Below are 72,089 nucleotides of genomic sequence, written 5' to 3'. Positions count from 1 at the left end.
ATCAACAGGGGGGCGTGGTCAGAGATAACTATTGCTTCATATTCACATTTAGTCATTAATGGAAGAAGCTTCTTATCCAAGAAGAAGTAATCTATGCGTGAGTACGTCCCGTGCACTGGTGAGAAGAAAGAGTAACCTCTAGATGTGGGATTTTGAAAGCGCCAGGCATCAGATATACCGTTTGTGTCAAGAAATAATTGTATTTGTAGAGCTGTATTGGATGTGGTTGTAATTCTGGATGAACTGCGGTCTAGGGCAGGTGATAGCGCGCAATTCATATCCCCTCCAAGTATAAGATTGTGCGTATCCATGTTAGGGAGTAGAGCAAAAAAGGTTTTGAAAAAAGAGCTGTCTTCCCAATGTGGGGCATAAACATTAGCCAGGATAACTGGTGTATTATATAGTCTGCCTACTACAATTATATAACGCCCTGAGGAATCTGTTTCAACCTTTGACATAACAAATGGAATGTTCTTATTAATAAGGATGGCCGCTCCTCTGGACTTTGAGTGAAAATTAGAATGGTATGATTGACCGACCCATCCCCCCCTAAGTCGAAAATGATCAAAAGTTTTAAGATGTGTCTCCTGTAGGTATGCTATCCCCACGTTTAATTTATTCAAATGAGACATTACTTTCTTTCGTTTGACTGGATGATTTAAAGACTTTACATTCCAACTTATAAAGGTAACATCACAACTAGCTGATCCTCTAGAAGTGTCTGTGTTAGCCATGATCAAATTTGAGAGAAGAGAAGATTGGTGTAATGAAAGTTTTGCATTTCCCAAAGTGCTGAAAATATCCCTGAGGAATAACAGTAAGATAAAGAAAAAACATACAGTTGACTGAGTCAGGTACAGTGAATCCCCACCCCTCACCTATCCGAACAAGGTGACTCCCAACCCCCTCGCAGAAGCATCTACACATTTAAGTGCTTGTAGAAGGATGCGCTAGTTTACTTGAAAGGCAGAACTCTGCTAAAACTTATATAGAACTTAGATTAGCATAAGGCACATTGAACATTACATATATCAAAATGTTCTCAACCCAAAGGCGTAGAGTAAAAAAACAGTAAAATAATCATTGAAATAAATAAAATAAAAAAGGGAGAAAAAATAAAATAAAAATAGAATATCTATTTAAAAAAAATAGAATAATAAAATAGAGATAAAATAAATTAAAAAAGTTCACTGTCTACCATCTCAGTATCAGGATCTCAGGTTCATAAATGTATAATAAAATGTTGAAATAAAAATAAATAAGGGAAGACAGCGTTGCATGGCAGATTAAATACCATGAGAGAAAAAGTAAATAAGAAAGCAAAATATGGCTGTAAAGGAGTATCAGCAATCACCTTGTGTCTCCTTTTTTACATGACAAACAGCTGAGTGATTTTAGAAGGTCCTAACATAGAATCAGATGAAATAAAAAAACAAATAAATGTAGGAATAGGTCTACTAGAACACAATATCTGCAATATCCTGTTCAGCATACTGATATCTCTCGTCAATTGTAAACACAAGACATGACTAAATGGGACCTTTTTTAAACAGATGTTGGTTGTTCTGTGCTCTCCACACGTATTCATTCATATGGCCTAAGTAATTATTATTCGGAGCTATACAGTCTTTCAATCAAAACGATGTGTTCAGATAATAACACAGCACCAACCTTTTACTGTGATGGAGGATAAAGTCACGTCAATAAAGCCATGGTTTACCAGCCTTATGTAGATCCATGAAGGATTTTGGTTTTCACGTAGGTCATGGCATCTTCTGGGCTTTGAAACTGTCTCTCAGTTCCATTATGTGTGATCCGGAGTCGTGCTGGATAGGAAAGGCCATACCTGATACCATCTTGCCCACGGAGCAGCCTCTTCACTTCGTTGAAAGCGGATCTGGCCTGTGCGACACTCGGGGGGTAGTCCGGGAAAATGGAGATGGCGGTCCCTTTAAACTTGAGTGGTCCGGATTCCCTGGCACGGCGCAGAATGTCAAAACAGTCTTGGTGGTAGTGTAATTTTGCCACGATGACTCGGGGTTTGCCGTCAGGTTTCCTTGCCTGCAGTCCTCTGTGCGATCTGTCTATCAAGACGTCTTTATCCAATTTCAAAGCTTCTTTTAGCAGTTTAGAGACCGCCGCAGGTGTGCTGGAGAGTGGGGTCTCTGGGACGTTTAGTATCCGAATGTTGTCCCGTCTCATTCGCCCCTCCATGTCGAGGCATTTCTCCCGTGTGTTGGTAACCTCTGTCTCGAGTCTTCCCACCCTAGTTAGAAGTGAAGTCACGTCATCGGAGCATGAAGACAGCCCGCGTTCCATGTCGGATATAGTTGTTTTCATCGTGTCCACCTCGGAGCGAATTGCAGAAGTGTTGTTAGCCACCTCCGCCTTCACTGCATGTAGCTCGGATTTGACGGATTCAAATTCCTCAGACAGGACGGACTTTAACTCCGTCCTAAGCAGGATAGCGATGTCCTTCTTAAGTGCTGTGAGGATTTCAGCTTTCATGTCCGCGGACTCCATTTGGCTAGCTGGCCGAGGCGAGTTAGCGCTGATGCTAGCGGATGTTGAAACACTCGTACTCGGGGCTTCAGGCCCAGCTGCTGGGGATTCTCCGGGGAATTTGTATTTGTCGAATTTCAAACGCAAACTGTTGGCCATTGGCGTAACGCTTTCAAGTTTTAACTTAACTAAAATGAGAACAATACACTTATAATAGTATTTCGTCGCCTTTTGAGGGTATAAAGTGCCAAATAAAACTTTTAAATTCAAGTTTCAGCAGAGCATGTCGTTTTGCTGCCTACTCCATGCTCGCTCACTAGCCAACCTCCTCAGCCTGGCTTTCTAAGAAGAATCCCCCCCCCCCTAGTTGCCATGGCCACCTACAGTGCCAGAGATATATTAATCAGAGATGTATTCAAGTTTTCTGATAACACTGATAACAACACATGTTTTGCGCAGCTGCTGCTGACAACAAATGTTGTCATCCGAGAGGAAAAACTCAAGCAGCCATTCTGAAATGAAGTAAGGCATTAAAGAGATGACACAGATGTTATTGTCTGGTTTATGATTTTTACCTCAACAGATTGCAGTTTCTTAAGATTTTTCTTTTCTTTTCTGACTTTTAAGTAAAATATGATGAAGACTTGGGTATGTGTTTGTGTGTGTGACGATCCCACCCTCTCTGTATGGCCTACATGTCAGTAGAATCAAATGCCTGCCCACTCAGACAACATTATGTATTTGAGATTGTCTTGTGTTGAATTGAAACTGAGGAAAAACATCACTGTGTTCCAATGACCATACTTCAACACTATTTATCCCAATCCCAATTTGTTCCAATACATGCATGTCAAATGCAGTATGCCAAAAAATACCCAGATGCACAAATAAATCCAGTTGCATTTTGCAGTATGGAAACCAGCATGCTTTAGTATGTAAGAGAAAGTATGTGAACGTTTGGAACGCAGGGATAAGCTGTCATTGCTGCTTCCTTGACATAATAGACAAGATGGAATAGAAATGGGACGCTGGAGTGCAGAGGTATTTGAGAAATAACTGCAAACAGAGGTCAGTGCAGCTTGAGGCTGTTCAGAACTGCGTCTGGAATCCAAACAATGCTTTGCAAAGGGTATTTTCGATATACCTCACACCAACTGTGTTCAAAAATAAATGTCCTTTATATTGTTATTTCGAGCACAGCAGTGGTGAAGATGCCAAGCCATGACTCTTAAATTGGAATCCAATTTGAGATCCACACACACACACACACACACACACACACACACACACACATACAGTATTTAAAGCATTTTCTTTAAAAAAAATGAAAAGAAGAAAAAGTAAAGGGGGTTCTTTTTGATCTTGATAATATCAATTGATATATTATTTTGTGGTAAATCTGTTCTATCTGTGAATTTGGGTCACTGGAAATGAAAGAAAATAATAAAACGCACTGTGCAAAATGACTGTATCAAAATAGTCATGTATATCCTTGCATCTTCATGCCCTTAACTTTCCATCTAGTCAGATGTGCTTTGCAAAATATTAAAAAGATTGTGTGACGCAGTGCTTTTGTGATTAAGTGGCCAGTGGACATCACTTTTGTTAGAGCAGGGATCTCTGCTTGAAACAAACTTGTTAGTAAGAAGTGTTTTCCAACCGGGTATAATGGGGAGTGTTCATAGCTGATAGTTGACCCTAACAGCCACATGTGTGGTGGGGCAAAGAGAGTCGTATAATGGGGAGGATTCAAAACTAAAAATATTGAATAAATTCATAATTCAAAAGTCGGAAGTGTGGGTTGATTGGGTCTCATTAACTGTTCAATATAAAGCCATTTCTTTTTTAATTATATAGGAAATGGCCTTTCTAGGAGTTAAAAATTGTGTTGTTGTGCCATGGAAGGCCATCCCAAAAAGCCATACCTAACTTTTGTAATACAAACATACCATAACACAAAACTAATGACATCGCCATCATTCTCAACTCTATTCTTGGTTCACTACAAATTATGTCAACATATGTTAGAAACTCAAATACAAAGAACATGGTAAATATAACCTGCTAAACATCAGCATATTCACATGACAACAATTACCACACCAAGCACTAGCATTTATTTTTAACATTTTCTTCAACATTATTATTTTTTTCGCCACAAACAGCTGCTGGCATTACTGTGGACTTGAAGAGTTATACTATTATCTTACTCCTCTGTATTCCCCTCTCTTATCCCTACTCTCTTTCACAGATCCCACATCCTGCTGTGTTCAACCTACTGTCTGTCAAACACTCTTGCCTGATAAATGACCACAGCCGTACATGTCAATAAACAAAGTAAGGAAGGATGAGGCCAAAGGAGAGCGAAGGAGGAAAAGCGTATGAGAAGGAGAAATGTGGATGAGAGGCTCAACTTTTTGACAGTTTGAACAATGGCCTGGAGGGACCGCTGGAAAAAAATACTTTGCACTAACACACAACCCAGTTTTAGCTTCTCATTTTCAAAAAACTGGATGTGTGCTGCTGCTCTGACCCCCCCTAGCAAACACAGTGGGAGACCTCTGGTATGCTTTCAAGACCAAAAAGCTGTCAAAGCTAACGTTTCAGAATTGGACAGAACGGGCCACAACTCCCTCGCATTGGAGGAAACGAATCCACCGCTTCTGGTCGTGCGGTGCCACGCTCTTTGCTGTGCCTAGCCTGACCACTCAACCCCCCCGTTCACAGGGAAAGTGAGGAGATATATTTTCTTCTATTGTTTGGCCAGAGCTGTGGCCCTTAAATGCAGCCTGTCACACAGGAAGCAGCTGCTGGTGAAAACACACATGCCAAGTCACAGTATAAATGTATATAATTTTCCTCTGCCTTTGAGCCTCCTCCCTTCCATTTAATGTCGAGCATTAGCAACAAAAAAGAAACAGCTCTTGGCCGTGCACTCTGTGTTTTTTAAGGGGGTTGACAAATTGATAGTAGTTGATTTGCACCTCGGGGCAATGCTTGGCAAGACAAACAATGAGATAAAGGGGGTGCTTTTTATGAGAGGAAGTGGACAGTGGTTGAAAGGGCATAACTCATCGGGTATTCCTTGGAGAAAGCCGGCGGGCAAAACATGGCAACAAAAGGCGCATGGCCGTGGAGATTCATATCCAGATCCTACCAGTGGAGCCAATCCCAAGGGACAAAGGACACAACAAACTTTTGTAATCTCTTTGTGTGTGTGAGCCTGTTTTTTTTATGTGAGTATGTGTGTGTGTGTACACTCACTGTTCGCAATAACACAATCACATTTCTATCGAGTTACTGAAGTCAGAGGGGACCTGACGGCGTCTGCTCCTTTGCCCTGAGAGTAACTGGAAGTGAGGATGATTGAATTATCTCCGGGGTAGAGAGGAACATATTGGAACGTGTATCTTCAGATAGTGAAGGGGGCCCGAGACACTGGAAACATTAACTCCATTCTCCAGCTGAATTGATCTCATGTTGCTCTGGTAATTGCATTGGGAAAGTTGGAAGGAAAACGAGAAGGGGAAATGACTATAGGTTTCATCAGGGAATAAGGGAGGTTCTGTTTGGTATGGACACAGGATGAGTCTGGTGTTGGATTTAAAGTACCGATTTATTAAGTAAATGTGATTTTTAATCTGTCTATTCTGTGACAACCAGGCTCAGTATTGTACATCTATGTAACTTTTATTTTCTTAATTGTAGAGCCTAGACTGTCCGAAGAAGTTATGTTAGCCCAGTTGTGCATTTTCAAGGGGGGGCAATCAACAATAATGTGAGAACGCAGTTCAGTTGGAGACACTTACATATGTCCAAAAACTGACCATTCATACTAAATAGTTATATGTGTCAGTTATATTGGACGAAAAATGTGTGTGCTCTGTGCGGGAGCTCTGACAGAATCCAAGCAAGCAAGATGGATTCTGCTGAGAGAGCGAATCCCCTACACAGCACGTACACAAACATCAATCTTTGTTAAAGCAGCAATATGAAATATCACATGAGGAGGAGGAGGAGGTTGGGCTGGTGGTGGTGAAAGACCAACTTGGATCCGGTCTCTTTCAGTCTGGGTTTGTTGGTTTTTGACAGTCGGCAGATATAATCATATATTGTGTGATTTATAGAAGGTTCTATTTTTGTTATGTCTTTGGATCCAGTTTCTTCTATTTTTTTTCGAATAAATATATTGTTTGAAAACATGTTTTGTATTTGTAACTGATGTAAGGAATGTATGGCATAACTTGCATGCAGCCATAAGGGAGACATAGGCTACTGGATAACACATTTTAGACAAATATCGGAAAAAAAACTAAGTTTGTGCTAACCGAAATGGAAGATTTTGGCCAAACTGCACTTTTGTCCTCCGTCATGACCTTTTGAGCGTAAATTGCAATGCCTATTTACACTGCAAACTGCTGGCTACATAAATATATACTTATCAATAAATAGCCTACCTCACAAAAAAATCTGAACATGTATCTGAAAATGCAAGTAGGTATATGCGTGTGTGGTATGTCCGTTATTTGTACATACAGCCCTTTACAAAGTGTAATTCAAATGAAATGGGAAGTGACAACAGATATTTTTGTATAAGAACTTTACGTAAAACAAATGTTCAGTTACTCTAAACAAATGCCAGTTTAATAAATGTTGATGAAGATCATATACATCTAAAATAAGAAGCTTTTTTACCTGGACCCCGATCTTGATTGTATGGGTGTCAACTAAGAGCAAATAGACAGTGATGTTCCTTTTAATGGTGTCATTGTGTCTGTAGCTGTTAATCGACTTTTATATGGTCAGACTGCAGTACTTTTCATCATAATGTGTAGAATCTAAACATCCCATATTGTTGGATGTAATTACCGTATGTCTGCATTTTATCTAAGACTGGATGAAAGTACATCTCCTGCGGGCTCTCACATAAAAATATCTGCATTGCATTTACTGCCTCTTTATCTTCCTCTGTGTCCCTTTTGCATCATTCACACACTGGCTGCATTACGTACAGACAGTGTAGAGTTCTAATCCCCAGTACAAGCCTAATCACTTCCATATCTGTTTTTGAGATCCTAAGATAGAGCTCATAATTACATAATACTTCATGGCGTAATTGCACGACAAAACCATGGGTTGAAACTGTAATTGCAGCCTTTTTGTGGAGCAGAATTCTCTTTCACCATAAATATTCAAGGGTTTGGACTGGTAACTATCTTCTTCCTGTTCAACATTGGCAGTCGTTTGATAATACCATTTGAATGCATAACATTCCTATATGAATTTTATATGAAGTCCACAGGTTTTTATCTTGGCTTCTTTTAGCATGCCATAGTTTTTCAAATGTGTCTGAGCAGACAGATGAAAGAGCGGAAACCGTAGATGCTTGATCATTTACTTGATTGTGGAAGTGTAACACAATGCCATCGCAAAAGATGACGAAACACATTGGAATAACTGAAATTGAAATCAGTGTTTTAAAAAATGTATTTCACTCTGAAAAAGAAATACATCAATTCTAGTGTAGAGATCAGCCATAACCAGATTGAGCACCTCAAAAGAAAATACACATCCTTCTAAACTACCGTGAAAACCCTCGATTTGCATGTTCTCGCCGACGTCACACATCAAATAAACCACACTGGACATTCAAATCCACAGTATGCTATTATCTCTTCTTCTCAGGCATAACCGAAAATAACACATCTGATGACCCAGAGGCGCTGCTCAAAATGACCATGATCTCATGTCAACATTTCCTTTGAACAAAAAAATAAATCTTCTTTTGGGCTCACAGACTCTGTAACCGCACCAATAAAGGCCCCCGTCCACTTACTGCTGAACTGGAACGCAACACACATAAAGAACTCATTAAATGTGGCATTTCCCTTGAAAATAAACAAACCCATAAAGATCCTATCTCATTATGAAATATTTAAAAAAGCCTCCATGTTGGAAAAACTCTACACAGATGATGAACTTTACTGTGGTTATTCTAAGGTCTCCAGTATGTTTCAAAATATAACATACTTTCCTCTCTCATTTCTCTTTTGTATGTCCAGTTACACAAATCTATTTGTGTGGTACTCGCAATCACAGAGACAAACACTACATTCCAGCCCAACATACCTCAAGGAGTAACTAGTGGAATGTACGTGGCTTTACTCACAGTTGAAATGAATAGGACATGGATTACCTAATCAAATGGTCAATCTTGTTTACAGTCAGACCGTGATCTCCCTTCTTTCTGTCAGTTAGTGGAAGACAGTCCCTGTTTGGTTCTTGTAGTTGTTTACATTAACACGGATTGACGAATAAGCTTGTGAGATATGGCTGGTCTAATGAAGCGGCCCTTACTACATCAGAACAGGTACGCTATGTCTTACTCAACAGTAGCTCTACATTTGTTAACCATCCAGGTGTTGGTGGATTTACCCTAAACACTAATGTTAGTTTATAGACTATTTTCATTGTGACATTTATGTGGAGTTCAGATTGGTTTGCTATGTAACCATAGCAGCTGAGCTTGGTGTTAGCTACGTAGCTAGCTTGCTAATATTAACTACTGTTCAGAATGTTTACCCCTACTATATTATTATTCACCGTTGAGATCACAGTTTCCCACAAAGAAGACCACTCACTTAACAGTTACATTTAGGTTCATGCAGGGTTAGTGGCCACAGGAGACATGGAAAGTCCAAACTGCAGATATTTAACTCACCAGGAAACATTGTCCTATCGATGCTCTCAAGGCCACTGCAGAATCCCTCCTGAGCTAGTCTACTTGCTCTCTGTCCTTGAGGGATGCACTGTACCACCACCCACACCTCTTCACAGGTGTTAGAGACTGCTGGTAACATTTCATAAAGATGTAAAAGCACTCTTCTGACAGCTACCTCTTGGCAATGGAAATGCTTCTGGTTTTGCTCAGCTGGATCTTCAATAGAGCCAGCCTTTTGAAGCTTTCCAAGCTGACATAGAAAGACCAAGCCTTGGTCACCGTGAGGGTTGTGAGGTCACCCATGTATTCCTCAGACCTGGTCCAACCACCCCACCATTATGTGCTAACAAATCGACTCCAGGGAAGTATTGAAGGCTAGCAAACAGATGGTAATCTCTGTCAGGATTTGAGTTGTCACACTATAGTGTAGCCCATGTCGGTACATCAAGCTATACACTTCCATGCTTTGACAGGGTTTCTAAGGACCCTTGGGATCCCGAAGAAGTCAAAACCAGTCTAGAAGAGGGGGTGAAGGACATAGCCAAACATTTTGGAAATGTCCTGTAATACTGCATGGAAGTTATTCTCTCATTTAAGCCTGATACAAGCATGGTCCAGACATCAGGAGAGGCTTGGGATCACTGCTGATTGAGGTGTCAATCAAATAGTTGACAGCCTGTCAGCCATCAGACCAAAAGGGATTTTGCCCATGACTTTTAGGAGGATGATCTGGTCTAATTGGCCTGTTTAATGATTAGTTAATTTCCTTTACAAAAATAATGTTTCCTGCCCTCCACCATGTTGTTGTTCTTGGTATATTCTATTTACAAGACAAAGAAAATGTGCCTCAAGTTAATCAACACCTTTGAATTATTCCAGTAAAACCTCTGACAGTATGGTTCCACTGAACTCTATCACATCACACGTTCACTGGAAAAAATAGAAGTGGAATTTCGCACTTATTTCAAGACATCTCATTACTTCCAAGACCTGATCCAGAGGTATGGGGTCAAAGAGGAACACTTTCTCCAGTAGCTATAATTAAAATCAGTTAATAAAAAAATTAAGTCAATATAATTAATAACCCTCCCAATCCAACCCCCAGCGGTATATGAAATATCATGAACTTTTCTGCCAGCCTTAAAGCAACCAGAATTCCTTCTCATTCATATAAATTAATTTTTGACGCAGATGACAATATACGCCTGCCAACTGCTAAATTGGAAAGAGACTTATCTTTCCCCTCTGACACCAACCCCTGGACACAGGTCCGCAGAAATACATCAGGCGCGGGGTAATCTTGGGTTGCAGGATTCCTCTGTCTCTCTCATTGTGCATAATTGTATAATAATTAATCCTCAGCGGAACTTCTACCGCACAAAACCCACATACACATAATGGTTCCTTTAGCTATCGCCAAGAAGACCATCCTTTCAAAGTGGAAATCGAAACAAACAATAAATGCACTGCTCAAAAGTTCTCATTGAACACAATGGGAAAAATTACTGACTCTATGAAAGCAAACATAACAAAAAAACTGCGGAATCCTATTAATCTTAGTTAAAATTTGGTCTGTTGGTGAATGTCACCACCCCAGCATCACCTACATGCTCAAATCTGCAAATACATACTGTACATGCCAATGTGCATACATTCGATTATGGGCATACTGTATTCATTTTTGGTTTGTTTCTCTGCCTTGTCATCTCAAATATGTGCCTTCTTGTAGATCATTTCTGGGTTGATCCACATTAGCATCAATCAGTGTGTTTAACCACCTACAAAACCAGTGAGGCGTTATCGTTGGGGTCAATAGATCAACTGTGTTTAAGATACGGAAAAGTCCATTGAAAGAAAATAAAGACATTAAAATTAATAAATAGCTTTACACTGAAACACACTGAACTGTTTGCCCTGAGCATGAATTGACAATGTATGTGTTGGTCAACACTGGTCTGACAGTCAGGACACTTATGACCCACTGACATCAACAAGATACCTGAATCCCTTCAGTAATCACTTTTTAAACTCCTACCTTCTGGCAGTAAAGAAACATAGTGTTTAACACATCCAGATAAGATAAGTTATCAGGGACATCAAAGAGTTTGAGCAATGCCCATGAAATGTAACCTTCCAAATCCTTCCTATTATATCCCACTGCTCTGACGTATTCGGTATACATTAATGAACAAACACAGTTACCCGGGGTTACTATATAACATAACTATGCACATGCAAGCTGATATGAAGCAAACAAAAATGTGTTCACACATCTTATCACACAATTACATATAAGCCATTTTAATATGCACTATAGTATGTGTTAACAGATGCAAATGTGCTTGGAGAAATTGAAATGGGAACATCCACGACAGTAACGCACACTCATCTGCCGGTGGAGATCATGCGATGTGATTAAAAGCTCATGAATGGAACTTGTGTGATTGTTTTCTCAGCAAATGACACATTGTATTAACAAAAAGATCAATATAGTCTAACTCTATTATAGTTATTGTCATAACGTTGATGTAACCTAGTCTAATTGAGATACCAATATTCTTTGAAGAGAGACTTGGCCAAGAGGGAAAGCAGTAGACAGTTACCGACAAAAAAATAACACTTACGTCGAGGCAAATACAACCTTCTGAAGATGTTTTGGCTGACATAAACCTAAGGAATGCATGCACAATATTCACTCTCTTTTTAGTTTTGTTTTGGTCCTCACCATCTACTGAGTGAAACATGTACCTCTGTAGCTGTTGCACTATGACAACCAGTTAGTTGCTAAATTCATGTGTGTTGTTTGCTGCTCTGAAACTCAAGTCACAAACACTGCCATATCCACCAACGTGAGCAGTTCAGGGTCATGCAAGTCAAAATCAAAGACCGACTAGTGTATACATAAGCAACACTGCAGTGCAACTAGTGCCAAGATTAATTTGAAATGCTTTTTTTTTTTCCTTTTTCCAAATGTTTTCGACATTTAAAAAATTAAAGAGGAAGGGAGGAATGAGTAATGTCTGTCATACCATTAACAATGCACCGTAACTTCCCAGCCTCCGTTTAACTGCCCATCACGCTGCCCTGTAAGAGCTTGGCACGGTCACATGGCATTAGCGTCTCAAGCCATAACTCCCTGTGCTGTACTTATTATCACTGTGGTGAACACACACACACACACACACACACACATGCAAATAGACACGCTTAGCTGCATTTCCAAGGGGAAGCAAATACTTTTAGCCATTTAGGTCATTTTTTGGTTGGGTGAGCATAGCCGAACCGTGGGTGCAATATTGTGAGAAACGAGTGGGTTAGGAAACACGCCACTGGTTTGTGAAAAGAGGCTTTAATGTTGATCATAAAAAAAAATCAAATCTGCAGACCCAATTCCAATAACCCCTGCAGTCCTAATGGATTAAAGTGATAGCTCACTATTAACTGCAGCACAGGCTTTTTTTTCTTTACAGCCTCCCTAAAAACAAAACCAACCCTTCTAGTTTACGAAAACCAGAGCAGCCAAGGTTATTCAGCTTTGAAGAATAACAGGGCAGGGTGTCGATTAAGCTAAGCCCAGTGCTGAAATTGTCACACAAAGAAATCTAATACAAAATGCATGTTGTTTTCATATCACACTTTAGAAGGAATTGGTATCCTGGCTGAGCTGTAATAACATTTTCTAGAATTCCATTATTTATTTATCCCAAGATCTTTCATGTAGCTGTCACCTAGAAGTGAATCTGTCTTTATAACCAGACTAAAGGAAAAGATCACCCCCTTTTGCAAATGGACACATACTGTACAGTTTAAGGTGAGACACTGCAGGTGAATAGGGTAGACATTTTAATGTATATATTTCATAATTTTGTTGAGTTTGTCAAGTTATTTACTTACATCACTATATTTTTTGTGTATTACAATTGTTTTTAGAAATGTTTGAATATATATGCAAATGTGATAATATGTGTACATTTGCATCGCTTTTTACAACATATACTTTATTTGTCCACATTTTTTACAGAAATTATTTTGGACGGAGCCTTTTTTTCCTTTTATTAATCAGAAAAACCATGTCCAGGTCTTGAAAATGCATTTTCGTCATGTCTTTAAGAACAAAATGTATCATAAATCATACAACTAACAACATATGAACAAATCCCTCTGGACAAACCTTTGGAATAGTTCCCAGCATGATTATGGAAAGTTCACTGGATGTAAGTGCGCTAGAAGTCGATAATTCAGGTTAAAAATACAGGAACAATAAACTAATGTTGAGATAATGACCATTAAAGATGTATAGGATAAATATAAAGACAAAAACAGATATGATTTAGTCAAATGAACACCTAAATGTACATTGTGGAACTTTTATTAATACTAGTATGAAAAAAGACATGCTACATGCTGTGGAAGCAAAATGGACAAATATCTTACATTTGAACCATGCTTAAAACAACATTGGTAAAAGACTTGAGGCAGGGACAACTGTGCTGTACAGATGAGCATAGTGGGAATGCATTTGTCTTCAGGGATATGCACTATTTCAGTACATGCTTCTCTGTGTTCAGGCAGCTGATATAACTGAATGATATTTTGCCGGCGGCCCCAGGCTTCATGTCACCACACAATCTCTGTTGTCCAGCCTCTTTGGAAGCTTTCAACTGGACAGTGTCATTCTGAGCTGTCATGATGTCATCATCGTGTCTAAGCTGTGTAGGTCTAGCTGTATTTCCTGAGTACAGTATATATGGTCTGCCCAGTCGTTACCAATAGTACATAGTTTCTAAGTTAATTTTTTGTAAAGTAAGTTTGTACATCTATCGTTTTGTTATGCTTTTATACACATAAAAACCAATGGTATGTTTCAAATGTTTGCAGACAGGAATCCTATACGGGCACCCCAGGTCATTTCTACACAGAACGATCAGATTACTATAGTACAGTATTACTAAGCCTGTGAAAACACTTGTACAATGTCTACTGTGGCTGTGTGGGCGATTTGTCAAGTCCGAGAAAATAACCATGAAGAAGTCGTAGTGATGTCATTTAGCTTGGAGACTACAAATAAATAACAGAGTGTGTTTGCGTTGTACAGGCTGGAGATGTCAAATTTAACATTGACCATGAATGGGAGAGCTAACGGGACAATTTGATTTGTATTGTGGTGGGGAAAAAGGGTAGAGTTTGGGAGTGCCGGGTCTAGTGAAATGGAAATGCAAGAGATACATTTATTGAGTGCCTCAACAAGCTTTTTACTCTTCGTTTGAAGTGTGCGGGTCAGTTGGGGCTCTTTGCTCATGTTGCCATGTTACTGTCAATCAATCCTTATCCAACCACAGCCACACAGTCCAGCTGAGTTTATGAAGTCTTAAAGGAATACTTCACCCAGAAGGAACCGGCGTTTTATCATTCTAAAATCGCTATTATAATATAATGATTGAGGTTTTTCTTCCCTATGTCTTCCATTGGCACAGCTGTCATGTTAATCATAACCCTACATTTTCCTATTGTGTGATGTCACACATATGAAAATGTAGGGTTAGAATAGAATTGTATTCAAACATGCACCTTATTACATAAATGTTAAGGTAATTTCACCATAAGCTATTTACCTCTGATGGCTTGATATATGGCCTATAAATTGGAAACTAATCCTTAAAGGTTTTATTTTTTTAAATACTGTTTCCACTACGTTTCCTCTGCTCTAAACCGGCCTCTCTGTTTCCTTCCTGACTTTCTCTAGGTCAATACAGGTAGCTCTCTTTTACTGCCGTCCTAAATAAATCCTCTGTATTTTCTCTTTAGCTTCTAGGTCTTTATTATGAACTCATATTCCATCATCAAAGAGGCCCTTTTTCATATTTGTACTTGATGTATTTGGTTTGAATGAAGCTCCATTGGAATTTAGTGTGTTCGTTACTGTATTTCTTTCTGCAGATACAAGCATTTCCCCACATACACAACAATAGATGTACACACAGGGAACTGCACAATCAAAGACACATGCGCGCACACACACACACACACACACACACACACACACACACACACACACACACACACACACACACACACACACACACACACACTACCTTGGTTGAGTCTCAGCTCATGAGGTGGTTAGTGAGGTGTCTCATGTGTCGGACATATGGATCATTACCCATCCGCTGGATCAGCCTAAATCTCTGTGCACATTCCTCTGTCGACATGATTGTTTTAATGGACGGCAATAATATACAGACTTGCAGTGTGAGAGCTGCCATGTGTGCGTGCTGTGGTGGATGCATGTATTTGTCTTTGGGTGAGGAGGAAAAGTCTGCTTGTTTCTGTCTCTCTGCTTATGTTTTCACCCTGCTCTGTATGTGTGAATGCATCTCCAACTCATCACCAACGCATTAGTGGCCGGTCATGTTTATGAATCCACACTTGTAATAGCATGTGTTAGCATATGGATGATATGACTTTTCGCTCCAGAAACATGTTTTTTATGTTATGATGTGTATATGTGTGTATTTTTGGTTGCCGCGAGGCATGTGGCCTGTATATGCGTAACACATGCGTAACATTATCTTTTACAGATTAAGGAGGAGAGGAACAGACTGCTGGAAAATACTCACTTAGGGATAGTGAAACATGTCCAGATCAAAAAGTCATTCATGGACGAAGCCCAGAAATGTTCTTGTACTCTCCTAATCACTGGAATACATTCACTTGTTTTGAATAGCATGCTTCACCAAGGTGTTACAGGGTGTTCTGAAGTCTTTTTTGAAAATACTTGTTAACAAGTTATTGAACTACAAAATTATTCTGGCATCCAAGTGCTGGTATGTCAATTGTATTCATATACCCTAATCTGGCAAATGGCTATTATGTTTCCCTTGGGCACATTTACACTGGTTACCAGAATTTGTGTGCCTGACACATCAGATGTTTTCCTAGTACTTCCTTGTATTACTGGATAGACTCACTGTCACTGTACATTATTGAGAACAAGGTAAACACATTTCAAATGGTGATAGAAGCAAATAAAATCAGCCCATTGGCTCAAATTGAACCACACATTTAAAAAAGAATTGTTGTGCTAAACACAAGAATAAAGTCCCAATATGTAAAATAATATGATTATCACCAAGCAACAAACTCTTAATTTATTAAATTAAGCTGTACTCAAACACCTGTCCACCAATTTACCTAAAAATGTGCCTAAATTATAGCTAGATTTGTAAAGTTATATTTCAGTGTGTATTGCCAGTGCCTGCAGTCCACACACAACAGATTCATCACACAATCAGCTCACAGGCAGTCAAAGCACCGTGCACAACCACATGCACTGACACACAAACACACACACACACACACACACACACACACACATTTAAACACACGTTCAAGTGCACACACACCACAGATGCAAGCAGAGCCAAGGCTGTGACTTTAATTATCACCTTGTCTCAGCCGAAATGAGGGTGCAAGGCTTAGCTCATCTCCACATGCACTGTGTGTGTGTGTGAGTGAACGAGAGAGAGAGAGAGATATATAGAGAGAGATAATCCCTCATAATCACTTCAGCATTCTGATTGTCTCAGTTCTGCCGTTTTTTTTTTTTTTTTTTTTTTTTTCTTGAGTGCGACATCAGAATTTCTTTGCCATTACAACTTCCACGGTGGTCAGCCGCTGCCATCGTTTAAGCATCTTACCGCCAAAAAACAAACCTCGGACCAAAACAGTATCACTCATTCTGTTCATTTGACTTTCTTCCCCCCCCTTTTAAAGCTAGCACTTACCGTGACAAATCCCCTCAGTTCTTTCATCACGGACAAATTTACGGCATGCTCAGTCAAATATAGACCCCGGCATTATGTAGTGTATAGAGCGAACACATTCTTCCGTTTGGGTGGAGGGATGTGAAAAGAGAAGGTTATTGCACAGATGTATTACATTTCCTCCATCATCAAATGTTTTGGGAGTGAAAGATAGCTGCGCGGGGCACAGTACATCTGTCATATCCCCCTAAAGTGACATTTGGGGCACCCTGTGATGTATGATTTGATTACCATCGCACATCTATGACATTTCACTAAGCTGGAAATCAATGGGGGCTCAATGGAGAGGTTGTATCAGACATAAATCATCTCGGCCTCCCCCTTATCTTTCCCCCTCTACGTGGCATTAAGAGAGAGGTGGGGGGAAAAAGATGGCACTGATACTGGGGAATATATAGGAGAGAAAAATACTAAAGGGGATACGACTAGATTTTGATAAGGATAACGTAATACAGAAAGGCAAAGCTGTTCAACCGATATAGGGATGGAGATGAGGAAAAAGATAAGTATACACAAGGATTTGCACAACAGAGAAGAGAAAAGGGATACTTATGATATGATACAATGGGAAATGATACAAAAAAAAAAACAAGATTAAGTTTTGAGGATGAGGAGAGAGAGGAGGTTGGTATAAACTGATTAAATAAAGACAGAGGGATAGATCTAGCCGCAATACAATGACAGATCGGTAACAGATGTGTCGGGCTCGCTGCTTTCTCTGGGGTTGAGAGGGCACCTTTAAGACCTTCCCTGGTGCGTGCAGCATGGCTCACACAGGTACACGCTCAGAAAAAAACCACACATATGCTGCAGAGGCAAGCAGTAGGACTCAGTTGTGTGGAACCTTGATTTAAACCTAGAACTCCACAGCCATGCAGTGTGTGTGGGGGTTGGGGGGGGGCATAGAGCTAGCTAACAACAGCTGGCTACGTGGCTCTGCTGGGAAGCATTGGTGACTGCTTCAGCTCCTGTAGTTTGTGAAGGAGAACCAGGCCCAGCCAATGTGCAAGGGACACTGGGAGGTAAAACATCTGTGGTGAGCCATAATCCTGCATTTAGGCGAGACACTAGCAAGTGACTAGGGTAATTTTTTTTCAATTTGTAGATATCATCATGCAACGTTGCCAGTTGATAGCTTATATTATGTCAATCATTTTTTGTATTACAATTTTTTTCAGAGATGATTGCATTAATATCCAAAATGTGGCAGTATCTAACTAATTATGTGTACATTTGCATCTCTTTCAAAACCAAGAATCTAGATGTTGGAGAAAGAGCCCAGAGTCTTTTATGGGAAAAAGATTTATATGTTATGAGTAATACAAATGCAATGTACAGGTCTTTAAAAAGCATTATCTGCATGTTCTAATAACAATATGTATATCAGACAATTAACAACAAATTGTGCTAATGAATAGAAAACTGGGCCTAGTTTGAGTGCGCCCTAACATTCAGTAAATGATCGGCATCAGTCAAGAATGTATTTATTGCAGTGCTTCTATCTATCATGTTCTATTATTATAAGGAGCTGTTAGCTATCACATTGTAGCACTAGTCTTTTATACTATACTACATGAACTAGTTAACAGAAACCCATGTGAATATCAGAGCAATTGGATCGAGGAAAATCAGAAGAAAAGCACAGCAAAAAACCTTGGAATGAACAAATACTGAATAGATGAAATCAGCAAATAATATAAACACAGACCTCAATTTACCTGTTCAGATAAGTGGAACATATGCTGAATTGAAGGCATTAGGGCCATACCAGCATTTCTAACAGTGACATTTTTTGGATATTATTATCCATATCAATTCATTTTACTGGAATTGCTTGCAAATGTGCTTGCAGAGGCAAAGTAAATGCTACATTTGTCTTTTTTTTTTGGCTAGGAATCAAAAATACAAAACCTTTATGCATGTTAAAAGCAGATTGCTGACATTTAAGGAACATAAAGCCATGCAGTCCAACTGCGACACATAAAGTAACTTTGTTTAACCACATAGTTAGATATAACCTTCCTCTTATGACTATAATACTTTCCAAAAGTAAAATTCAGAAAGTCATTTAAGAGTGTTCTTCTTGAGATATTTTCTTTAAAAAAAACAACCATTAACAAATGCCTGAAGAGTCCCTGAAGTCAGTTATTTTAAAATGTTTGCGTTTTTTTTTTAAAGTATTCCTAGTCTGTTATGACGCAGGCCATAGCCTTGCTCTGTCTGAAAAACAACATCTACCTCAGATGACAAGCAATCACAGCTGAAAAGAAAAGTTGTTCTTCTTCACTTTCAAACTGCTGCGACGACAACAATAATAAAACTTGAGAATCATTCACCCCACTTCTGGTTCCTTGTCCTTGATCGATTCATTTTGAGAAGAACAAGATCAAACTTTTTCTGTTCATCCCAGAGTGACTTTTGCTAGTTTCCAAAGACAGCACAATATTTGACTTACTTTATCTCTTTCTTCAGTACTACTAAAGTCATACACACACACACACACACACACACACACACACACACACACACACACACACACACACACACACACACACACACACACACACACACACACACACACACACACACACACACACACACACACACACACACACACACACACACACACACACACACACACACACACACACACACACACACACACACACAGTGAAATAAGCCCCCCCAAAACAAGTGTGTGCCAAGGGCTTGGTGTGTATGTGAACACAAAGGTCAGGTGTAATTTGCACAGCTGTGATATCTCCTCAATTAGCTGCTGAGGATAATAATGAGTTCCCCCACACCACCATCACCAGCAGGCATGCACATAACATACATATAAACACAGTAAATAGCGGGGTTTACAATGGACACACACGCACACACTAAATCCAAGTTCAAAGTTAAATTATCTGTCACATCCATAGCAATTACTGAAGCAGTCTTTCCGGCAATGGAATTGTTAGATCTCAGGCTCTTTCCAGTGAAGCTTTACAAACCATATAAATAAAAATCACATACGCGGAAAATAAATGAGATATGACAGAACACAGTTAAGAATAGAAAGATACATTAAAGATAATAGAGCACTGTAGATTGGAATACTGTGGAAGACAAATATTTATGATATGGTGATGTGTGCCGAAGGAAGGTGATTTAAGTGACTATGAATTGAGTTGAAATGAGTTGTTGATGACAGAAAGGCTGGTTTAAGTATTTCAGGAACTGTTGATCTGCTGGGATTTTCACACACGACCGTCTGTAGGTTTTACAGAGAATGGTCTGAAAAGATAGAAGTGCAACAGTTACTGAACTAGTTACAAGTTTGCAGACAAGCAACTCTCAATGCACAAAAGGCAGAATATTGCAACCTAGAAGGCAGTGATGGATAACATGAAAATCAAAAGCCACACTTCGCTGAAGTCAGTGTGAACTAGGTGTGTAAAAACATTTTACAACAACATATTATGATATGTATTCATGTGATATCTGTATTCTATTGTCAGCTCCAAAAATAGATATTTTGATGAAGATAAATCAAGTTTTAAACAGGTAGTGAACTACAGCTTACGCCCCTGTAGATGTCACAGGGGCCAAATCATATCGGCACCCATGCATTGTGATGCGTATCTTATCGCCAAGTCCTTGCCAATACCCAGCCTTCGTGTAAACCATGCATTTGTTTTCTAACAGCCATTAAAGGACGAGGTGGTGATCTTGTCTGATCAGCGCTCCCACAGGATAACTTCAACTGTGAACGGAACAACCTACTACTAGCAGCAGTAGCATTGCAGCTAAAGAGGCACCATGAGGAGTATTGGAGTGGAAAATACTGCACAACCAAAGACTTGCATGCCACATTCCAAACCGCCAAGCATGCAAGACTCTTGTTTTCTCCTCTGTAATGTGAATACACCTTTTGCCTGGCCTCTTCCTTTTGCTCTCCTAGTTGCTAGCATTCCTCCACATTCCTGGTATGCTCCCTACCTCTCATGCACCTGCCTTACACCTCTCAATTAGGACGGGGAAGAAGACAAAAAGGCGCACCACAAGATCCCTGCTGACCAATTAGACTGTTGCAAATGAGCATGCTCCCTGGTTTTGGCCTGTACCTGGCAAATAGCACCACAAGCAAATGTTGCATACTGTACGTAGCTAAACAGAGATGCACCATCCATCATCATTTCACATAAGTGCTCATAACAGTGCCATTCAGTGCATTGTAAAGGAGTGGTAATGATTTTAAGAAGTGGTGTGAATGTTGAAGAGCAGCTATGCAATACTTCCATATTCAATTATTCATGCACTTTCAAGAAAAATCACAAGTAGTCCTCAGGGTCTACAGCATGCTTAATTACTCTACGTTTTTGTTTAATAAACAGATTTTAAGTGAATCCAACAGTTGATATATTTATTTTTTTAATCTCTCGTGTGCCAGACTCACAGTTTTTCACCACCAGAGTCAAAAGTGAGGAAAAAACATGTGTTGTTTGTTTCACCCAGCTACTATACAACAAATGCTCCTAGTCAGTCATCTTCATCTTTTCTGCTATAGCCTACTGCCACCAAACATCTAACTACATAATGCCTTGTACAGGACTGCATACAGTATGCAAGACTGTGCCAGCAGGTCACCACTCTCTTGTATTGTATTATGGTAATCATGTCACTTGTGATCCATTACTCTGTATTCCAAATCAGATGAGATTATGGTAATAAGAGGCGTTCAGATAAGAATAGTGATGCATATGCTATGTATCCTACTTTACTGTGATCTACATAACCTCTGATAAGACTGCATACAAACCTATAGACACTTACCATTTCCATTCTCTTTATAATTATACTTATCATAGTATTCATATTTGCTTTATTTGTCATCTTGTTTAAGCAGTTATCCTTTGTTTTTCACAATATACAGTATATGGACAGCAGGTGATGGGTTAAGTGGCTAAGTGAGTCTCTCACAATGGCCTTTATCTGACTGAATAAACCATAGGTACAGGCCATTACTGGACGCCATATCAGATACAGGCTTATGTTCTCCCAATGCACATAGATGGGTATCACAGAAACCTAAGAGGCAAGCAGTACCCCCTGGTATTTGTATGGTATGCATTTACTCAGACAAACACACATGCACGCGCGCACACACACACACACACACAGGCACTCAGCTTGTATGTAATAAAGGCAATCATTCAAGAAGTATTATATTGCACATTGTTTAGTTGGATGTAATGTTTCCATACTTGTATCAGGGCATGCTTTTCATATGTTATTGTTAATGATGCCTGTTGATCCCCAATGCGAGTCACTGTGTGATGTGAGTTGTGCATGTGAAGGATGGTCGGCCATCTTTGACAGCCAGCTACCGCTACACCACCTGGACAAACCACATGTTTTTCATTGTAGCGGGACGACAAACAAATATTGATTCAACATGGTATGGTAACGAAGGAACACCGCTTAGGTCCAGATTGAAATATATATGAGAAAGATGGTCGTAAAATGGTCAACCTGCTGTAATTGTCCCTGGAAGATGACTCCTACTCACTGTTTTGATCCTCAGACCTTTATAGTTGAGAGCGCGAGAGCTTTTGACACATGCTTTTAGAAGGCGGTTCATGCAGCGGCCGCTTCGCAGATAATCAGGGGTAACCTAATTAAAGGGTAGTACATCTCCCATCTCTTCTCCTCCGCCTGTCCCTAATGAGTTGTGAATGAATGTCCGTATGTTGTTGGTCTTTTGCTTTAAAAAGCGACTTTGAGTTCAGCAAAAGCAAGTATATCATCGATTATTACTATATAAGTGATATAAACTGACAAGCACACATGCATCACATGTATTAATTCTCAAAAGGCCCTAACACTTTTTTATTTAATTTCTAACTTTAATAGAATTTGTGAGTAACAGGCCGGGGAATAAAAGCCAAATAAATGGTAGGGTAAAAGTGGAAAAATACTGAGAGAGAGGGACTTACCGATATTTCTTTTTTTCCAGGGATTTGGTTAAGTATTAAACAGAATAGAGAAAGCCTGTCTCATGCTTGAATGCAGGGTGACCTTGCAGGAGCAAAATATATATTTTACAAAGAGCAGAAACAAGCAATTAAATCAAGAAACCACTCAGCAGTTTTAAGAGTAGCAAGCGTAATGCACTGTTGCAACATCCATTTTGGATATTGGTATTACTCAACTCAATACACCATGTTGAATGCCACTACTACTCAGCTAGACTATGTTATAATACATTACTGCTTGCTAATTATCAAAGCTTGTACGACTGAATGTTTTATATGATTTTTGGCTCGTGGCTTTATGCAGCAGAGACAGTATCATTATATTTAATAGAAAATACACACTCAAGGTTGTTGGCAGTGTTACTTGCTGACTGTAGTCTTATACCATAGATCTTATGATTAGTCACGTCTTCCATTAGCTTTCTCCACCAAGCTCTTTCCTCTTCAGCTCTCTCTTTCTTTCTCCCTTGGCAGGATGTTATGGGCAAGCCTGACTTTGATAAGGGCGACATGTCCCCAAGCCTAAAAAAAAAAGAAAGAAAAAAGTCCTGTCATGTCATTTGCCATCTGTCCTGCTCTGGGGGCCACTGCCACCTACCCCATCCTACATCCACCCCTCTTGCCTTCCCAGGGCCCAACGATCAGGCCCCTCTCGCTGGGCTTGATAAATCACACTGCTGCCCCCTTCCAACCTCCTGGTCCCTGGAGGTCCTCCACACCCCCCGTCACCTCATTCCCATTCCTCCCAGACATCTCCCCTCTTTTCTGGACGCTTGCTGTCCCCATCGCCCTCCTCTCATCTAGCCCATATTCCCCTGACTCTACTCCCCCCTCCTGCCCACCCTCTCCCGGGGCCTGGCATCCATCCAGAGTCCCTCCATTTCCTCCACATCTGATATAATCAGGACAAAAAAGAAAAAGAGCTGAGAACATTCTTTTCCCATGATTCTTAAGTGGCACCAGGGGCACTCTAGGCCGGCTGGCTGGCTGGCTGGCTGGCTGGCTGGCTGGCCGGCCAACTGGCTGGTTGGATGACTGGATGAAATACTGAGACCTGGAGCACATAACTTTGCCGGATTAGCCAGTGGCTTCCCCTCTATGCCTGCACCAAAAACACTCATCTGTGATCACAGCACTTGAATATTTCAAAACCTCCTGTGGAATTCCTCTCAGAAATTCCTCTTTGCAAGGAGGATCAATGCCTGCTTTTAATTTATTTATTTATTTTCTGGTCTTGTTTAAGTAGATGCATGTCGTAGACATTTGACCATCTCTCATGCCGCGCATTGCAGTCATCTTTAAACTATACATGGAAATTATTATAATACTTTCATAGCATTGTCCTTGTCATCAGCACTTCATATATTAGCCTTTTAATTTTGTTATATTATTATAATGTTATTTTTGACATCTGTAGGTTGTACTTATTTTCTTTTTTTTTCAGCCATGGTTCTCATGCTAACAAGGTTATTAATCTAATCGCAATCTGCTGTTGCAGAGAAATGGAAACAGATGTACCCACCACCAACCATCAGATTAAGAAAAGTCCTCAAGCTTCAGGCAGTCAACTCAAATCCGCCACTACACATGTTTGTTACAAGCCTGAAGCCCCACAGCTAAACAGAAACAGCCCCCCCCCCCCAGCACCTGTATGCTCAGACTGACATTAAATATATTATTGTCAGTCAATCAATGGAATAACAGAGTCGAATATACTACACATGCTTGGCCGTTAAGGCTGCCAAGACTAACATTTTGATTGTAATATCCCACATATGTTGTGCTGTTATGTACCCTGTTGTGTGTTGTGCTGTCCTGGTGGTACGTTCCCTTGAGCAACACTGTGCAGTAAAGTGTGCAGTTTGCTGCTGTGCTTATGGGCCTCCCTTCCTCGTACCGGTCTGTATGACAGTTTTGTTGTTACTCAGGGAGATTGGTGCAATAGATGGGTTTACCAGCTACTGTAGCTGTATATCCATGACAACAACACTGTAAAAGTGAGGGAAACTCACATTTTTAGGCAACTTCATTCACTGGAGTTTTGTGTATTGAGGCCTACAACAAATCTTAAGTTTTAAGGAAAACTGTCAACATTTGAGACAACTAGTTATATTTTGTTGAGATCATTTATTATTCATTTGCAATGAAACTGTATCTTTTATATGTATGAAAACTACAAATACTGAGGTCTACATGATAGGAATTGTAATTTCAATTCAGTTCTGCGAAATAAATATCCGACATGCAGACAACAAACAAATCCAAGTTGGTCAAAATGTTGGTTCAAACATAAAGCATCCTGTTAAAACTGTCTGAAAAAAATTTTGAACAAAGAATTATTAGTTGACACAACTTTTGGGAATTTTTAGTATGCCGAACTCTAGTAGTCAGTTGCCTCAAAATCAAAAATCTAGTGCAGACAGTTGCCTTGAATTATCATATTTTCTTTCATTTTTTTACAGTAAAGATACTGTAAGCGTCTGACAAAAACAGGTCTCAAATTGGGATCTAAAAAGGACCTCCTCCATTGGACCTTCCTCGCCGTTCCTATTTACCCCACTAAGTAGCTTTGCACCCCCTCTGTCCATCAGGCTTTCTCACCTCCCTGCTGCTGACAGAACCTCTTCACATTACGCAGCATTTTGGATTTTTTCCTTTCAGTCTGCAGAACACAGACCCACAGAGTCACATAAATATGAACCCTCTCTGTGCAGGATGGATAGGGGGACAGTCAAAGGAAGGGCAACACAGGGAAGGAGGAGAGGGGTGGGAAAGAGAAACGATAGAGGAGGAAGAGAGGAGAGGTACGGTTTACAGTGGCACTGACCCAAGACATCAGCCTCCATGACAGCAGGGACAGAAGAGGTGCCAGGCTGTGCTCGCCATAGTGACTCACAATAAATCCAGGTCCCATTCAGAGCTGCCCTGCATGAGGTATGGATAGGATGTGTGCTCATATTGGGGGTACAGAGGGAGCACGAGTGAACAGTTAGTGCATGTGCAGTGTGTGTGTGTGTGTGTGTGTGTGGTGTCTCATTGTAGGATGGAAATGAGCCACTGACTTCCTGGGCTCCTGGCCAGGATGAGACCATTCAACTATGATGTGCACAGACACAACAGAGGGGATTAGCACACCCAGTGCCTGTGATAGAAATATAATGGACAATATTTCTGCTTTTTTTCCTTCTCTTTTCTACTATTGCAAAGGTATGAGGAGGATTATGCCATTGTCTGAAATGCTTTTGGCAGAAGCAATATTTGTAGAATATTACTTTGCATTGTCTTAGAAACAAATGTACCAAGAACAGAAGAAAAATTACACTTAACAATAATTCCCTTTATCGGAAATTGGCAAAGCCCAGATGCAACTTTTTAAATCCCCCTTTCTCGTGACAGCCAGCGGGGAACTGAAGGAGAGTTGTGATTGTGGAGTGAATTATGGCTAGGCCCAGATCTGGCAGACAGACGACTCGAAAAAACAACAACAATAGTCACACTTTCAACTACTGCAGTCACTTTGTCTTTTGTTGCTTGATTCCACATCATGTGCTCGTTGGTGGTCTGGTACATTTACATATCTCCTTTTTAATTATATCCATCAACGCTAGGTCCCAAAGTGGGGCTGTGATTACTCATTTAGTATGTTTTGAACTCGCAGACAAAAAGCTTGCTGTGAATACATTAGTGAGCCTGTATGTCCCTATTAGGTGGGAAAACAGCAAAACATACTGTACACGTTCGTTAAAAATGCCAAGGTGTTGAAAGCTCCCCTGCAGGCCCACAGCCTCTTGTTCTCTTACTCCTTTACTGGCTATTCTTAGTTTTGTGAATTATATTTCAGGTCTAGTCTATGGAGATATTTATTTATGTATTTATTTATTTATTTATTTATTTATTTATTTATTTATTTATTTATTTATTTATTTATTTATTTATTTATTTATTTATTTATTTATTTATTTATTTATTTATTTATTTATTTATTTATTATTCTTTCGGACAATTCCACCAATACACAATTTTCTCTTTCATATCGTCATACATCTTACTTTGTGTTGTCCGAAGGGTGACGGAAGAAGCCAAAGGCTTATCAGGTCCCGCCCCCATTTTCATCAGATTCGGATTTAGATACAGTTATTGTTTCAGAAAATTATAAAAATAAAAAATAAAACAATAAAAAATGAAGGACATTTATTTAAGTTGTGTAGCTATGCATGGGCAGGTCTTTTCTTGACATGCATCCCGGACAAGCCCCCAATTTGTCATGACACGACTCAGGAGGCATGGCAAACAAACGGGAGGTAGTCAATGTGTATGTGTACATTTATACACATGTATTACGTAAAACATACAACATTCCAATAACAAATTAAAACCAAAAGTATTAAGTGTGTTGTCAGCATTGTCGGCTGATGGACGAGTGAGTAAATGCTGAGTGGATGGTGTTGTAAGGTGTAAACCAAAGCTAACAACATGACTGAAGCTAAGCAAACAATGTCGGTCCGAACGGAGAGACCGGGAAGAGAGAACACAAGCGTGGCAGCCGGGTTCTTGAATGCCCTAGGGACACTGGCCATATGATCTGAGGTGCCATAATTGAATGCCTACAAGGATACGTAAAACAGGGAAAAGATCCTCATATGCTAACACACACACACACACACACACACACACACACACACACACACACACACACACACACACACACACACACACACAGGCCTTGCTGCAGAAGTGGCCATTAGATATTGCCTGTTGCTAACACTTCATAAAAATTAGCATTTTAGACTAGGTCGCTGCTTACTTTAATTTCTGTTATTCCAATATAAATTATGTAATGAGATTGTTATTTATCCGAAACATGTGATGAAGAGTGTTTTTCTTATCTAATGTTTCGGTTCTCTCTCTTAACCATATACCTCTTTAGGTCATGGATAATTCAGTGTCAGTGTAAAAGATTCAAGCAGCTGGATACCCATGAAAGAGTTGCAGACAGGGGAACGTCAGACTGGCAGGTCAAAGCTCTTGCTAAGTTGGTTGGCCGTGTTTGTTGCAGTGTAGAGTTTTAAGTGGACCTCACAGGAGTTGAAGTGCCGCAAGAGTGATAGCAGGTGTAAATATTTTATATGGGGGGTAGTAGCAAAGACACAATGGAACGTGCCAGTGTGGAACCCTGTGCAGTGCAGCACTTTGTTCTTTGGGTAAGGACTTTTAATAGGGTACAAAGCTTAATTGGTGGGCAGCCATGAGAGTCTCGTAAAAACGGTGATTAAAGTAATAATGGCTTTGGAGAGGAGAAATGTACAAAGAGACTGAATCAGAAATGAGGGGACGGAATATTATCTTTCTGTTGTGGAGTGGTAAAGCATGTTACTGCAAAATGTCGCAGTTTTAAAAGGAAAATCATTCCTCTGCTTGAAAAAAACATAGTGTAGATCTCACACCCAAGCTCAAACCTCAAAATGAACTGCTAGCAACAAACTCCCGATAAAAGATGTGTGGTTGTTGTGCTTGACATGAATGTGTGTGAGACAAAATGTTCTTCTTTATTTTTATTTTTTTCTACAACTACATATTTACTGATACACATCTGTGACTACAAATTAGTTATGCACCAAATTTATAATATATGTTTTGTGAACCTCAAATAAGCAACACATGAACTGAAACAAAGGGATGGATATGTTGTTTGATCAAATAGTGTCAACCCAAATGAACTACACTGCAAGCACACTTTTCAAAACAAACATCAGCCACCTTTTGTGTCTGCCACTTTGATGTAGGCAACGCAATACAATGAATGCATTGTTAGAACAGCTCGCTGACATTTCTGACATCCATCTCAAATGCGCTGAACATGTGGTGTTAGAAACCATCAAACGCCCAATTATAAAAACTCACACAGACAAGCCAGGGAAACGTGGGGGTAGGTGTGGCTGTCAGTTCATTTTCGGGATTACCATGTTTGCTCATTAGCACATACTAACATTTCTGACGAAAAGGAAAAACTTGGTGAGTGAGAACTGTGGAGAGGAACTTGTTTCACGGCACAACTCTCAAACTTGACTGTGCTAGAACTTAATTGGTGTTATATTCAAATGTGGCTTTGTCAAAATGATCACGGTGAACCATTATATCCTATCATATTGTCAGAGTTTGAAATGCCATCACATTTTATTACATTGACATCGATACAGCTTTTGGAATAATTGTCTTTGCCATTGCTTTTTACCCCCCAAAGGAATTTTGAGGAACATTGAGTTCTTGATCAGGTGTGAGTTGTTGAGGCTTCATTTTCTAGTATAAGTTTGCCCTTTACTATCGGGCCAGATAAAGTTGACCTGTGGGCGCAGTATATCAGTGTGCTGTTCTTTTCTTTGTTAAATGTCAATAGAAAAAAGGGAAAGAAAAACAAACCTGTGCCATTTTGAACCTAACGTCTTAATAATGAAAGGAAATCAAATTAAAATATGGCCACCATAATGTAATTTATTGAATAGCAGCCTATAAACCAATACAGTGTGTCCTTTCGACAGCAGCAGCACACAATCATTGCCTTCAAACGCTTTGCACATGAATCAAAATCAAACCCTTTCACGTCTGAGGTCATCGGCTGCGACGGTGAATTGACTTAAACAATGTAGTGAATTAATATTAATGATCTCAGGTCAGCACCCTTGTAACAATTACAATTTGCGCATTGGACCACGCATTGGACCACGCTTTGCACCGCGTTGCCCCTTTAAACCTATTTGCATGCGTAATGAGGGATTTGAATGAGAGGTCATCACTTATTAATGCTGTCATTTATATTTATGACCAGTGTGCTTTCATAGTGCGCGCATGCTGTCGAAGAGCTTGGGGTGAGCGTATAGCCATTTGGTCCGTAGTGTGACAGGCCCGAGTGTGTGTGTGTGTGTGTGTGGGGTGGGGAGGTCTCCCAACAGTAAGAAAAGAACATTATAACAATGCAAACTCTAGAGTGCAGAATTCCTGCAGCATGATAAAGCTGCTTAGCCAGGTGCATGCCTTAAATGACTAAATAACAGTAAGCTGATTCATGCCTTATGCAGCATGTTGTTTTACTTTAGAGAAAATGTGACATGTTTAGCCTTACTTAAATGTGGACTCAGCTATTCTGGAGAATGCTTGTTGTCTAAACCACTTTTTGTAAAAATCAGTGAATATTTCCTCACAATCCACTACCTGCCCGTACTGTGTGTGCACGTGATGAAAAAAAATCCAGTGTTAATACACAGCCTAGGTTCTGTAAACTGGTATTCAGACAAAGGTTATGTTAAAAAGGAGGGCCCACCGTAGGCATTTTTTTGGCACTGTCACATGAAGTAATTCAATTCAACATTGATGTAGCTCTGGAATAGATGGAATATAACGACGTCTCATACTCGCAGTCTTTACAATGTCTTAGGGATTCACTTCAGGGATGAAATATTGGGCAAAAGCATTGAGACATAAAGCCATCTGCTTTGACTGCACTTCTGTCAGGCTCCGTCCTATACTCCATTCACCAAAGCACTAGAACTCAAGACACCCCAGAGGAAACGAGAGAATAAGAAAGAGAGTGAAGAGAGCAGGATATATCACAGTGAATAAAAGTTTGTTTATCTATCAGGGTTTGGCAGTGTCAAAGAAGCCTATATAAATATTCCTGTTTCAACTGAGAAGGCTGTGTGCTCCCAGACTGCTTTCCAAACGTTTGCCTGTCATCCGCTCCCCCCGTTATTTCCCCCGTCTCTCTGACTCACACAGGTAGCACTTGTGGAAGCTATTATACCTTCACATTCTGCTTGCCAAACTGTGTCCCGAATCCCGATCAAGTTAAAGGCATGTTTGTTGAAGCTCTTTTGTGTACAGACTGATGGGGGACAACTGTAGGCTATTGTATCACAATACAACTGACTTACAGATTTGTATTCCAAACAGGAGTGACACCTCCATAAATGGGTAAGAGATAATCTTAAGCATTGCTCAGGCTTTGGTCTTATGCTAGTGAATCCCTGGTTGGAACAATGGTCTTTAGGAAGGAAGTGATTCATTGGACCAATCTGGAACTCAATCCATATGGTTCAGGAAGCAAGAGTTGCTCCCAGGAGAAATATAACAGCCATTACAGGTTATTTTTTAAAGTCTCTCTCTCACACACTCTCGTCATTTTCCCAGACTTCTGCTCTCTCATACAACATACAGTATAAACAACTTTTGCCCATTTCTTCAAAAAAATTCACTCACAGTTAAAGGAATGGTTAATGTCGCTTTGTCTTGAACCCGAGAGTGAATAAAATGGAACTATTCCTTTTAAGGCCCCCAGTCCAGTCTGCTCTTATTGGCCAGGTCCAAGTGCCTCGGTTTTAGCAAACTGGTCAAGTGGTTATTGTTAGTATGGTGTTGCTGTCTGCATGCATGACTCGCAGAGCTGGTGGCTCAGACTGACCCTGTGTCTAAAGAGGACACATTAAGGAGAGTGATAGATAGATAGATAGATAGATAGATAGATAGATAGATAGATAGATAGATAGATAGATAGATAGATAGATAGATAGATAGATAGATAGATAGATAGATAGATAGATAGATAGATAGATAGATAGATAGATAGATAGATAGATAGATAGATAGATAGATAGATAGATAGATAGATAGATAGATAGATAGATAGATAGAGAGAGAGAGATAGAGAGAGAGAGAGAGAGAGAGAGAGAGAGAGAGAGAGAGAGAGAGAGAGAGAGAGACATTACTTGGTGTGAGAGACAGTGTCTGAATGTTCCTGTGACTACAGCAGGAAGGGTACACTTGTGCTTGAGAGAATGAGAGAGAGAAAGCCTGGAGAGTTGGAGTCTGTTCAACTGCAGATCAGAGTGTGAGTGGGAGACGTGTGACATGCCTGTGGCCAATGTCGATACAGTCTCATTTCTGAAATGTTGACAGAGCCTCATCCATAGCAAATTAAACATATGATAAATAGGCTGCATTTGTTAAGCTCCTTTTCTCCAAAGAATCAGTGTTAAAGTGCTTAACAATGTTTGCCACATTCACCCATACAGAGACAGACATACAGACAGACAGACTCTCTCTCACACACATACACACATACACACACACACCGCTGGCAGCAGTACGCTGGCTATACCAACAGGAGCAAATCTGGGTTCAGTGTCTTGCCTAGAGGGACACTTTGACAGTGAACTATCAAGCCTGCAGTGGAAGACCCACTCTACCTCCTGAACCACAGCTGCCCCCATCAGCACTGTGCTCTATGCTTTCAATATTTCATGAGTTTACTTGAGTTCCAAACGCATTGAAAGAGACATAGGCTGTGTCTTGATTCAGGGGTTGCGGTCTTGGAACCGGCCTCGTAGGCTGCATTTGAAGACCGATTGCGTCATAGCGGCGCGCAAAGGCTGTCCCATTTGCAAGGCTCCTTGCAAGGCTCCTCATATGCGGTCGTGAAATGCAGCCTTCGTTTCACGGTTTTGAAGCAGTTTTGAAGGCTGCATCAGATGTATCCTTCGTGGCCCAACATATCCCATGATTCATTGCGTTTTTTTCAGAGATGGCATACAATAAAATAAAAATTAACAAAACAGCAACGTGTTGCTCCATCTTCTTAACTTTTATATTCCTTTCTTTTTTTCTTGTACTTTTTTTTCTTTTCGTCTGGTAGGCAACTTCTTTTTCTTTTTTCCTCCATTGACAGGGCTGTCTCCGTTGGCAGCAATCAGGGTTGCTAGGCAGCACAGGAGCGGCGAGTCGTCACGCAAGGTAACGGCTTGTTACGTAAACCGGAAATGCTCGTAAACGGAGACCTGCGGAGACCGTCCCGTTTAACAAGGCTCGTTGGCCTCAAAACCGGCCTTAAAATCGGCCTTCATAGGCTATAGCCTTCATAGACCGCGAGACTGCGTCCTACCAAGTGCGTGGTCTCTGAATCAAGACACAGCCATAGTCACCCGTGAGATCACTGCAACAGATGGGCAAGTCATCCCACTTGCTGCAAACGGGGTTATTTATAATGTGTTTGAGAGCACACATTCACACTAAAACAACCACCCCTGAGAGAGTGAGGAAATATGGTGTGAAGCAGCACAAAAAATTCTTGCACCCTCACAAAGATGTGTCATGAGAGGTATGCTTTTAGTGCAGCGGGAGGATTATATGATGTATTGTCTCCTAAATAAACTCAGAGATAAAAATGTTTTTTTATTAAAGCAGCTTCCACATGACCTAGGTGAGAGCCAAGCAGATTCACCGCCATCTGCTTGTATAGCTTCTGACAATGATAGGAGAGGAGTTTTTAATATAGCAAAAAAGGGAGGGCCAGGCAGTGCAGTGACATCCAAATGAGAAGCAGTGTGAACACGTCTGTCCATATTACAGTGAGATGGGGAACAGTTTGTGTTTGTGAGTGCATTTGTGTGACTTTGAATGTGTGCATAAAAGGAGGGAGAGTGGCAGAAGATATGCGCGGAAATGCAATGTGTGTGTGTGTGTGTGTGTGTTTGTGAGGAGACATTCTTGTTCATCGGAGAAAGTATGGGAAGGTTGAGAGATGAAAGGGAGAAGGGAAGCCATCTCCCAGAGTGGAAACGACAAACACCTTCCCACCGAGGCGTCCCCGTCGTACCCCAGACTTCACATCTCATAAGAGCTATAACGTCGTCACAATAAACAAGCACTTTCCATGACAATGTGGTACTCCATAGAGTTAAAGTACAAATCAAATGCTATCCTCCATTCTGCCCTCGTGCATTATTTAAGAGTGACAGATTAACTTTTTTAAAGATCAACTTTTAACCAGGCCTCTTAAGAGGCTTGGCTACTAACGTACAGTAGACGGCAAGGTCCATTCTAAGCTAATTCATGTTGAGCGCACATTTTAGGTTTCACACTCGACACACGGTGAATAGTAGACTTATGGTTAAACAAATTACATGCTAAGCATGAGCATATAGGTAATGTGATTGTAAGTATGTTAGCATTATGACATAAGCATTTCAGCTCAAAGTGTGTCTGAGTACAATGGCTATAATCGCTAACTGTCTGTTAACAATGATTGGAGCATAGAAGTTCATATATGACCTCTCTGAACAGTAGGCTATCTGTAAGAAAATAATGTCCACTCAAATTTAGTATGTAATGACTCAAGCAATGAGTGAATGAATCTGTTTGATCGAAATAAACTAAACTAAACTAAACTAAACTAATGAATTGAAGACTATTAGTTTTATTGGGAACGACTATTCAGCATCCATAAGTATAGTTCATTTTGACTGACATGACATAAGCAAATGACAATGTTATAAAACAGCAGAGAATTGTATGAAAGCAACTGATACATGTCCAAAAGCATTTGCAATTTGTTCAGAGGAAAGAGAAATTGCTACTATGATGTGCTCAAATGACTAAATGTTGCGGAGGTTGAACTAATAGTTATGAGAACTTTCATTCTGATCTGAGAAAAGCACCAAAGCAACTCCACAGTCTTTAATGTGGAATTATCTTAGACATTTGTTATGCACAAATGTGTTGACTTTCCACCCTATTCGTTGCTTACAAAACTACTGTAGAATATATTTGCTCATATTTTGTACCTGATTTGTTTACACCCATATTTGTATAGAGCTATGGTGGATGAGTTAAACAATTGCCCTAATTATACATCCAGCAAGAACATTATTGTTTATGACCGTATAACAAACATAGGAACAGTATTCCCTATCATTTTAGCTGTTTGGGTTTCCAACTCCTGATAACAAATATGCATCTCCCTAGCTGCTGAATGCTCCACTGTGTTAACCAGCTATAGCAGCTAACTGTGTGTGCCTGCTGTTAGCTGATGGGCAGGCTATGTACAGAGGAATTAGCAGAGATTTTTTTGCAATAAACAGCTGCCTGCTGCTGCTGGGAATGAGGAAATGAGGTAAATGAGTGTGAAGCTTGTGGGCCAAAAAACAATAACACCAACAAAATAAAGTCCTTTAGAGCTGAAGAAAAATGCAGAACTTTACATGTAGCAAAACGTAGCAATTTCCTCCATAAAAAATACATTAGTGCAGCTTTAATTTCTACGTGAGAAATACTGTACAACCAGAATCAAGATTTATTCAGCTAATTAAGGAACCAACTTGCACAGTGAGATCGGATAGTAATCATATGATGTAGGACTAATACACAGCATAAACAGCGGCCCGATAACCGTAGCAAAGCATCTATATTAAGCTAGGCAGCGGAAGATTAATAGGGCTATGTGTTTCGACTGCAATTGACCCAGCAAATGAGAGCCTTGTTTTCGTGGTTTCCCTCCCCCACAACCAACTGTTAGGGTGCTCCAAACAAGTGCCAAAAACTCCTATCTCTGCCAAATGAAATTGGCTTATTAATTCCAATTATACTGATCATTGAACATTCAAATGAAAAATGAAGACGTTTCAACTTGACTAATTGGCCCCAGGAGCGAGCGTATGTCTGTTTGTGTGTGTGTGTGTGTGTGTGTGTGTGTGTGTGTGTGTGTGTGTCTGTGTGTATGTGTGTTTGTGTGTGTATGAATAAGAGGGAGAAGAAGAACACAATTTACTCTAGGACAGAGAGGAAAGTTCTCACTTGTTAGTTATTAGAGAGTGTGTGTGATAATCCTAGTCACTGTAAATTACAAACACACACACACACACGCGCGCGCACACACACACACACACACACACACACACACACACACACACACACACACACACACACACACACACACACACACACACACACACACACACACACACACACACACACACACACAGAGTACAAAAAGAATATGAACCACACAATGCATTTCAGTGTATAACAATACTGTATTTCTGTATTTTTGCCAGTTGCCTGTTTAGTTTCCTTTTGTTTAGGCTGGTGTGAAAGCTGTCAATCCATTCCTGGCACAGACTAAACAGAGTCAGAGTCTGCTGGAAAGAGGAGGGTCTTGGTCCCCTTCCAATCACAATGTGGTGTGGTGCTTATGTGGTCTGAAAGCAAACAGACAGACCACAGGATCAAGTGATTGTTTTGGCATCTGAACTGCAATGATCTGCTTAATGTGAATTGATTGTTCAAGATACAATGCAGATCGATTAATTAACATATTTCAGCACATGCTTGGAGAGTTGTCTTGATCAATGAGAAAGCCAACAGCAGTTCAAAGTTGAGCTCTTGTATTTCACTCTAGGTCATATACCTTGATGCAGTAGAAATATAGAGAATATGCCATACATGCTTCTACATCTAGAAATTTGCATTGGCAGCAATATTTCCAACAAAAAAAAAAGAAATAAATTCACATGACAAAATAATTTATATGAGAAAACTAAACTTTACCAAAAAGAGATTCAGAATGTTTGGTTACACTGTACAATGCGGGTACATTAATGAACTGTTAGTAATTGTTTAGTTAATGGTTTATAAGCATTAACTAAGCATTCATAAATGCTTAGTCAATGGTATACAAACATTAACTAAACATTTACTAACCGTTATGCTTAGTTAATGCTTAACTAAACATTAGCTAACCGTTAATAGTATTAACTAAGCATTAACTAACAGTTAATAAATGTAGTTTTTTATTTTTACAGATTTTTTTTTTCCATCAATGTTATGTATTACAGTTAAACTTGTAGACAAATGATTTAGATAAAAGTTTAAAATGTATTCTTAAAACAATAACTTAAAAATATATTTATGAATCCAAATAAATATGCATAATATGGCAAAGTTTCATGTGTTATTGTCAAGTACTACTTCTAAAAGTAAATAAGCAGTGGGTTGTATTATCGAGTATGAGCCATGTGCTTACACACAGTCTCTGTGGCGCAATTGGTTAGCGCGTTCGGCTGTTAACCGAAAGGTTGGTGGTTCAAGCCCACCCAGGGACGGCTCGTTTTCTGCTCAAAGTCACACCACGAATAAATAATTAACCAAAGGTATATGTGTTATGGCAGAATATACCTTGAAGCGGTAGAAAATATATCTAGATTTGATGTGGAGGTGAGCTGAAATCTACTCTCATAAATGTACTACGTACTAAGGGATCCATAGTGCTTATCTGTACTTAGATAGTACAACCTCATGTTACCTCACCTGGAGTAAGGCATGTTCCATAGCTCACTATCAGCATCTGGTAGGAATATAAAACCTGGTATAGGTTTCATTTCTAAAATAGCATTCCTCATACTTTAACACTGTGAACTGTACAAAATGGTTGCAGTGTTAATTGGTTGAATGTACTATTGTAGAGTTACATATTCTCACCCAGCAGTCTGACTTGCCTTCTAGTATAGAGTATTTGCAAAATGTTTGATTTGAATATACTTTACTTTTTTGGCGCCAAACTTATCTACATTTTTCAGTCACACTTTATCTTGAATCTTGGTCAATGGGCGGAATGGCAGTGAAACTTACTGCTCAGCACAGACGACAGACCCCACAGCATGACATGCTACAGAGAAGCTATTCACAGAGACACAGAGGCAGGCATGCAAAGTGTTGGCCTGTTTATTTAGCTTTGGGGTTGGGACACTGCAAGAGAGCTGCTCGGAAATGACACACATCCACCCGTGCACCTAGGTAAATATACACACAGCGTACGCACACATACACCACGCTATTAACTCTCAACTGCACTATGCAGTGTTTTAAAAAAAAACTGGTGGCCACATAAAGAAGTATCTGTTTTAGTTTAGAGCGTTTCTAATATGTCGTTAGAGAGGTGTACAATGTCAGTAAACTGTGCACACTGCACAGTATGTTTATATTTAACTACCTGTGATCATTTCTTACTAAAAGGGACCAAAATGATTTAGTATTTTCCAAATAGTGGCGTGGTGATGAGTCAGATATTTGTTTTGTTTTATAGACATAGTGTAATAAATATACTGTGTTGTACTACATTTCCAAAAATACATTATAGACATCTTTCCTCACCAGTTGCTATCTAAACCAATTGTAGCTGGTGTCTTAAAACATGGAAAAGTGTCCACACAACAATTAATTAGGATAAGTTTGCTTCTGTTCATGTTGTATTGTCAAAACTTTTGTGTTGTGTTTTTAAGCTAATTAAATCATATGCAAATGTTTTGTTGCAATGATGCATCATTTTCCTACAAAGTTCATTGTTTGTTGTTGATCTCTATATGTTGAGCCTTCATTATACTTAACAGTAATTTATCTCCACTGTATTCTTGTTTACTGCAGCTCCACACACTTAGGCATCTGTTGCTTCTCATTCATCCCACTCCCATATCAGTCAATCTAATTGGCAAGTTTGAAAGACAGAGAGGATTATGAGCATTACTGCCACAACCATGAGGATCTCCTGCCACCAGCATTAATATGAGGATTCTGTTGTTCTTAGTCCCTGAGACGTATAATCTCAAAGCCTCAGACAGTATGTGGGTGTGTAGAATATGATTATAGGCTTTTATTATGCACCCAAATAGAAGAGAGGGGAGGAGGAGGACTGCCTATGAAGAATGCTAAATGACAGAGGGAACACCAAACAGTCTCAATGCCTACAACAACTAAAAGTGTTAGGAAAATAAACACACACACACACACACACACACACACACACACACACATCAATATAAATATACAGTATATGTATACAGCATATAACGAATAGAGGTGTAGAGGCGTTGAATCCACTTCTCAAATGCAGAGATGTCAACCAAGGTGACTTCTAGCTAGGGATAAATCCTTTTATTCTGGTACTAGCTGCTCTTATCAACCAATGACTCAGTGTAAAAGCACAATGTAATTTTCCCCTAATGCCAAAAACAACTAATCATACGCTCCGGAGCAGCGGTGAACTTAGCACCCTCCAGTCTTCTCTGTTGGAACTGGTGTTAAACTGAGCTAAAATGTTTAAACAATAATAATAGAAACGTAATTTCACTAAAACTTCATCAAATAAGGTGACAGAATTCGAAGGTATTGTCTCATGTGTATTTTTGTCGACAGTAAATACTCTTTTTAAGTATTTATTTTGAATATTTATTGGTTTAATACAAACCTGTTGGATTTCCAATATTGAATGATTGCAATTCTATGTGGCAGCTAAATGTACATACATTCAACTCTAGCTCGTGCATACACCACCAGGAACACAAATTGCTCAGCCATTTCAGCCCTATTTAAAGTAACACAATCCAGTGCGGATGTGTGTTTCATTATGGTGCATGATCTGAGTTGAGAAAATCTATACCAGTTGATTTTGATCGTACACTAAAATGAACTGAAATCAATGGGACAGTTTAAGTGTGAACAAAGAACAAAGCATGGAAAAGAGGAGCGCTTGAATCTCCTAGGGGAAAAAAGATGCAGAAGCGACAGCCAGGGGAGAGAGAGAGAGAGAGAGAGAGAGAGAGAGAGAGGGGACTGACTGCTGTTAATTCAGACCGGCCCATTATTCAGACAGCTCAATAGTCCCAACATATTTCCCACTGGACCCAAAGTCCATTGGTCTTGCGGTCAGTTATCCAGATAATACACCATGGATTATTTTCCCCCTTAATATTTAATGTATTTTGACCTGCACACCATGTGGCTTTGTTTCAGCAAAAGACAAGGTTTGGCAAATGTAGAAAAAAAAGCCATACAACTCTCATCTCTCATAACACAATTTTGTCTTTTCTTTTGATATTATTCTGAAATGTTTTGAAATTGAGTGTCAAATATTCCATCATGCTGGGCGGATCCAGCGGGTATGAACCGCCAATAAGAGTATTCGGTAGGTTGTGGATGCCGGAAAGGGATGTGTTGAGATTTTCCTGCCCCACCAACCACACAAGGCCAATCAGACTCTTAACTATATGCACGGGCCAATCATCTTCTGCGGTCAAAACTCCAACCGCATATTGATTGGTGCACCGCATATTTCCAGGGCTCTAGTCCAGATGTTCTTGCAGCGGCCATTTCGCTATGAAGGGAGGCCATCTGTGTAATCAGATTAATTTAAGGACTTACTCCCAATGGATGTCAAATCATCTCAATTATGACAGTTGTGTTCAATGTAGTATGTACACAAACTATCTGCTTTATGGTGAATGTCAGTACATTGTTTGGATGTCCAGACCACAGCTTTACTGTTTTTGGTTCACTCTTATAGTGTTGTTTCCAATCGCAGCATGCAGCTGTTTGAAGAGAAAAGCTGTAAATAAAAAAACACTGTACACTACCTGCTCAGCACCACACAGCAGACAGACACAGTGGGAGAACATAGTGGAGCATTTACCAGCTAAAGAAAGACTATTTGTGGTTGGTAGTGACTTTAAACAGAAAAGAGAATGAATATTGGATGTTCATACTCACACATAAACATGACAAGGGCAAATGGCAAAGCATGGGGGTTGGCAGAACACTTTGTGGTTCATCGTGTGAACAATACAAATGTGTTTGAGTATTTGAGTCGAGGAAAAAAATTCCTTTCAATCTCTTTTTCTTTTTTATCAGATCATGCATCACTAGCACACAATTCCTGGGCACAGTGATGCCATTCAAGGAGGTGGAAAGATGAGAGGGTGTGCTCTATTGACCATACTAGGGGGAGAAGTGTGATACCTTAGCTCTCCCTTTCTGAGATTTTTCCCTCTGACAATGAGGTTCCCACACACGACGCATTGGGTTTTTTAGTCTCGAGACGCGCCTCCTCGCCTTTCACCATTCATCCTCCACTCCGATAAGGAGAGAGAGAGAGAGACTGAGAGAGAGATATATAGAAAGAGAAGGAGGCTAAGAGTGAGAGGCATTAGGCTGAAATAAAAGCGAGATGAGTGAGCGGCAAAGGACAGACACTTGAAGAAGGCGGGGAATAGAAAATGAGAGATTACAGTGAAGCGTAGAGGGAGGAATGTGAGGAGTCAGTGTGAAGGCCAAGAAAAGAGGGATTGTGAGAGAAGAAAGGATGAATGAGAATGGCTGTTCGGTTGGTACGCAGGAGATCTGGGGATATCAAAAAGAAAGAGGAAGTCCAGACCTCAAACTATGCTCTGGTGACACTACTATAGATACAAAGGAACACACATTTAACCCTTATGCGGTGTTCAGGTCAAATGGACCCGCTTTATCTTTTTACTCAAAGAAAAAGTATACAATCATACATTTTTCCAACCTGAATCTTCACGGCCTTAGCTTATTTTCTGTGAAGAATGTGTTAAAGAAAAAACATAATTGAGTTTACATGCTACACCACCACACATGTACAGTATGTCCCTTATAAAGTGTTTGGGTCAATTTGACTCAAATACAGGTCAAATACACAGACAGACACACAGAAACATGCCTGCAAAGATAAAAACACACATATATACAAAACACATTCACTCACAGAACCCCAACAATGAACACCAGCACCACAATTGTTCCTAAATGTATGCCACCAATTTCTCAATTGTTGTGTATTTTGTTACACATATCTGTATCAGAAAAACAAGAGACGCCAAAAATGCCAAAAAATATCTTAAAAAAAGGGACACGTTAATCAAAAACGTCATCTATATTGTTTGCAGTTGAGATAAAGGTCATATGTGTAAATCATGTTTAAATGTACTGTATGCAGTGCTTAAAGGTGAAGTGAGCAATATATTTAAGTTAATATACGTATTAAATTGCTCTATATTCATACAGTGATCACTTATATAGTGTGCGCGTTTCATACCTCCGATCTCTCCGTCACCCGCTCTGCATGTAATCGGCAAATTAAATTGTTCAGGGATCCCGAAAGTAGTATCCAATCAGAAGAAAGAACGCTACAAACCGGCACCTGTCTCACTGCCGGTGCACCCGCAGAGCAACAGATGGGTGAATGTTTAATGGCGGAGCAGGTAAAAATCCTTCCCAATGTCTGTTTTGATGGTTTTTATCATGTTGTATCACACTTATGGATCTGGGATGGTGCTAGATAACTCGCGGCTTGAAGACCACAGTGCATTAATATGGTGACGTCGGGACGAGGAAGGGGACTGCTAACTGCAGTAACTGACAGGAAGTTAGCTAAAAGAACCATTCCGCTTACAGCACCCTTAAAGCCACTACGAGTAACATGGCACGTTGGCGTCCCCTTTGGATAAAAGCGGTAGTATTTTTACGACGCCCGCTGTCGCAAAGCTGTTTTCTAGCTCGTGCCAGGCGTGCGAGTGTGAACTGAGAAGGGCGCAATATAGTGCATGTCCGTGTGTTGAAAGTGTGAGGACTCTTTTCGGCTCCGTGAGAGTGGTTTTGACACTGCATCAACTAATGCCAGTCAGTGCTACACACACCTGATTACAATGAGTTGATGCAGCAGCGTCACCTAACTACTCTCTCTCACGGAGCTGAAAGATTACGTGTCCTCACAGAAAGCGAATGAACGAGAGACAGCAGTTAGTATGGATCACGATGAGGTAATGTGTTTGTGTTGTTGATGTAAATAATAACTATTTCAGATAATGGTTATATGATGATGGTGAAGCAAAGCAAACTTTGTGTTAGTACCAACCGCTCATTCATTTAGGAGTAAACACTGCAGTCTAGTTTCGCTCTCGTGAAATTGTATACACGTTGCTTGGCAACGCCCTCGTCCCGCCCGTAGCCTATATCACTCTCCCTTTTAGCTTTTCTTCATTGCATTCTCTTTTTTTTCTTTGATGGTTCAGCCCCGTTATCAGTCATTATGACGACAAACAACTGTCTCAAACAAAGCTCCCGCTCCCCTTCCCTCACCTGGAGGGATAGGCTTCTAAAATCGCGTTGCTGCTCCACACTGAAATATGCGACCAATACGGATATGTGACCATTAGGGGTGTAACGGTACACTAAAGTCACGGTTCGGTACGTACCTCGGTTTTGAAGTCACGGTACGGTACAGTACGGTACGGTTCATAGTTAACGGAGAATGAACATCTTTAGCTGTCAGTAACTAGCTGACAGTAACATATATTTATTTTGAATTGTTTTAGTTTTACAGTCTCTAGTGTTTTCTCTCTGATGATGGCGTTTCCTCAGCGCAGTTTCCTTCCTGTTTTTAATGAATTTCTTATTTTGGGGTATGGATGGGTGGGAGGGGGAATGTTTTTGCATGTATGCATATCTCTGGGTGGGGGATGTGGGGGGGGGGGAGTTGTATTAAGCACTTTGTGTTACATTTGATTCTATGAAAAGTGCTATATAAATAAAGTTTGATTGATTGATATAAATAAAATGCATAACAAATATAAAAATACTGCTGCAATTCTCCAATAAATAAAATACTTATTAAATACCAGTGTAGGTGCAGCATAAACTAAAATTGCAATGAAAAAATATAGTGTTAATGCTCAGCAGGCTCTGTAAGCTGGTGTAAACAAAGGGTATGTCTTCTTTAAGGGTCTTTTTGAAAAAAATCAAATATTGCTGCAGCTCTCTTAAACTCTAAAGTGCTCTTATAAATATAAAAATTATCAAATAAAAGTGCTACTGCAGCATTAATTAAATGACAGCTTGTTTGTATTCAGTATAAAAAAGAAAATAATGTCTGGGTTTTGCCCAGCTCGTCTTTCTTCACAGTAATGGTGAGAGTAGCCAAACACCTGATGGTGCCTTTTCAAAATCCGTATGCATGTTCGACGTGTTGCCTCCTACATAAGCGATCGCGGTGAAACAATAACCTGTGTGCCGACATTGTTCCACACGTCTATCACTGTTTTCATAATTCACCTGGAATCCGAAATTATCCCTCAAACGGGATTTGAATGACAGGGGGGCGCCTGCGCGCTCCGGTTTCCTGTTGTCTTTAGCCATGCAGTTCGCTCTCTGTTCGAAAGCACTGTATCATTTTGACTTGCACTACTCATAGACAGTAAAAGAGGGGGGGGGGGGGGGGACGCTGCTACTGCTAATAGTGATGCAAACGGAACACTAGAGCGGAGAGGTGTGTATCTCCTGCTCTGACCGCAGCTGGGAGGGACTGCTGCGTGAGGACTCGGCCGCCTGTCAGTGCTGTGGGACCGGGGGGAGTGGCCGTTGAGCACCCGCTGGCCGCTGCTCGTTTAGAAGTGTTAAGAGCGATACATGCTTTAGCGACAGCACAGGGTCTCCAAAAGACACCAATAACACCAGAAAAAGTAGCTAGATTGGTCGCTGGTGGCTTTCTTAAAAAAAGAGTCGCCAGAGCGGTCTGAAAAGTCGCTGAATATAGCGGCTAAGTTGCTAACACTGCCTGACCCTCATGCTCACCATGGAGATAAGAGACTCTCATTATCGCTGGCTGCTACTGCGCACGTGCGAGCTGAGCCGCAGGCTAAATGGTCCGGGGGGAACTCCGACCACAAGTTTTAAGTTCCACACCGCAAAACAAGCCTGTACATTCGCCATAACGCTATGTACGCCACGAACGGACCGCGGTCCACCTCTGTAACACCAAATACGTGCCTGTACCGTCACGGTACGGTACAAATACGTGTACCGTTACACCCCTAGTGACCATAGAGCCTGCACGAGCGAACCGAAAATCGGACTGGGTGTGCGACCAGACCAAAAGCAGTAATAAAAACTATATAAAAACGTCTTTCTTTGCACTGATGGTCTCGTTTGCTGTTAAAGGTAATTTATGATTATGAGAGGAAACATGAGGCTGTTTAAAAGATATTTAAATGTTACTCGTAGCCACTTTAATGTCCAGGGTTAAATTGATCCTAACAGCACCATCTAAAAAGTAAACATAATACCAGGGTTAAACAACGGATAGGGAAACAAGCAATAGCCCAGAGGTATACTGTTTGTTGAACACTAAGTTTTTTTAATTGGAAAAAGGTTTTAATGACATTTTGATTTACAAGCACATGCAAATGGGCTCACAATGTCAATTGGGTTACAATAGCCACAACTACCTTATAAGTTAAGGTAAAAAAAAAAGCTAATTTTCTTCAGAAAACTCAAGGTCATTCAAGAGAATGAGCTGTTGAGTATTGTTCACCACATCATGGTGGTCAGTGCCATGTCATGTTCAAAAACAGTTTGAAGGTTGTTCCTGATACCTATGCGGAACAGCTTAAAAGGAGTTTTGAACAACAATGATGCTAACATGCAATATGAAAAGATTTAAAAGGGCTTCTGTACTAGATGTATCTCGCCTTCATCAGCAAATACAGCTTGAATAACAAATTTGGAAAGTGGTCAGTAAAGTGGTTTAATTCTTAGTAGATTGGGGTAGACCCAGAACACAATGGAGGGAGTAAACATCTACATCCCCGAGGAGGTCCTAACAGATTTCAGTGGAGACCATGGTCTGGCAAAAGGTCTGCTGCAACTAACTAAACTGCATCTGCTGACGGAGACAGTGTAACATTGTATGCTTTCATCAAATCATATGCTCTGTGTGCCAAACATTTTAGCTGCATATCACAATACATCCATGGGCTTACCAACATGACTGCAAAGGGCTCCAGCAACATACCCATTATCCAGGCTACATGACAACCTGTGCATATTGTTAAGTATGTAACCACACATTTAACTGGTTTAGCATTGTGTTCCATGAACTGGCAAAATAACACTTAAGCCCTAGCATATGAAGCGTGTGCATATGCAGTAAATGAAAACTCTGAATTGCTCACTTGTGTGGATTAGACAAGCCAAAGTACTACTTCATGCAAACACTTCAGGGTCAGTAGGCCTCAGTAAATTATCCTCAAACTGAATCAGAGACAGTTGTTTTAAGCAGTAGATTAACAGACATTGGAAGAGCTAATGAGTATCAATGTTTGGAGAACATCATTTGTTTATGTACAGATATAATATGTATTTTAGACATAGCATCAATGGGTGGTGGTGATGCAAAACAACAGCAGTGTGCCGTTAGCAGACATCCGGGAAGAAGAAAGAAGTCTGCAAGCTGATGTAACAATGCCGGTTTTTAACAGTCGTATTAATGTTTTATGAGGAAAGGAAATGTCTTTAGTTCTCAAGATGACACACTATTTATTTTGGTAAGAAATACTGAAGCTAGACTGAATTGTGTTATAAGAAAATTCCATAGGGTAAAGTATGTTCAAAGTCATGTGAACGCAAACAGTAGAGGACCACACTTCACTTGACCTTTACTGGCATAATGTACACATTGAAGACACACACACACACACACACACACACACACACACACACACACACACACACACACACACACACACACACACACACACACACACACACACACACACACACACAGGCATGTGCACCCAGCCAAAGTAACATAAATGTAGGTGCACCCGCAAAATACACTCACACACACACACATGCACACAGAAGATCACACACTAGATAGCCTCTCCCCCCCACACACAAACTCACCACAGAATAGCAGTCCTTTTATTGAAGTGAATTAGTCTCCACAATGCTGTCCTTTATTCCCGGGTGGAATGTGACTATTTTCAGGAGCGAGTATAGCCCCCTTTTTACTATTTTCACTCTTTAAAAACAATATCATCAATCAAGGCAGGTGGGCGGCTGTCAGGGAGCAGGGAATGCCCCCCTGTAGCCGTCACATGGTGGCCATTATTGGGCTCATCATGGGGTTGGACATCGCAGGGTTATGACAGAGGACCAGGAATAGTGTGTCTATTGTCTCTGCAGGCAAGAGCCAACGTTGCTATCGATTAAGCCATCCACAAAACAAGGATTCCCAGACAGGCCGTGTTCGCCCTTTTATTGGCATTCTAATGAAAGCTATAATAACGGTGAATAATGTTTGGACGTAAATATGAGCGGTGTAGAAACAGAAGTCGACACAGCTGAAATGAAGAGGCACTATTGATCAACAGAGCTAATTTGGGGAGTAAAATGATGATTAAGTGTGTTTTACAGAGCAGTACCTGTGGGGTGCGGGATGAAGCAGGGAATAGCGTTTCTAATGAGCTGGCCGCAGCAGTGCAGCCAAATTGCTTCTGTCATAAAAACTACATATTTCATGTTTTTTTTCGACTAATGGCTGGGCTCAATGGACTATAGGGAAAAGGAAGTGCTTTCCCATTTGCTTGTCAGACGGTCAGTCACAAATCACCTTCAGACATCAATATGCTTTTTTACCATCTGCATGTGGCAAAGGCTGGCACAGCAGCTTCACTCGCTAATGAAGCCATTTACAACTTTGCAAAATGCTCTTGGAGGCATCACGGTTCAGTGCAAGACACACATGACGCGCTGTAATAATAATAGGATTGAAGTCATGTCAGCAGCATGTTGAAGGAGTGGATATTGTTAAAGTATGTCAAGTGTCTGCATGCTACTGTGAGCAGACTCTGGCCCATAATCCATCACTTCCACTTGCTTTGCTATTAACTCATATTAGGAAAATAGTGTAAAAGAAAGCACCAAGTTCAACAACCAAGTCAAGGACCATTTAGGCTGCATAATATTGTGCATGTTGGTGAGTTAGCAACCTTGATCATACAATAAAATGTGTAAATATTAAGGGAGAACAGTAGGTGAGAATCTAATGTGACTGCTGCACACAAAACGAAAGCTGGAATTTAAGGAACTAATACAAAGATTACAATGCATGTAATGGGCAATGCAACTACCATCTGAATCTGTTTAAGTCAGCAATGAAGTAAAGGCATTGGCATTGGATGGTGTCTCCACCTGAAGGTGTTATTTACTGTGTTAAAATATATTCTACTGCTTATTATACTCTCATCAAATCATAAAGAATGAACCTTGGAAGGTAAACAAAGCCAGCAAAGCTAAATCAAAGCAGTGTGACTGCTTCTGGTGTCCGTGGAAAAAAGGCTGTGCAAACAGATGGGGTTTCAACGGTGGAAGCCAGAATAGCTCGTTAGGACATATTGCATGATTAGGTTGTTTATATAATCAGGAGTAAGCCCAGATGAAAATAAAGTTAGTTTGAAGTGTCTATAAGGAGTAGAAAATGAAAGGAAATCAGCTAAAGAAAATACGCGGATAGTTCCATTGATCACTAAGCATGCTCTTTTTACATGTTTCCATGGTAACATGATGATAGCATATTGGGACATATATCAGGATGCATTAATTTAATACAGCATAGCGAACCATAAGTAGCCATTGAACAATAATCTCTAAAGGTCTCCTTGCTATTGTACATATAGTTTTAAGACGCTCCATAACGTTAACTCATCATTTGCCCATCTGTTGTGAGGTTGAATAACATTTTCAAAGGGCTAGGTTGCGTCAAAATCAAATCATGAGGACATTTAAAAAATGTATGCAATATCTGTGAAGCAGTAGGTGTGCTTGTTTACCATCTGATTCATTGAGCATAACCTTTGTAACAATACTAATACATTTATTTTATATAGAGCTTTTCAAGGAACTCAAATAAACTTTATAATAAAATGAGTACACAAGCAAATTTAAAACAGATGCAGCAATAAAGCCAACACATAATAAACAAAAGCAAAGTCAAGTATAATGAAAGCAAGGAAAACATTAAACAGCATACAAGCAGGTGCAATGTTAATATGTAATGTTAATATGAAATGTAAATATTTAGGCTTGGAATTCCATTCATTGCTTTTTTCATTAGTGGACACTGGAGATCCTGCCACCCCTATACAGCGTATGAGAACATGTGTGACTGGGTGAAGCTCATAATGGGTGCTGCCTTCTTCTTGGGGTGTGTGTGTGTGTGTGTGTGTGTGTGTGTGTGTGTGTGTGTGTGTGTGTGTGTGTGTGTGTGTGTGTGTGTGTGTGTGTGTGTGTCTCTATCTCTGCCACCACCAGCATCCAGCAGCGGGGTGTCAGGGGGAAACCAGATGTGTGTGATTTATGGAGTGGCAGAAGCTGAACCCTAGCAACATGTTAGACATTATTAACCACAGATGGGAGCCCGCGTTCGCACCCCAACAGCGTTTCGCACACATCAGGACTTCCAACGGTTCCCCCCTCTTTCATCTCTTTACTCGCTGCGCACACATATGTGTGCAAGCCGTGGACGTTCAACTATAGTGTCTCACCCTGCCCTGACCTTGGCTGTTGACTTCTTCCAAACGAGATCTTTCCAGCAGTTGGGACGGCAGACAGGTAAGTTAAGGTAAGGCTGGTGGATTTTTTGCAGGGTAGGACCCATGTTTCACATACGCTAAGCACACTGAACAATGATTAACTAAAATAGATATAATGGTGAGTTGAAGGGCAGATGATATTCATGGCCTCTTTGGACCACCCTTACCCCCTTAGGGACGACCCCCGAACCCCCCAATGTTTGCGCCTCATTCATTGTAATGGAGCTTTTCCCCCAAGAACCAGAAGTTATTTGGAGGGAAGAGGGCAGGAAATAGTCACTCAGAAAACTGTCAACAGACCTGATTAATGTGTTTGCTCCCCCAGGGCAACCTTCCCAGCTTCTATGCATCAATCCATCCATCCATCCATCCATTCTTCCGGTAGCTACCCATCCTGAGGCCTCCTATCCATTAATCTGTATGTCAATCCTTCTTTACGTAACTGCTAGCAGGAAAGGTATACATTCATAAAGTCTGATACCCAATACCCCATTGATTTCCCTTCCCTCCAGGCCCATCCCTGGCTCTTCTTTAAGTGGTTTGCCGTACTGTATATTTAAGATCACTAGACTTTAACAGCTAGCCGTTAAAAATAGATTGTACATTTCTGCTTAACAGGTATAAATGACAGTGGGGTATTCACTTTTAGCTTACACTTATGTATTTTTAATTGCGGACTAGAGTTGTTTTCGGTCGACGTGGGCAGCTACAATGAATCAGTTCAGGAAAATAGCTAATGCACTAAGAATACAGCGTGAAAGGTTTGGCGCTCTGGGGAGAAATAAACTCCATGTCCAATGAAAAAGCAGGGCCCGCATTTAGCTGCTAGCTGGCAGCACTAGCAGTGAGAACCCTTTGGCCTCATTTTCTCCAATTAGTCTTGCCAGGTGTACAACAACCCTCAAAGTCAATACAAGAACAACGAGTCAGCCCTTTGTGAGTGGTATGGTTAGTACAGTAGTGCTTTTAATAACCTGAAATAGTGTGTCATAATTCTGAATTTTCAAATCAAAGTTTCAGGGTTGTTTTCTTCCATGATGGCAAACTGGTGTGGAGGTGATTGATTCATTATTGATTGTGATATAAATATTCCAACATGTGTTTACTCTTTCACTAATGCATTAGAGCAAACAGACTCTAGATCTGCTGAAAGCTTGTGAGACGCACACTGCTGCTGCCCCACAGCCTACTGTAAACTCTCTGGGATTGTATTTGACAGCCTTTGTTTGTGCTCCTGTGCTGGAATACTATTCTGCCAAATTTGAAATTGCTTATTGAGTCAGATTAGGTCCAGATTGAAACACTTTCAAGCTAAAACATAAATATGTGTAGCCGGCTTTTGTTTGCCAGCTTTTGTTGACGGCTGACTGAAGGCTGAAGCAGTGCAGTTTGGTGCAGCAACCTGTAGCTACAAACTGAACATCAGAATATATAAACTGTTGATTCATAGAACATTTGAATCCATAAATTTACATGTACATCATCAATGTCATACTCTATATAATTTGCTATGCACATAATTGCTTAAAGGTGCTGTAAGCGGAATGGTTCTTTTAGCTAACTTCCTGTCAGTTACTGCAGTTAGCAGTCCCCTCGCTCGTCCCTACGTCACCACATTAATGCACTGCGGTCTTCAAGCAGCGAGTTATCTAGCATCATCTCAGATCCATAAGTGTGATAAAACATGATAAAAACCATCAAAACAGACATTGGGAAGGATTTTCACCTGCTCCGCCATTGTAGGCGCATACACATTCACCCATCTGTTGCTCTGGCGTGCACCGACAGTGAGACCATGGAGTGTATATACTATTTATGAGTGAGACGGGTGTCGGTTTGTAGCGATCTCTCTTCTGATTGGATAAAAATGTTGGGATCCTCCAATAAGTTTATTTGCCGATTACATGCAAAGCAGCTGACTGAGAGATCGGCTTTATGAAAAGCGCACATTATGTAAGTGATCACTGTATGAATAAAGAGCGATTTAACACTTATATTAACATAAATAAACCGCTTACTTCACCTTTAATGCTAATACTTACTTTAACAGTCGTACAAGTTGGGGAGAGTCATGAAATCAGTAAACTTACTCACTAATATATGTTATACAGTGATATTTTCAAGATAATGTTAAGCCATTATACGCTACAAAATCAGTCCAAGAAAGGCTGATCGAACACCACTCCTGAAGGTATTGGATTGTGTGTGAGGTTCAAAGCTCATGATTAATCTTGTAAGAGTAGGTTGTGTAACTTCAAAAGGTACACTATCTTAGTTTATATGAAATGTACGCCTGATGTGCTCAAATGTACTGAAGTCAATGTGATGTGATATGTTTCATAATGCATGTGATCTTGAGTTATCTCTTTTTTCCATTGACTGAGGGTTGGTATAGTACGGACAAGCGCCTGTAGAGAGCACATGTCCCAGATAACAGACTACATTTCATTTTCCGCCGTGATGGAATTATTTGCTATCTACAGTACTACAGCTGATAAAATCTACTTTCATATTAACTGGCACATGTGACGGTCAGCACCAGCTATAAATGTAGCTGAAGTCTAACACCTAAATAGTATATCTGTGTATGTTTGTAAAAATACATTGAATAAATGTACAATACGACTTTTGTTAGCAGCAGAGTTTAGCAAGTTTTTGGAAGTTTTACAGTCCAGGGCTTTAGATGTATATCCCAATGTACTCAGGATTATTGAACATCCTCATACAGAACTAGCATTATTGCCTTTTTTTTTGGTTTTCAGTGCATATTCCAAAACAACTTTATTTCCAGACCGAATTACATCAAATGTCACAGTTGCTGTCTTTTCCAGGTGGAAATCCCATCTGTGATAGAGTTAAAATGGAGCCTGTTTGCCTCTGGTCAGGGCTAAAGCAATCAGGATCTAAATTGAGTATCAGAACACTAATCTAGTCTTCCGTCCATCAGCCAAATATCCATGCATCTATAAATCGGACTGTCCATTCTTCTGTCAGTTAGAGCGAATGACCAGAGACACCACGACTCAATTGCTTCACTGTGCAATGGTGCCAAGATCACTTTGTTGCTTTCCTTCACCATGCCCCTGATATAGTATATACTCCTTTATTCAAACATGTAGTCCCATTGAGATAGAGATCTCTTTTTCAGGAGAGACCTGTGTACAATACAATATAAAAATAAAATAAACACATACAATCAATACAGTTTGACACGCAATACCTCACAGACAAATATTTCATAATCAACTAAACAAAGCAATTACAAGTGTGACTATAATGACATATGAGCAACCCAGTAAATTGTTCACATGAGATAAGAGAGCCTAACTTCATATGTGCTGGTAGTTCATTCCATTTGAATGCAGCAAACAAGGTACAGCTGTTAAAATATCCTCTGACCTGACATTGTAAATGCAATAGTTAAGAGTGAGCAGAAATCAGAGGTACAGAGGCAGTTTTTTTTAACCTATTAAATACACAACATGCATTAATGCTCTCGTCTTGTGGTTAAGGACATCCATCTTAATTTTTTATATGAGGTGCGATGGAGAGTGAGATGTATCACCTGTGACCATATGCAGTGCACTTGTACGAAGTCAAGAGGTTTGATATTGGAGGGAGAAGCATGTATAAATATAATGTCACTATGATCAAGTAGACAACATGTTGGATTGTGCAACGGTTTTTCGGCTAACACCGGATATGTTGGGAGTGAAATGTATGCCTCCTCACGTGTAAAGGTGGTGTATAAGGAAGAGGATTAAAGAAGCAGAAGAAGGAGCACGCAGTCTTGTCCAACAGAGTGGAGTGTGTGAGGTTTTAAAGAGGGGAGAGAGACAGACAAGAGACGGAGAGAGAGAGAGAGAGAGAGAGAGAGAGAGAAAGAGCAAGGGAAACTGAGTAGGGCTCAGACTGAGTTGACAGGTGTAATTGGAATCTAAATAGCGAGGGAGTGACATTTGACTGACAGCAGCTTAAACCTTCCCCGACGACCCCCTTCCCCTCCTAGACTGCCACACTAACCCGAGATACACAACGCTCTCTTTTGATCCCACTGCAAATAGCAACCAAAAGAACATAGGAGTGAAAATATGACATGCCACCTCAAGGATTGGACCCTTGTCCTTTTTTGTTTGCTTCAGTCTATGACCATTTCAACCTCTGTTTATGGCAGAAAAGAGTATAATGTCTGATTGACTTTGCTTTAAAAAGGTGCACTGCGTAATATCAGAGTGTTTAGCGGCATGTAGTGGTGAAAGTTCTAGATTGCAATGCTCCCCTGCAAACCCTTACCTTTGGGAGAATTGATAAGCCAGGGTGGTTTCCAGGGAAAATAAGTTAGTAACTACAGATGGCATCATCCACCACCACCTCAAGTCTTTATTTAATGTCTAGTGATGAGGTGAAGATGGGTTAAGGTATTCATTGTATTGTACTTCTTCTTCGTCTTCCAACAGTTGCATTTGCCCAGGATGCCCACTATGTATATGTAAAAATGTGTAAGGCCATTAAGTGTCCGTTCTGTGCTACTGTGTAAACATGGTGGTGCAGCATGGCAGACTCATCGCCCTGCTCCTATGTAGATATCAAAGGATCAACCTAAGGTAATGAAAAAATAATAATTTGAAGGCAATTTCACACTAATTAAAACATACTTTTGGATATAATATTCCATCTCTACCAAGTCTGTTCTTTAAAATGCCAAATTATTGTAAACACTGCACCTTTAGGAGCAACATCAACAACATTGTCAAACAAACAAGCTGACGTTGCCTCATGGCTTTTCTCTGCACATGTTCATCAGGTTTTAAATGTAAACTTGGACAGCAGTATGCCTACTTCCTCTTCAGCAAATGCAACCTGACAAAAGCAATCACCAGACGCTAAAGTAAGTAAGTAACGCATTATCCATCCTATCGTGGGTGTCTAAAGAGTACGAGTATACCTAGTGTTTCTGTGAGTGGGGTAAGAGAGGAAGACAATCGCCATGGCAACAGAATTAACACACACATGCACACGGCCCACACACAAACACCATTGGATCTAATTAGCCAGAAAGCTGACAAAGAGATGCTAACACTGGTAATGGATAGACGCGAGAGGAACAGACGGTTTGGAAATGGCAAAGCTTCAATCTAGTTTGATCCGCCTCCTGTTCCATCTCTCTCTCCGCTTCTTTCTCGCTTCAGTGTCAGCGTATACCACCAACGTGGTAAACATGGCTGTTATGAAAGCCTTTTAAAAAGACCTCACTTTTTAGGATGCGTGCTGACGTATGCCAGTCATGCAATAGTGCACAGGAAACAGGTATGGTACATTAGCAGTATTGTAAGGTCCATTAGTACCTGGGAGGCAGAAAAAAAACATAAAAAACATCATGCTCTAGAATGAATTGGTATTTTGTAACTGTGCTGCTGACCTGTTGAGAATTTTATTTTTGTAGACTAACTTAAAACCGTCTCTCTTGGTAATATCTGTACCACGATGAATACAATGGGACATGCTGTATGTTACAGTTTATGTTGCACAGCTACTAAGATCAACATATAAGGAAACATGTGAAATTAAAACATTCACTGCAAAGGCAAAAGACAACATTTTTACAGAGTTCTTTAATTTCCTTTTAAACCCACGTATGTACTGCAGCTTTTTTTCTAAATAAATGGGGGTAAGTCAGTTTTAGTCATTTGGAGTGATTATGTTATGTTGCCCAAGAGGACAGCGTTTAACTGAGATCATGTGAGGTGCAGGTTCAATTCATGCGTCTGGGTCATCCAGATGGAACAATAGTAGATATTTTAGGAGGATGAAGGAACCAGAGGCTGCATACAATAAGGGGTAGCACCAACATAAAAAAGACCTCATAGACATTATTGTCATGTACGATATAGGATTTCAGTTGTTTGTTTGTAATTATTTGCTCTTCTCTGATTTGTAGAACTGTCAGAAATAGTAATTATGGACTGAATTATATGAACAGTGTACTTAAAGATCTCTGTACCCTTTGATGTTTGATAGTGTTGCATGCTAGCTGTGTTATGAAGTCTAAAATGCCTAAGAATGTTTATTCAGAGTTTGATGTGACAGTTTTGGTTTATGTTGCCTATCATGGTGTTTCTCATTAGCGTGACTACGCTGTATAATGGAGGAAATTTCTGTGATAAGTTGCTATATTGGTATTGTGTTTCATGAAGTGTATGCATGTAAGAATATATTAAATGTATGGACTATCATAAATATAATATAATTGATAGAAAAAATATCTTTCACAGTTTACTATTCATTAGTTATCATGGAGGATCATTGATGATTCATTTGGATTAGCTAGTTCTCCAGCTTGCATTTGTTGTTAATACTGGCAGAAGACTAAAATGTCTTATTTTCCCCTTAACCTTTGAAGGAAAAAATAAATGTAATCAACCTGACAAACCCATCAAACCTCCAGCTAAACCAACTGTCTTTGTACGAGAGAGCAACTGATGTGAACTTTAAAAAACAAAAAAATACTAAGATAGAAGATCTCTCTAAAAGGAGTGGAGTGCATCCTCTGTTGTCTTAAGTCATATTTTGAGTTGAGGCAGACATTGAGGCAGAAAAATACAAATAATTCAACTGTGACATTATACCGATGATTGCTGAATGGAAAATGTTGGAAGAGATATTTTAAGTTATCCATTTTCCAGATTTGAAAAACTGGTACTTAAGGTTTTCTATATTAATATTATTGCCTATGCATGGGACCTTACCATTATTTGGATCTTGATCTGCCTATATTTGTGCTGTTAGGGGTGCTTTCTGGTCCTTTCTGGAAGCACCAAGCTCCGTTCGCACAGTTTTCTACAGAACCTTTTATTCAGATGTATCCTCTGTGGATCCTCACCTATACACCAGCCAAGGTGTGAAGCAGATTGGATAAACAGTTGCAAGTTATTTGAAGGAAAAACTTAAAGATAGTTAGTTAGTTAGTTAAATCTTTATTGTCCACGGTGTGGAGATTCGTCTTCGGTCTCATACAAAAAACAACAAGCAGGACAACACAACAACAACAACAACAAAAGCAACAACAACAACATTTACACACAGACATCTTCAGGGCAAGAAGCAGGACAGCAGTGGCAGTATACACATCAGCGGGACATGGTGTTCAGTACCCCAATCGCTTTAGGAGTGAAGGAATTTTTAAAAATGTTACGATTTGCCCTTGGCACTCTGTAACGTCTACCCGAGGGAAGAAGTTCAAACTCCCTATGGAGTGGATGGGACGGATCGTTTGCTATTTTAACAGCTTTTTTCCTCAGCACTTCGTCGTACATACAACTTAAATGTTTCTGTTTTGTCCCTATGATTTTTGAGGCAAGGTTTATTATTCTCTGTAGCTTGCTTCTTCCTTTTACGTTTAGGTTACCATACCACATTGCCATATTAAAGGTTAAAATGCCCTCAATAAGGTTCTTATAAACTGTTTCCATAATGTGCTTGCTCACTCTGAATGAGTTGAGTTTGCGCAGTAGATGGAGACGTTGGTTACAGGTTTTAAAAATATAGTCTGTGTTTTCACTAAAATTTAGATTGCAATCAATAAATGTACCCAAATATTTGAAACTGTCTACTACCGCTACAACTTGTCCCCTAATTGTAAGGGGCTGCACATGGTCCTTTTCATGAAAAACAAGTTCCTGTGTTTTTGTGACATTCATCTCTAAGGAACTTACATCACACCACTTCTGAAGAGATGCCACATATGCTCTATATGCTCCCTCTCCGACTGTGTCCCCCTTCTTTAATAAGGCAACCAGGGCCATATCGTCAGCATATTTAAACAAACGAAAGTTTTCCAGATCTAATTGGAATTCGTTTGTATATATGGAAAAAAGTAGTGGGGATAAAATGGTCCCTTGCGGGGCGCCAGTATTAAGTACAGTGATGTCGGACCGAGTATTATTAACCAGAACCTGTTGAGGACGGTCAGAGAGGAAGTCCCTAACAAGGTGGATAATACCACCGTTTACTCCTATCTCGATAAGTCTTTGCAGCAAGATGTGAATCTGCATGCTGTTAAAGGCGGAAGTAAAATCGATAAACAAGGCTCTAGCAAAGTGGGAGGGGGCTTGAAGGTGCTTTGAGAGAGTGTGGACCATACTGATGGTTGCGTCATCGGTTCCCCTATGGCTTTTGTAAGCAAACTGAAGATGATCTAAGCTGTTAGAAACCGATGCTGTGATTTGTCTGCTTATAACTCTCTCAAAACATTTTCCTAAGATAGAAGTAAGTGCAATGGGCCTGTAATCTTTTAATTCAGTAGTTCCAGGTTTTTTAGGGATAGGCACAATATGAGACATTTTCCATGATTTGGGCATTGTTAAAGAATTAAGCAAGCACTGAAATAACTCCAGCACAATACCTTTAAGTTCATAAACATTTTCTTTTAAAACTCTCCCTCTCAGGCCATCCGGCCCCGGGGCCGAGTTGGGCTTAACACTAGACAGGCTGGCTACAATCTCATGTTCATTCAGTGTAATAGGGACATATCCAGGAATGGATCTACACACACTATCACGTTCAGCACTGAAATCATTCTTGTCAAAACGACTGAAGAAGACATTTAAATCATTTGCAAAAGATGGAGAGGGGTGTGACAAGGGGGTACACTTTTTCTTAGTCTCCCTGCCCATCATCACATTTAAACCTTCCCATGCTTTCTTGGCATTTCCTGAGAAATAATGACATTCAACTTTATCCTTATATTCTATTTTTGCTTTACTCAGTTTAGATCTTAGTTCACATTTTTTTTCCTTAAGTAATTCAGTATTACCATTACTAAAAGCGTGTTTTTTCTCACGAATGCATTCCTTAAGATCACTAGACATCCATACATTGTTATTAGGAAATATTCTAACAGTTTTAGTTCGAGTGATTTTACTTTCATTAAACAACAGATAAGACGTGAAAGTGTCAATTAGTTCATGAGGGGTGTCACATGAGTTAAGAAAGAGCCAGTCGGTAGTCTCCAGCTCGCATTTCATCTCCTCCCTACAGTCCTCAGTCCAGATCTCAATTTCCTTGGTCACTGTGTTTTCCCGTCTCAACTTAGCCCTGTAACGTGGAAGTAGATGGACGACGTTATGGTCAGATTTCCCCAAGGCAGGCCTACAGATGGATTTATAGGCGTCAGGTATGTTGCCATAACACTTATCCAGGGTACGTGCCAGGCGGGTGGGACAGTCCACGTATTGATGTAAAGTGGGCAGATGATCGGACAGGTCACAAGAGTTAAAGTCCCCGAGCAACAGGACGGGTTGGTTAACTGCACGGGACAGAGCGATGTTATAACTCTCGGCTATCCTGGCTGCAGCTCCCACAAAGTCCGGCCCAGGTACGTAGGCCAATATGATTGTAATCTGGCCAAACTCCCTCGGGAGGTAAAAGGGGCGAAAAGAGACAACCAGGATTTCATAATCATGTGTGCACACACGTTCCCGGACGGTGTACTGGGTAGCCCAGCGAGTGTCCATGTAGACACACAAGCCACCGCCAATAGATTTTCGTGACGAATTAGTGTCTCTGTCAGCCCGAATTATTGTGTAACCCGGTAAATTGGGGTCTGGCATTTCCTCTTTCAACCAGCTTTCCGTAAAACAGATGAGGTTACTCTGTCGGTACTCATTGTCATATTGAACTTTAGCGATCAGTTCATTCATCTTGTTGCTCAAAGAGCGAACATTAGAAAAAGTTATTACCGGTAGAGGATGTCTGCTGCCGCGCCTCCTTAATCGTTCTCTTACGCCGCCTCTGGATCCTCTTTTCTTTATTTTTGTCCATTTTCGCGTCCCGATGTTTTTGAGTTGCGGATACTTGATCAGCAGCTCCAGACCAGAGTCCTCCGGCTTGATTGAGTGCCTGAGTGACAACAGCTGGGCCCGCGTGTAGGTGAGGATGCATTACAGCAGGGCTATTCAACTAGTTTTGAATGGGGGCCGGTTGGTGGAAATGATCCAAAATGAGGGGCCAGAAAAAAATGCCTAAAATACATATACTGTAAAACACTACAACGACATAGGAGTGCATATATTGTCTTTATTTTATCAAATAGAGTTCACCAGCTTATCAAAAAAAATCCCTATTTGATTAACATAGGCTGCCTGTTGTTTAAGTGTTTAACAATCTTATCAGTTCAGGAAAACACAATAGGTTAACTCTTCAAGCTTATCAAAATACATAGAAATAAATGTACTCCAAGTGCAACAGTTTATCAAAATACATAGAAATAAATGTACTCTAAGTGCAACAGTTTATCAAAATGCATAAAAATAAATGTACTCTAAGTGCAACAGCTTATCAAAATACAAGTAGGCCTAGGTTTACTAAGAGTGCAACAGCTTATCAAAAAACATAGAAATAAATGTAGGCTACTCTAAGTGCAACATCTTACAGTGTTTCCCCCCCAAATATGTCTGTCAAGGTGTCACTGTCCAGGGTCATGGGAGGTGCGGCGAAAATGTTGGCTGTATTTTGCTCAAAGAGGCCAATGCACAGTACATAAATAAACAACTGCTTATTTGAATACAAAAAAACTACATACACTGACTTTACAGTTGTGCAATTTTGTTTGCTATGTGAAGGTACAAATTTGGTGCAAACATGCAAAGTTCTACTGGTGCAATATTATGCAGACACACTAAATACAAATAATGGACCATACACTTACACTGCGGTACAATCGCGCCCGCCAAGCTGCATACACAGAGCAGCTGATAGAGAAACGCTTGGAGACACATGTGCACATTTATTTACTGCAGATCGCGGCCTTTCGCGCAGTTATGACCATGCAAAAGCACACATCGCACGTGCTAGTACATTAATTTGGGGTCGGTCGTCAAGGCGGGGGCCGCCTATTGAATAGCCCTGCATTACAGGATCTCTTTGGACACCTAAAGGTAGATAGTATGCTATAAAACACAACATCTGACCTTTTTTATCATCTAATGAAGTTGGTTTGGATAACATTTTCCTATTGACATATTCATCATAAAGAAAGCAATGTCAGAATACATTTGAGCCATTTTTGGTCACATTTAGCCCAGGTGCTGCGTAGCTAGTTTACAGTGGGTTAAATCAGAGATTTCCTACAGGTAAACAATTAAAAGTGCTTGCTACAGCTGGAAAATAGGTTGTTGCGGGAAGTTAAAACCCTTAAAAATTAACCAGAACAATTAGAAAGAGGATACAAAGCGTTATAGTACTTCATAGGAACGGCAGGGATCTGTGAAAATTCTCCCTGGATTTGTCTCTGAGCACCACCTATCACATTACACAATATAATTTGATGAATCACTTTTAATGCTGTTAAAAAAACACGTGTTGTGGATTTAACTTTCACGTCACATTGATTGTATTCTAGTGGCTATGGCCAAAATGACTTTCACTTAGATTGGATCACGTACGTTTTAAGGCCGTCACAATGGGGTGTAAGTGTGGCAAAAGTTTTCCACCCGCTTGATGCCAGACGTTGCTTTTAGCCCCCTCACAGCCAAGGGCAGTAAGCTTCTTTGTGGAGCCTCCATCTTGCACCAAAGCAGTTACAGGTCTTTGCAGAGAACCAACACTTCTGCAATCAACGCTCTTTTGTGATGAATTATGCTATCCAAACTGCTTCACCCCCTGACATTTTCTTTCTTTAATCCCTTCTGAGGAGAAAAGTAACATCGCTCGTTTTTCTTGGAACAGTCTTCATACAGTATAATGACCATAATTAACATGCCATTGTTGCTTATTTTGGGTTTGATTGCCATGGCAACAGGTTTGCCTAAGCTGGCTATAGAGTGGGCAGTTCTCCAGACCCCGAAGCATGCAGCCCAGTAATCTATGTGAAGAACTGAGGGCTTGTGACGGATAGGGGAAGAGAGAGAGACAGCCTGAGGAAAACTGAGAAAAATAGACATCTATAGGACATGGAAAGACCATGGTAAAGAGAAGGGACTACATAATAATAAGGGTGAACAAAGAGAAATCCTTCATGCTCCATTCACTGGGATGAAGATGTTTGCTGCATGGTGGCCCCACATCTTTCTGTAATCTACAACTCAACAATACAAATGCACATTCTTTTTCAAACGTGACCACAATGCAAATGAGTATATAGAAAAAACTGTTAATGGTTATTAAGATAGAAAAACAAATTAAGATAGCAAACAGCTTAAGAACCTGTGATTCGTAACAACTACACATTTTCATATGTATGGATCCTTCTGTGTATCATCACCAGATAATAGAAAATATGCATGCATGTTAACCAATGATGACTTCTGAGTCATTAACATTGTCTGTTATCTTGGTGAAGATGCCACCTTTTGATATTGCAAGCCACAGCATGTTTTAGATCCTGGCAACCTGGCAACTTAAGTGTTGTTTCACTCTAAGGATTGCAGCTGCAATCAGTGTCAATTATTACAAAAAGAAAAAAGACACAAGGTATGAAGCTAATTATACTTCTTAATAGAAAAACTATCTAGCTGCAGGCCCTACCATTAGATCCGTGCTGTGTGATCAGTGGGACAACAAAACTAAATATTATTATTAATGTTGCCAGGTGCATCTCAAAACCCAATTTGCTGTCAGTTGTCATTTCAGCGATCGATGCAATTTCAATGATAGATGCAAGCCTCATCCACCCCATTCACCTCCAGTCCTCATCACATCCTCATCAGTATCATCCAGACCTTCAGCACTTCACCGACACCAGTGTCTACTCTCCATCAATTTCAAGATTCTGCTCCTCACCTTCAAGGCCCTCCACAACCTCACCCCTCCATATATCTGTGAACTTCTGCACACCAACACACCCACCCGTACTCTCCGGTCCTCCTCTTCCATTCAACTAACTGTACCACCCGCCCGCCTGGTCACCATGGGGTCCAGGGCATTCAGCCGATCTGCCCCCCACCTCTGGAATACCCTCCCATCTGACATCCGTAACTCTGACACTCTCTCCACTTTTAAGTCCCGTCTAAAAACACATCTTTTTATACTGACATATTCAATCTAGTTCATTGTCTCCCACCCATTTCACCCCACTTGGGTAAATAGTTTCAATGTATCTTGTTCTTGTGTTTTTAATGATTGTTGATTTTGTTTTTTAAACACTGCCCTGTAAGGTGACCTTGAGTGCTATGAAAGGCGCCCTCAAATAAAATGAATTATGATTATGATTATGATTATTATTATTATTATTATTATTATCAAAACCCTTCAGATGACTTTGCAATTTGCTTTTTACTATATTTAAAGGAATAGTTCACCCAGGCAGAACCCACATTATATCATTATATAATCACTATTAAAATATAACGAAAGAGTTTGTTTTCTTCCCTTTTCCTCAGTCTTCTCTTGGCCCAGCTGTCCCGTTAATCCTAAATTTACCATGTGTGATGTCGCACATGAGAAAATGTAGGGTGAGACAGTGATACCATAAAACACTCCTTCTGCCTTTTCTCAGAATAGGATGAACTGATTTCTAAAAATGTTGCACATTTGTACCACATAGGATCTCAGAGTTCAGTACACTTTCATATTTCCACTGGTGAAGAAGGTATTTAACAATAAGGAATGCAACACAATGCTCATTATGCGATAACTATATTGCAGATAAGTGCAGAGCTACAAACATTACATACAGTGTCTTTACTCGCCTGTTTTTGATCTGAACAGTTTGATCCAGCAATAACAACAACAGCAACTAAACACATATCACAGTGTTTTGAACAGTAATAGCCTGATCCCTTTGGACTTCACAGCATCCTGGTAAAGACTTGATGAATCCACTCACTAAATGAGACTCATTATGTGTCTGGCTTTCACTTAGCTTAGCATTGATCTTTGCACTGACAGTTGCACGAGGACGAAAACAGGGCTGAGGAAGTGATGGTGGTAGAACAACAACCATGTAAGGCAGTGGTGTACCTTCAGATTGCAGATTTAAGAGCGGGTGTGTGTGTTTGCCGCTGTGAGTAAGTGTAGAGTGAGAGAGGCCAGGACTGACAGTGTATATTGTGGTCAAGTATGTGTGTTTTCCATTGCCTGCATATGTTTGTTTGAAGCCCTATAAATGCTTGCGGAGTCAGAATGCGCCACAGGACGTAGTGAATAAATCATGAGCTCTTCTCTGACCGCTCCAAGAAGAACATTTATCCATTTCGCTCCTTCAAGCTCATATGTGCTAAACTTCCTCCCAACAGACATGGGGAATAACAATGAAGTTGCGAGCCAGCATAGAGAGTATACAAGAACCAATTAAGTCACATAAATAAGACATGGCATTGGCTTAATCAGATACTTATGTGCAGGAGATAGCCCAATGGTTCTCCCCCCCTTTTTTATTTGGTCTGCAGGTCTTTCGTAAATTTGATCTCTGTAAAGATTTGCTTTGACCAAAGGGGAGTTCTGCTTTGATGTGTGGTCTTCACCGGGTCTGTTTAACCCATGTCGATTTTATTAGCCTCCCGGCGAGTTATATCTTGATGCCTGCCCGCATTCCTTGTTTTGACCCTGTATGTGTGTGTGTGTGTGTGTGTGTGTGTGTGTGTGTGTGTGTGTGTGTGTGTGTGTGCATCTGTAGGTGTGTGTCAAATACAGCAGATTAATAAAATGCAGTCTTTCATCCAGTGATACAGTGTTTTGTCAAAAGTTGATACGCCGAACAAATAATTTGCTGTCTTAATTTCCATGACATAAACTAAACACATATTTTTCTGTCAGACATGTTAGCTAATGGTATGAATTACTTGAAGGTAAAAGCGTGACAGATTTATGGACAGAAAATTAAGAAGGAAGAAATGTTTGAACGTTCACACTCACAGCCATACAACACAGAGATACAGGGAGCAGAGTCAGCTTCTTATAGCTACTTTTCACTCCTGCTTGCACTTTTTCCCCATAGATTCAAACTGTGCTCTAATTTAGAGACAGCTGTCCCAGGGTATTGGAAACAACATTTAGCAAACACTTTGTGTTAATGTCATCTGACATTGGGAGCCATAAACACAATGAAGTGCCTTCATTCCTGCTTCTGCTGCTAAAACCGTAGTGTTTATTAATGCAACTGTGCTGGGCCAGGGATTTCCATCAAGACGGATCTGTGAGTGCAATTGCTTTATGCGAGGAGCTATCAGTGCGCAGTATATCCTTGTAAATTACGCTAGCAATTAGCATTAGCACAAAACGCTCTTATTGATTATAGCTGCTTCCAGTGCCCTGCAGGCGAAGAAGTACCTATTACTGCTTTGAGACAGATAGACAGATATACACAGGCCTATCCCACAGAATGCACTCAAATGATTTACATCTGCCAAAAAAAGAAAAAGCTTTGTGGAGGCAGCTAACACATAATGCCAACATTTAGTGTAATTAACCAGAGGTGGTTAATCTTTTCATGTGTAAATACGTTGATTTAAACATGAAACAAACATCATGAATAGCATTTCACAAACATAAGGTTGAATAAGGGCATGTTAATTTGCCAGAGCTGAGCAATTAGATGGAACACAACGCTAATTACATCACTCCAGTCCTTTGGGATATGATAATGCACTATGCTGAAAAGCATTACATGGCTAGGCACTACGCATTTGTGCTTTCAAGTGACTGTTAATTATTCATTTTATATATTTTTTTTTTAACAGTGTCCAACTACAGTAGGAGTGTGGCCAACAGCCGGCTCCCCAACCTGCACTATCTGTAAGAGGGATCCAGACACATGAGAATGAAGCTGCTCAATTAGAAAAAGAGACCCATGGATGATAAAATAAATGAGACAATATATCAGGGTTTGTGTGTATTTTCTGAAATTGCCTGTGTGTGCAAATAGGACTAAATTAAATATAGGCAGACCATGACTGTCACTCAGAGAGGTTCCCTTTAAGGCAAGACACTGAAGGCAATTTGGGTAACATTATATGGTATACATGTCATGGCGCTTTATTATGTCCATTTGTTTTATTGCATTTTTTTCTGAAATGTTCTAAAAATATGCAAATTTGGCAAAATCAAACTAATTATACAGTAGGCCTATATACATTTGCATCTAAAATGTTCTAGTTTTAAGATAAAGCCAGAGTTTAAATCTCTTTTTCATTGTTTAAAACATATTAGTGTCCTAAGTTTATACAGAACAGATTTTGACTACTGCCTTTTTAAATTTTTTAAATAAAACAATATTGTACAGGTCTTAAAAAAAATGCATTTTTCACCTATGTGGAGATAATGCCGTTAAAGGAGGTTGTATAGGACAGATATGCAGATGCAAACAGACAAAGTTTTGTCAAATTAACACCTAAATGTACATTTTGGACATTTAATAAATAGTAGTATGAAAGAGAACATATATCCAAACATCGCATAATGGACCAATGCTTAAAAAAAAATTGTTGGCCTGCGGTGTCCTGCCTTAAAATAAACTGTTATGGAAAAAATCAAGAAAAAGGGGAAGGGTCTTCATGCATATCCCTAGTTGATGTGACATGACCTTGTCCGACAAATAGTTATGATGATGGGGCTTAGTGCCGCGCACACCAAAACACCAGGGGGGCCTTTTCTCAAATCAGGTAGTGATGAAAACCGTCCTGACTTAAAGTGCTTTTGAAAGCCAAGGCCAAAGGGGTCTAAATACTGCAGCTAATATAATTAAACCAAGTTCACACAGGTCCTGAGCCCCCCCGGGCTTGGGGTCAGCTTCCCAGCCCAGGGAATGTCTCTATTCTTTTGGCCGCAGAGGAGAGCCGAGAGCCCCCTGAACAGTCCTACGGCCCCCCACCCCTCTTTAAAGCTTACACTTTTCCATTTAACCCAGTTACCAGGGGGTTTGGGAATGGGAAAGGAGGGTCATAGCGGGCCTTGTGCTGGAGGAGGAATGAGAGGCGCTATGGGGCTAAGTGTTGTGAAATGGAAGGTGGTGGTGGTGGTGAGGGAGAGTGAAGCAATCCCAGCCGTGAAGTTCCTCAGGATCAGGACCCAGGGTCTGACCCCTGAACCTGTGAGTATGCAGATTGCTCCCCGGGGGCCTGACAGGGGTCAACATGGACGCTAAGCAGGGGGGGCCAAACTGCCATGGAACAAGCTAGGGAGACACAATAAGCTTGAGAATGGGACTGCTAAATTGACCTTGTGGTGAGATAAGTTGGTCAGTGGTATTTTTGTAGGTCAATAATTAACTTTCAGACACAGTCACATATGAATAAGTGTTTGTTTTTGTCTTGTAGTCTCTTAGATGTCTTGTTTCACTTTGTGATATCTTGTATTGTATCACATTGAAATACAATTATTTAAAACAAATTAAGAAAAAGAAGATGAAGAGAACAACATACTGTAAGCCTTAAAGAAATATTCAAACTATTCTAAGCATGTAAGCATCATATTTCATCTTGGAGGATATCCAGAAATCTTCTGCCGTGACCACCTGAGGAGCCGCAGACATATGAGAGGAGAATGCACACACCATGCCCGGGAGATTTAATGCTTCAGCATACCAGAAAAGTTCACCACAGTCCTCTCCAGACAGCAGTGAGATAAGTTTATTGCCACAAACCATTTATATATAGCCAACGTTGTTGTGGACCAGCCAACGGTCTGTGTGTGTGTGTGTGTGTGTGTGTGTGTGTGTGTGTGTGTGTGTGTGTGTGTGTTTGTGTGTGTGTGTGTGTGTGTGTGTGTGTCATGGTGGGGGGTGGTGTTGATTGTGTGCCGAGGTAGGGGTCCATGAGCAAAAAATACAGCAAGCAAAGCCTACCTCCCCCAGAGAAATTGTCAAATTGTCCCACAATATGGTTAGTTATTTAGGTGACTATAGCTGTAACAAGAACACATACCTGTAGGTACACACACCATCTAAAGGTTGAGTAGACAATGTTGGAGTGATAAGTTAACATACTGAGGACTTACATGGGTTTTGAATATTTACCTTGGTAAGTGTTGATGAATTGTGTCATTTTGCGGCCAAATGGTAAATGTTGTGGCCCAGTTGGGCTTGGGGGGTTGGGAACTACTGCTGAGACAAGTTATACAAATGGAACTAAGGAGAAGTGAGAGTAATAGACTACTTTACTTCGAACCACATCAGAAATGAAAAACATCACAAATCAAAAGTCTCCCCTTGAAGGTATGTATAGTCTTGAGTGTAATTCTAACCCTTTGCCTGTAAGGGACTGCCATATATTATTGAGAAACAAATGATACAAGGGAGACAAAGAAGGGAGTTCATGTCCAGTTTACTTTCTCACTTCCAAACAGCTTGCCAACCCATGTCACAAGATGGATGTGAATGCAGAATTGTCAGGTTTGAAAAGCTACAGAATTAGTAAGACAAAGCGCCCTACTAATACATCCATTCCCACCATTCACCTACAGTATACGCTTATTCCATTACAGGAACATCACTTCCCGATCCTATTATCCTTTGTGTATTGATGTCATGAATGTACCCACCTAGGAGGCTCACAATTAGTTTGAAAGAAAACAACATACTCAAACTATTTGCGGCCTAATAAGTGGCATGATGAAGTGATAATGCAGTTCAAAGGTCAGCTTGCATACGGCCGGATGCCAAGTCACCCAGGGCTAAAGCAGTCTATTAGTGACAGCATTATGCAGGGCTTGTTTGCACAATTCTTCCCCACAACCCCACAAGGGATTTAGCCAGAGCCTTGTTTGCTTACTAAAGGCTTCACTTTGCAACGCAAATAAAAAAGGCACCACAGTATTTTCCAGGTTTAAGCTCAAAAGTAAATGGTCATTCAAAGCACACACACATGTCAAGTACCACATATGGGTGTGTACGTACCAGTCTACACAAAGCAATACCGTGTTCAAAAAAATTCTGGAAAATCGGCCCACCACTTTGGTCCAAACTGAAATATCTCAATATTAGATGGATTGCAATTAACTGGACATTTCAAGTAAGACTGATACAGTTTATTGTACTATTGATTTTAAATAAAGTCTTATTTTCCCACCACTAATTCAATTATTAAAAATAAAATATAAAAAAAAAAACTGGAAAAAATGTAATTCACAGTTTTTTTAATCCTTATACAACAATATATGGAAACTCATGAACGTGAACAAGGAGTTAAATAAGATAGAGCAGACTCCTGTTCCAATTTCCAACACGGGTCAACACGGGTCAATCTAGGCCCTGGTCCTTTTTTTTTGGGGTTGTCTTTGGTTTTGGGGGTAAATGATTGGCCTACAGTTTAAAAAAGTTGGTTTACATCTAGTGTGGCTGGTGTGTTCACAAGAAAGGGAGGGTTTAACTATCCAGGGCTTGACTCAACCAAACTAACCAAGGCTGGTGAGAAAGCACCCTTAGTTTTGTGTGTGTGTGTGTGTGTGTGTGTGTGTGTGTGTGTGTGTGTGTGTGTGTGTGTGTGTGTGTGTGTGTGTGTGTGTGTGTGTGTGTGTGTGTGTGTGTGTGTGTGTGTGTGTGTGTGTGTGTGTGTGTGTGTGTGAGGGGAATGATTAAGAATGGGGGTATTGAGATTTGGAGCAATATCATAATGCCAATGATTGATATCTCTATTGCTGTTGACAAAGTGACATATAATAGTGATAGGTATAGATAAGCATTATGTGAATAAGGGTGTTCATGCGTGGAAGAGAGAGTGAGAGTGATGGACAGGTTGGAGGGGACAAAATACAGGGCCATTTCATAATAATACAAAATGTCAGAGAGAGAGAGAGAGAGAGAGAGAGAGAGAGAGAGAGAGAGAGAGAGAGAGAGAGAGAGAGAGAGAGAGAGAGAGAGTGTGGGGGGGGTAGGGGGGCATGGCAGCCAATAACAGCTGACAAACAGGCCTGGCTGCTACCTCTATTAGCTCATCATTAGACTGCCCACCGGTTGGACAGGATACCATTTTCAAGTGCCGCTATCCACAGAGAAAAAGGAGCCCAACATTATTACAGACATCTCATAAATAGATGTGTCACATCCGTCTTGGTGGGGAGGGGGGATTTCTGAATTACCCGTCTCTGGTCATTTGCACGCAAATCTCTGGACGGCCTCATCATTCCCCTCTTTTGTTGCTTTTTCATTTTTCATTTTATCTTGATGTGGATGTTGTGTGTGTGTGTGTGTGTGTGTGTGTGTGTGTGTGTGTGTGTGTGTGTGTGTGTGTGTGTGTGTGTGTGTGTGTGTGTGTGTGTGTGTGCAGAGGTGTTGCATGTACTGGAAAAACAGGAGGCCAGTCATGTATGCGGATGTGAACTCAACAGATAAGGTGATTTATGTTGCAGCACTTCTCCTGGATTACCACTGATCTTGTCAAGACTTTCAAAGCCCGATGTCAATAATAGATTTATCTCCGAGGCGCTTCTCTATTCTTGGGAAAGGCCTGAAGGAGAATCCCAATGTGGGGGAACTCAAGAAAGATAAAAAGAGAAAGGAAACAATATTATTAAGTCAAGACACTGCAGGTGAATAGGGTTAACATTTTAACTTATAGTCATGAATCGTTGTAAGTTCATTACTTACATTAAAATAATGTTTGTTTTGTATTAAAATTCTTTAAAAAAAATTGAATAAATGCTTTTTTTTGTGTACAACATATTAGTGTCCAAAGTGTGTACAGTACGTACTTTGCATGACCTTTTTTGTCATGTTATAAATCCAAAAGCGTACTATGAACAAGTCTGTAAGCTACATTGTCAGCATGTTTTTAAGAAACATGTGTAATAAACCAGACAAATAAGAACGTGTTAACGAACCCTTCTGTTATAACAGTGATAAGAATGATTATGGGATGTTTAGTTGATGTAAGTGCTTTATAAGTTAAGATTTTGGGTTCAGAGAATTGAAAAAAAAAAAACTAATGTTGAGATAATGGCCGTTAAAGATGGTTGTATAGGATAAATATACAGATGAAAACAGACAAGGTTTAGTCAAATAAACACCTTCTGGAACTTTATTGATACTAGTATAGAGGACATGTATATAAGCAAAACAGACAAAACTCAAATGGACCAGTGTTTGAAAGAAATATGTTTTTGCCTTCAGTGTCTCGCCTTAAATAGTGCAGCTATCAACTGTTTGACCTCAGCAATTGGTGTGTGTGTGTGTGTGTGTGTGTGTGTGTGTGTGTGTGTGTGTGTGTGTGTGTGTGTGTGTGTGTGTGAGTATGTTCAAGATGGAAATTGCCTCTAATTTTTCACTGTAACTCTTTGTTTTGCCGGAGCCGTGCTGGGGATATGACGGTGCACTCCTTTATCGGGTCTGAAAAGAGGGGGAAAGAAAAATCACCCCAGCGAGAACAATAGCTGCTGAAAAGTGACAGAAAGAGAGAGAGAGAGAGAGAGAGAGAGAGAGAGAGAGAGAGAGAGAGAGAATGGGGGAGAGTCCAAATGACAGTCCCTAAGATGGATGACATGGAATGTCTCGGCTTGCTCTTCCTTTTTTCTCTCGTTCAACTCGTCTGTTGGAAAAATATGACCGAGCTAAAAAGCCTGTACATATTGCTCCACTCCTCGGCTTGTTGTTTGTGTAATTGCTCAAAGTGCAGCTAATTGCCATATGCTCAAAGAGGAAAAATCAATCAAAAAATACATGTGAGTAACTTCTGAAAGAACAAAGACTAGATGCTAGAGGCATTTCTTCAGCAAAATAGTGTAATTAAAACTACAGCACCACAATTTCCCTGGAAAACGGGTGCATATCCTTAAAATTTTACTTTACTCAATCAGTCGTAGTGTCTTCAATTAAAGCACTGCATATTGTTGTTGAACAACTTTTTGAAAACTTTAAGTTAACATTCTTTATTAAGGTTAACAAATCTGGTTCTTATTTCTATACCAGCGTATGTTATATAATATTGGATGAGCTTTGAAGTATTTTTTTTTTGTTCATGATCACCGAAGATGCAACCGGCATTTCTAAAACTCCTACCCATAGCACTTATAATATCAATTTAATGTTGAATCTAATATTTAGTATCTGGATTAAAATAATTTTGCAGGCCTCTACATGAAAGAACATATGAATATTTTAAAAGGTGTATAGGTCCTTTGCTGAATCAGCGAGCAGGGCTTTAGAGGGAACCATTGGTTAAAGTTAGAACATGACAGATATACGTTTTTTCATCATATCCAAATCCTTCTCAAGCCTTTGTGTGCACTGTCACTGATTATTCAGCTGTGGATCAACACAATGCTGTTAGGACTTTTAGTATGTGCAAAAATAGGTGATATTGAGGATGATAAACTATTAGTACAGGCATTTTGTGAGAACATAGGGGTGGACCTTTAAAAAATTGCAACAGAAACCATTCCAACTGTTTTTGACTCATGAATATGTAATGAATAACATACTAAATGTCTTAAGGAATCCATGTGGTGGAAAGTTATTTATATGAACATGCTAAGATTATTAGATGTTATATAATGTATCAAATATATTTACAACACCAGATGAGGTCTACTCGGCTAATAGGTTTAGGAATCAGAAATAGTATTTTTTCAATACAAAGTTAAATAAATAAGCAAAAGTAGCTAGTGATTCAAAATTAGTCAGAATCGGAAAACTACCTTTGGCTTAAATTGGGGTCAGTTAAGCAAACAGCCACTGTGTGTTGCACTAAACATAACCGGCCCAACAAATTGGACCTATGCATCCTTAACAGACACATATGGGATATGATTACCTATTGCCCATGGAAGAGAAAAAAACTAAAACATACATCTCTTGCTAAAATAATATGTTTATAAAAAATGCCTTCACTCAAATTAGTAAACATGTTGTCAAAAAATGCAATACAAGTGTGCAAATCATGAAATTACTTGTGTTTGTATGTGAACTATTAATAGTAGTGTTGGCCAGTGGCGTGGCTGTCACAGTCAGGTATTTTACTACCAAAAGTGTCCAGGTCAGTGTGAAAGAAGAAAAGTGGATTAGATATGCCTTCTCAGTCACATAGAAAATGCATCTTATTTTGTCATATTAATA

This window comes from Ammodytes marinus (assembly GCF_949987685.1).
Source record: "Ammodytes marinus genome assembly, chromosome: 12".
In the NCBI taxonomy this organism is placed as follows: domain Eukaryota; kingdom Metazoa; phylum Chordata; class Actinopteri; order Uranoscopiformes; family Ammodytidae; genus Ammodytes; species Ammodytes marinus.
The sequence above is the reverse complement of the archived record's forward strand: the minus strand, read 5'-3'. Positions refer to the sequence as shown.